Source organism: Monomorium pharaonis, chromosome 2 (genome assembly GCF_013373865.1).
Source record: "Monomorium pharaonis isolate MP-MQ-018 chromosome 2, ASM1337386v2, whole genome shotgun sequence".
In the NCBI taxonomy this organism is placed as follows: Eukaryota; Metazoa; Arthropoda; class Insecta; order Hymenoptera; family Formicidae; genus Monomorium; species Monomorium pharaonis.
The window spans coordinates 15,991,073-16,063,161 of record NC_050468.1 but is presented as its reverse complement, the minus strand read 5'-3'; the positions used below and the strand labels follow the sequence as shown (position 1 = coordinate 16,063,161).

Here is a 72,089-nt window from a genome sequence, read left to right as displayed (position 1 = left end):
TAATCAAAGATAAAGATTATTTTAATGTAAGTTGATTGTATCTTTGTAAGATACTTGCAAAAAACACATTTTGTGATTTATATTTGCAAGAAAATAATTATCTTCAGTTGTAGAGAAATTTTGTTATAAAATTAAGTTAACAAATATTATTTTACATATAATAAAATAATTTAATACACTCTTAATATAATAAATTTTTTAGATATAGAATACTCTCCGTTAATAAGAATTTTAAGAAATAATTGATATGTAATATATTTTAGTATTTTCGCTACTATTTAATGCAAATCGATATAAGAAATAACATGTTAATTAATGACAGTATTGGTATAAATATCTTTCTTAATTAATTGTCGTGGTAGCAGAACTCACTATATAGGTATGAGATTCTATAGAGCTTCTCGCGCGTTTTTTTTGGGGGGGGGGGAAAAATAGCCGAAGCACAAGGAAAAAGAACGTAATAAATTAAATAAATTAAATTCTTGCACTCAGTTTCACACATTCGTAAATATAATCGTAAGCATCTGTGATTAGGATTTGTACAATATGTTGAATTATAATACGCGCGTACAGAAACCGCCTTCTGCATAAAGGATATATTTTTTAACTCAAGATCCAATCAAGTATATAAATTTAAGATATAAATATACTTAATAACACAAACATAAAATTTTGTTACTCAATTTGTTACACACAAAACGCATAATGGTGTATTGAATAGCAAATTTAATGTTATTTAATTAAGGGAATGCTGAAGTAAAGGTTAAATTTAATCAAGGTCGATAATATATAATCATCAAGTGCACATCATTAACAAGATTCGTATGTATTTCTTTCAAAGAAATTCTTTTATTTGAAAATACTTTTTCAAAATTAAAGTATACGTATTAACATAAATCTATTGGATTTTATACCAAGAGAAAACAAGTGTTTTTCACGCTGTTTACCTTTTACGCGTACGGCGTACGCCTAAATTTTTATAAAACAATTTTATCTCAATTAGGTGTCAAAGTCTAACTTCAAGAACAAACATTTGTTCTTATCATATACGTGTCCGAAATGTCGAATTTCGTGAATACACATTGCAGATTTTATCTCAAATGTATATTATTACGTCGTGACAGCTCCACACGACATATTCAATTAAGAAATGGTAAAAGTATCGTGAATTATAACTTTTTTTTTTCTGATTTTGACATAAACCCCACAATTCAGATTGATACAGTAATGTATATACTTTCGTTCTGGATAAAGATTTCCAAAAGCAACAGGACGAATTCTTGTGACAAAAATCATTGCGTTTAATCGGTAAAACAGAGAAGACTTTATAAAAGAATATGTTTATATGCATATTTAAAGTTTTTGTACAAAGAAATACACATAGAAAAATTTTAATATGATTTAAATAAAAAACTTTATTGAAGATAAATGCAAATAATAAGATTAACTGTAATTATGTATTTTATTATTTTGTACTTCCACTACGTATCTAAAATAAGAAAGTAAAAAATTTTCTTTACGTTTATTCTTTTTTCATGTGCCTTATGTGAACAGTCTTTTACGATTCAAGTAAATAAGCTGATTCAATTTTACTTCATAGTTCAGATCGCTCCGAGATTTTTGGAAATTGAGAGGGAGACGATAGAAGAGACGAATAGAAAGACGGATCATCCCTCACAGTTGGATATCCATTTTCTCTTCAAGCAATCGGGATTTTTTCGGGGAATTTCTATATACATGACACATCGTCTCTACAACATTCTTCTTCGCATTCTATTCATACTAAAATTCATATATATTACGAAATAGTGAATGTTAAATATGCAAATTGTAATAATTGTACAGAACAAAATAATAAATATTATTATATATTGTATTAAAAATTATAAAAATCTTTAATCTTTTTAGTGTGGAGCTTTAAAACGCAAAATAGGCCCAAAATGTTCAAAACTTTTTCATTGACAATCATTTTTATCATAATTTATAAATAAAAATTTTCAAAGTCGTTGAATACAAATTTGAAGTCAGAATTTCAAAATGGCAATTTTAACATAGGATAATTGAGCAAAATACGAGATAATACATTGTATAAATTTTATTTGTAATTTTGTTTAATAGTCTAATAAGTTAGTATATTATTTACATTATATTAAAATTTTCAAAAATTTTATTCAAAATTCTAGAGATTAAAAAATTTTTTAATGCTTTAAAATATACTTATTTTATTGTATTTCTTAACGTTTCTTTTACTCATACAAAGAAAAGTAATTCGAGTTTTAAATATTAAATTTCAAAAAATGTTACAAAAAAGTTATATAAATTAAATAGCACTAAATAACGACTTGTCTACAATAATGTAACTTGCTAAAAGTGCAGAATATAAAACGTAATAAATCAATAATATTTGAACAAATGATTAGTGAATTAGTCAATTTTATCTCGGAGATGTCGAAGCAATTTCTAACCTGCACACAAACAAATATGTTTAAATGACATATTTAAAATTTTCATATAAAGAAGAACATACATGCAAAAAAATTTGAATTTAATTTAAATAAAAAGTTATATTGAAGATAAATGCAAATAATATTAGCTGTATAAACACACGTCAATTGTTCATTAATTGTTTATTAATGTATTGTCTTTTATTATTAATGATTCTTTAAATTAAAAACTCACGAGTCACACAAAAATGTACGTGAATCTACTTGAATGTATGTGCCATGTATTTATTCCTAACAATTATTAAAATTTTGTACTACAAAAAATTAGAAAAAAATAATTGTCAGAAAAAAAGAGATAAAATTTAAATTTAAAGTTAAAAATAAAATTTCAAAAATTCTCGCGAGTTTTTCCAACAAAATTCCACGTTCAAAAATTCATTATTTTCAAGAATAAAAAAATTCCAAGTTTATTTCGATTTTTTTTCGATAAGGCACATTCATTTATAAGTACATAAAAAATATCCTTGTGATCATCAAGGCGCCATTGAGTGACAAATGATATCCTTGTGATATTATTATGACTTCTCTGTTCTGTCTATAAGAATTGGTCCTATTTCTGCGATAACTTATCTTTTAAGTCTCAAATCTCATCGCTGAGGTCTCTGTCTTAGAGAGAAAAAAATCTAAAAATAATCTAAAAAAAAAAATCTAATGGAGTAGAGTCATAAGATCTTATAAACAATCATTAATGCGCTCAAAAAATAAACAATTTCAAACCTAAAACAACCAGTATTTTATTAGATATGTAGCCATCAAGTTATGGTCTGCTAAAATTTTTCGTTCAAGTGTAAATCATTCTTGATTCCGTTAGATTTTTCTCTTGATTTTTCCTTTTGGAGCTACATTAAGGAAAAGATCTATGAAAACAACGAAGATTCAAGACCTGGACAGCATTCGATTAGTCATCGCAAAAATGAAGCCATAATTATTTCCTAACGCGATAGAAAACTTTGTCAAAAGAATCTATACCTGCCGAAAAAGCTGAAACGTCGGTTAAACTGATATTTGTGTTTCACGTTTAATGATAGCGTCAGTAAATCTTTCGCTAAAAATATAAACAGCAAAATAAAAAAGTATTGTAATTAAAAAAAACTTTATTAAAAAGTTTTAATAATTTTAAACTTTGGTCTCTTCACAGTCAATTAATTTAATTCACATTTTGCTTAATTTCTTAGTTAAAAGTCCTAGTTAAAAGAGCTTAAAAGCTAAGGTCTTCAAATATCTATTGGCAAGAAAATTCTTATAAATGTAAAATTATTTTTGAAAAATTTTGCAAACAAACAATATACATAAATAAGCTTTTCTTTTATTTGATTAAATTATGTTACACTGCCACACAATGTTCTCATGGACAGCACAGTATACACGCGCGTGTGCGTAAGGAAAATGTTCGTTATCAGAGGAAAATACTTTTCATGCGCATAATTTCGCGCGCGGCACACTAAATTATGCGCGTGTGAAGCATCTCTTCATGCACCCATCGTGTCGCGGAGATGGTATCCCACTATAAGTCGTGCTAATCGTGGAATGCCGGTGGTGCACAATTGGCTTTTTGTGCGCGCTTAGATTCGGCGGGTGTATCATTTCATTAACCCATTAAACAATTACGCACGTTTAGACTCGTGTCCACACGCGGTTGTGAATGCGTTCCTTGTAATTGAGCGTAAGTTACTTCGAGCTCCTTTTCCGTTCGTTACACACGTGGTTCCGGAAGACCACGTCCATAAATCTTTCTAGCAATTGTAACCGTGATTGTATTATTTAATTAATTAATTATTAAGCAATTTTATTGATACTGCACTGAGAGAAGGAGAGACAGTTAATCGTCAATAATAATATAGAATCCAGATTCGTAATCTATCGACTATAGATAATTTTGATTCGATAAATATTACTAAATCTCAAATATTTATTTAATTTTATATTAAATTAAGATTAGAGAAGGGGGGAGACAAATCGCGTAGTATGTAATATGTCTATACAATATTTTCGTGATTGTTGAGAATATGTCGCATCAAAACAGATCTTGCTAGACGGAAGAAAACGAGAAGATAGAGAGTAGGTAGTGACAACGCGAGACAATATATGAAGTAAAATGTACTCAAAGCGCGAGGTGAATGCATTGTCGGTCGACCCTGATTGCTTCTACTGTTGCCGCTGCACCGGCAGAGATAGCTCAATTGCTGAACATTCAATGCTACTAAAGTTCCTTCACAATAAATCGCACGATTATTTTCTATAATGCCTCATCAAATATCTCATTGCGAATTTTAAGAAGAGAAAACCATCAGAAATATTTATTAGCAAATGTAGTTTAATCAAATTATGACTTCTAAGACTAATTTTTCTATCACTCTCTCTTTCCTTCTCTCTTTCACTTTTATATATTGTAAGTAAAATAAAACGGTACTTTAAACAGTTTATAAATTTCAAATATTACATAAACAAAAGTACATAAACGTCATAAATGAATTTGAATAATAAGAAAAGCAAAGTAGGAAGAAAGCATTCAGCATAAAATTACTTAGACAGAGCAGTGTTTAAATCACTCCTTTATAATATCATCGCGCAAGATCATTCGCGGACTGATGCGTCATCCGTCGCGATCGTCATCATCGACATCGGTTCAAGTGGTGTTGACCCGAGCTCGTTCCCTTACATCCTTGTGACTCGTTATCGATTCGTGGGAACATCATTCCGATCCCATACCGATTTTTATCACAATCATTATGACAATGTCAAAAAAATAAAAATTGAAATAGCTTAGATAAATTTACGCTAGATTGATAAACATCAAATTTTATGAAAGTCAGATGTAGACTTAAAAATTTTGCTATTGTGTCTCAAAAAATACAACTGCTATTACATATGTCAAGTTGTCAAATAATCGCTTTATCAGAGAATAGTTAATTATCACACCTAATTACATAACAAATTATTAACGTGCAACCTCCACATAAACTGAATATCATGCTGTCACACATTATCTCCATCACGTTACGTAAATTCGATAAATCACCAGTTATATTTGATGTATGTAAACACAACCTATATCTTTACTCTTTACATTTGACAATCTACGTGCTCCATTTCCTTTCATATAATTTGAATATCAAATATGTAAGTAATATTTAAAACAGGTCAGTAAAAAAACAAAGCACATATTACCAAAGAAAGAAAAATTACGTACACTTATAAGATATCTCGAAACTCTTCGATATCGGCGTAATTTTGCAATAATAACTTTCAAATTTTAGAGATTTCGTTTAAAGATTTGTTTTCACTTTGTATTTTAACTCTGATGGTTATAATTTTTTTACTAATTTATATACGGTCTTTGCTTTCGTATGCTCTGAGTAAGAACCAAGTATAAGCACACCTGTATATTGCTAAGATATGTTTGGGTTGTTTCTGTGCTACGCAAGGCTACAGAGTTCGATTCGAGCCACTGCTTTATGCTTGGCTGGTTACCGCTCCTCTATGTCTTTCCTCCGTGTAGTAAAGGCAGAGGAAAGGACAGACGTCGCCTCAAGAACGCGGGGGAAACGCGTTCTTGTTTCCAACGCGGTCTGCTTTTTTAGTCAAGCGATACTTCGCCAAAGAATTCAATGAAGAATTACCGCATAATTTTCAACTCCGGCCGTCCAGCTTCCCTATTTGGCAGCGCATTTTTATAAACTTTTATCATCTCGCCTTTACATCAGGAGGCTTGACGTCGTAAGTTTGAAGTTGTTGAAACGCTACACGCGTACTTGAAGAGCGGTAACGATGTTTGTAGAAGAAACTGAAGAGTTTGCCAATGACAGTTTTGTTCAAAGAAAGTTGAAAAACGCAACCAAAGCAAAACATATGTGTGGAAAAATTTTGCTAATACGTCGAGAAGCGTTATTGCTCCACACTCAATATCGAAGTCTATTATTTATATATTCAGTATCTATTATACTCACAATCAGCGCGATCGAGCGCCGATTTCTATTTCTATCATTTTTTAAGAATAATATAAGAAGAATAATATGTAGTAAGAATAACATATAATTGTTATTTTAATGTTCTTAAGACTTTGTGTTTCTCGATATTCGCATATGCATTGTTCAACAAACATACGATAAAATAATAATTAAATATTTTCTATTTGCTACTTTTCAATGCAAAGCTCTGTGAAAAATCCACTATGAATTGTACAAGTATACGTTTCAAGAAAACTAAAAAATAAAGCAAAATCAGGGTAAGCGTCACAAGTAGAACAATGCCATGCAGAAACATCAAATCTTAATTTGATATTTTATATTATTTAATTATAAAAAAGATAAGTCTAAATACTTAAGATTTTCGAATTAAATTTTGTAGTTTTGAAGCAAAATATTCTACAATAAATAAATGTTAAAACGAAATTCCGAAGAACATTTGCAATTGATATTTGTCTTATCTCCGTACTCCTTTCGTGTAACGATACTACTGCTTTAACAAAAGTTCTTGCGAACAGTGTCATACCATTGGCCTCATTTTTGTGTTGGCGCTTTGGCTGAACCGAACCGATTAAGGCCTAATTAACCATTTAACAAGATATATTTAACTCGTGGCGTCTTGCCGTACATGGGAGAAAGAAAGAAAGAGGGAAAGAGAAAGATCATACTGAGAAACGCCGCCGCATTTTAGACACAAAAATAAGTGCTCCTTCTTTCTTTCTCATTGATTATATCTTGTCTATTCCTTTCTGCACAAACGATTTACGGCTCTCACCTCTTTATCAATTGTATTGATAAAAGAAAAATAAAAACAGCGTTTTCAGCAAAAATAAGACACGTTGCTCGTCTCTTTATTCATTGTTCTTCTCACAAGTATTGCAACCTTTTATCTTTTATTCGTAGAAACAAAGATAGAAGGGGGTTTTTATCCGAGCTTTGTCAGCAGTTCCTTCTGATTTGCTTATCGTAAGGGCACTCCGCTTTTCTTATCACAGTGCCAAGATACGCAATTTCTTATCTACCAAACGATAATTCCGTTAGTACACGCGGAAAACGCACAGGTGAAACGCACTGTGTTTCGTTAATTTTGCATGATATACATACGTAATAAAAAATTACACGGTTGTTAAATTAGATTTACAAGGCGCTTCTTTTTTAAATAAACACCTGCATTCGCGTAATAGTCTTTTTTTTATTTTGAAATTTTTTTTTATAAGAGGCAAACGCAGTAATAACATTAACTACATTTTTAGAAAGTTGTATAAATAGAAATATTGTTTTTCTTCATTTGGATAAGATATCCACATGTTGTATTTCGTGTTAAAGACGCTTTTTTCGCCATTAAGATACACTCCGCTGAAAAAATCACGAGCGCGACGGGTATTCAGTATTAGTTGAATCAAGAATGAGTCGAGAAAGTGCGATTAGAAGCATTAAAGTTTACGTAATGTTCGTACAGCTGAGCAGAACGAGTGGATTTGCTAGGTAAATAAAAATCCACAAAGATCAAAATGATATATTAAGTCGTTCGCATTTAACAGAATGTGTTTCGAATATTATTTTAAAGTTTATTCGATCCATTTGTGACATACTAGATGTCAAATATAAAAATGTTTAAAGTAAAATTCCAATTCTAATTAATAAGAATTTGTGATGTTTATTATTATTATAATTACGTACCATTTTTATTCATTTTATTATATTTATTATTATTATTATTATATTTATTATATCAGATCGTTTTACAAAAAATTTGAGTAGAGGGGACTTTTCACAAATAAAATAAAAATTAATTAATGCATAAAAGATACTAAAGACTCTAGTCTAATTTACACAAAAATTAGATATATTTTTAAATAATTAAGTTAAATAAGAGACCAAGTAAGAGACTGAATAATCTTTAATAATTCCTTTACTGAAATGTTATTGAAAATCTTGGTTCGCGCGAGGTATCGGCATGAAAAACTCATCAATTTTATATACTACGCGGTAACCCTGACGAAAATAATGCGTTTATAAAATGTATACTTAAATATTGAGTAGATGTTTCAATTAAATTTTGAAGCATTAAAAAAAATAGTTTATGAGATAGAAATTTAAACATGGAACCGTTCATCAGATGTTTATAATTATGTTTGAAAGTATTCTAAATGTTTGTAAAATAATATTGTCAGCAGAAGATTAACTAAGTATTTGCAACGTACTTCTGAACAGCGTAAATATTAATAAAACTCTTCTCATAGACAATGTAACCATCTTAATATGAATTCTTTATCAACAGAAATAAACACAATTTTATAATAAAAATTTTCGTCAGAGAAATGTCATGGAAAATCTAAAATTTTATACGTGGATTATTTTAATTGCAACATAAGGAAATTCTCAGAATTAAATGATGCATAATTTGTTTGTGTATTGATATGATCTATAAACGAGTTGCGTTCTAACCCGAGACACCCTTTGGTTCAAGTGCGTTTTCCTTAGAATAACATTGATTCGCTTATTTGACAATACGATATGATATACTTGTGTAAGATATTTGAGTCGGAATGACTCGCGTCGAGATTAATATGTACTTAGAGCCGTCCTAATCGGTTAGGGATTTATAAGCGAATAGAAATAAGGGCAGTTGAAGTAACAGGTGGGAGTGCCAGAGATTCAAAACGTTACGCAAGTTTCTTTAATTTTTCCGTTACTTACACTTAGGAGTACAATTACACATTTGAGAGTGTGCGACCCAACCAATGCCGACAATATTTTGCAAGCGCAAATTGAAACAAGTGTACATACCTCTCTCTTCTTGGGTGACATTCTTCGCTCCGTCGACGTACACCACCATAAAGAGCACGTAAATCCAAAAAAAGATCTTGACCGGCTCCATCCTGCGTCCTCGCGATCCAAGGAGGTCGAGGAAACTCCGGGAAACACCCTTACAACACCCGACGATGCATATCCACTGCACCAACACCACCGTACACTCGTCACTCCTCTGTCAACAACGCGAATTACTTAAGCACGCATATTCCCGACGACGGGAATGAACGTTGATTTCACATTAAAGCGATTGCAACGAGACGACAGTTTCGCACTCGAGGACGCGACCGCGTGTTTTTTGTTCCTTCTCTTTCACGGTTGCGGGCGAATCGGGCGCGCGGTTCACGATCAAAACATCGCGCGATGCGATCACAGATGCGACCGTGTGGAATTGTGGATTCTCGATGAATCCCCCTGCTGGATATTCCTTGAGTGTTTCGCGGCACGTGAGGCAACGACGCGCGCGGCTTGTTTTGAATATGATTCAACTGTTTCCCGAGGACGATCGAGCAACGACAAGCACTTGCGCGTGAAGAAAGGAACAGATACACTCGCGTTATATCGATCGACGAAAACGATGCGTGAACACGTGACGCGCGGCAAACACGAGCGACGTGAAGTTTACGACGGTAACGGAGCACGGGAGCAACGCGGAGGCGGTACGCAGGTCGGCAACCCTCCTCGTGAGCGTTGGCGATACGCGCGCGGACCTGCTCCCACGCCAGTCGCGCTAAGAATACGCGCTAGATCAAAGAAGACTCGGCGGCGCGCCGCTGGTCGGCGCTAGGCCGCTACGGGCGATATCCCGAAGACTCACGGGGCCGGCCGAAGCCAGCCGAGTCGCGCTGCCGCGCGCCGCGTCGGTCGCAGCGAGACGGTCGACTGGTGAACGAGTGTGAGCGAGACCGAGTTCGTAAGTGACGCGACGCGACGTGTTGTTTTGATACTGTGCGCAATGAAATTCCATTAATATATCGCCGACGTGTACATCGATGGATAGATTCTCTCGTCACGAAGAAGGAGAAACGAAATCGAGTTTATAGATGGTAAGTACGTAGATCGTAGAATTTGAGGAAAGCTCGTTTGCATGTCGATTCGAATGCATGTGGCGCGGTGTTTGTTTTATGACTGTGAATTTAAATGCGCGCGCCTCGTAGGTTCGGATGAAAATTCAAAAAAGGACGAGCGAAAGTGATCGATTTTAGTTACTGCGACAAATAAAAACGATTTACTTATAATTTCTGAGTGGTTGCTAAATCTTTGAAACTAATTGATAAAAAATTTCTGCTCGAGAAAGCATTAAAATAATTATTATATATACTTAAGTATATAAAGCTATAAAACATCTATTATATATCGTAAATTATATCATAAATACAGCAATATTTCGCAACATTTTTGCAATCTTTAGGCGATAAAATATTTGTGCAATATTATTGCAATTTAATAATGTATAAAGTATTTTATTAAAATGTTATAATAACGTACAATAAATACTTATCAATATAACAAACCTATTAAATGTATAGTTTAAATTTATATTATTACAGCGCATAAATTAGAATTATTATATTCTTAATATACCTATTACATAATTATTGCTACTGTTAATTGACGATTTTAAAAACGTTAATTGACGATCTTAAAAAACGATTTAAGAAAATAGATATAAAGAACAATAATTAATTTGTGAACATTTTAATTTTTCTAAATAAATACGTAATCAAATATTATATAAATAATTGTATAAACAGAGAAATATATTTCTATTAGAAATAATATTCTAAACATTTTGTTTTGTCATAGTAAGAATTCACGGAATTTGAATAACTTGATAGAATGTTTTGCAGTAAAGGACAATATTTATTTTAAATAAATAAAAAATAATTTAAAGCAAAATATTTATTATTGAGCTAACATCTTTCTTTTTACATTGTATGTGTTAATCAGTAATTCTTTATTAAATAAATGTGACAAACGTTATTATTGCTATTATTAAAGCAAAAGCTAAAAGATATTATATTTATTAATTATTAAATATAAGCTTTGAACGTATATAAAAAGATACACATGTAAATTAACTGGTTTTATTAAATGATAATCAAATTAAATGACATATAATAAAATAAACGGCATTTTATACTGATATTTTATGTATAATTGAATATAAATTTTTAAAAATTGATAATATGTATACGCGACGGAATGAGTTAAAAAGAGCACGCGGAAAGTTTTTTCTGCCAAAGAAGAGCGGATGTGCGTGTACGGCCCTGTCGATTCCACGAAGACGTTATTCGTTTTATCGTTGCAAAAATTGTCGGGAAGACTGGTTTCTTGTCGCCAATGCACGCATGTACGATGTGCATGTGTGATGCATACGTGTGATCGTGTACCTGAGAAGAAATCCGTGAAAGAGAAACAGTGAACTGAGTTGTATTACATCAAAAATTCTTTCAAAATATTTTTCTTACAATTTTTTTTATTTTAAAATCTTTTTTTTATTTATACCAAGTATTTTAACAACTATATAGCATACAATACTTTAATTGCGTAGTTTAAAGATTAATTACAATCGAAAAATAGAATATAGAAGAAAATGGAGAGGCGTAATTACATAGTCTTTTTATTACAAATTTTATTATTTGTTACTGATTAAACACAATTATAAATTAAACAATTATAAATTGTTACTGATTAAACACAATAATTTTTGTTACAACAATTTATCTGATTATTTTTATAGATTTGAATATTCACTTTTCTAGAATAAAAGTATACATTCATTATTACTAAGAAAAAATAATATTATAATGGCTATGAAAACTAATAATGGATAATAAATTAATCAGTAACACAGCCACACAAAATTGATTTGTACGGACCAGACCATGATATTCTTATATATTTTGAGTCGCTGAACACAAATCCGATGTCAGAATTGCCTCATTTTTTGCGTGCAGCGGAATTATTGTGAATTTTAGGGTTTTAGCTTGGGTTTTAGGCCACTTTTTCAAAAGGCGAATGATTGGGACAATTATGATACCGGCTTTGTATTCAGCGGCTCAAAATACGTAAAGATATTATACCAATTTTTTTATTTTGTGTGGCTGTGTAATTATTGGACATGTATGTATAATAAAAAATGATATATTTTTAATTGTTACATGAATAAGTGCAACTGCGCGAGACTTAATAACTTTAAACTCAAAAACTAGTAATTTTGATATTTAATATTAAAATTTTTTACTCTAGCTGTTCTTTAGAAAGTGTTGTTAAAGCATCTTGTAATATAAATAGTGATATTCTATCTCTTAATATCTATTAAAAATATTTCCATTTTTTTACTTTTATATAAAAATAAATTTATTTTGTTAAAAATAAATTGCATTACTGTATTAAAATAAATTACTGTATTTTATATTACTTTAGAAGATTGAAAATATTTTATTTTATAAAAAGTTTTCTATTTAAAAAATAATCAATAGGAATATTTAGTAGAAAATATTTATAGTCTGTTATAGCAAAGCAAACGAACAAATTTATTGCACTGTATTATCATAGCACAATTGAAATCTAAATCATATTTTCAATAAATCTATCGGACTTTCTATATCCGCGTTAGAGTAATCAGTCCGCTAAATAAAGCTTTTCACATGTGTGTTCTATTGTCTTTCGGTTAAAATAACTGATAAATTGTCTTTGTTTGTTCAGAATTGCCCTTTAGTAATTACAACAATGTTGCTTTTGTGTCGAGAATATAACCATGCATCTCGATGAAAATAGCATTTGATATTCTTGGTAATGTTGATAGACAGATTAAAACATATTATTCAGAGATATTACTGCCTTTATTGCGGTCAGGGTGAAAACGTTTTAATTAAGCCGGTTCCTTTTATTTTAAAGCGCCAACACATGCGTCCTGAAAGTTAATCTTTATAAAAATGCAGATGCTTCAGCATGCCGTTAATTTCTTTTTGTTCCTTTTCGAGTCATTAATCTCCCTATAGCAATATATGATTATCAAATAGGATTCGAGAGAAAGAACCACAGTTAGTGTTTGGCATTCAATCAAATTTCGCACATAAAACATCATATGTATGAAATTTACAATAGAGATTTTTACATGTATCATAAAATGTTTAAATAATTTACAATAAATTACCGTAATATCTTAACAAAAGCTAAAAGTACATTTTTCATGATTATGGTCTTCATTAAAGTTAAAACTGATAAGAAGACAGTACTTCAAAATATAACAACCATGTTTAATTTCACTTTATTTATTTAATTAGTAATGAAATAGGTTGAAAAGTACAAGGAAGGATATTAAATAATTTTATTACTTATTTTATATCTGTTTATTATAAATAACAAGATGCATATATTCGGTGCGCACGTGTCATTTAACTTGTATAATATGTATATACATATATATATATATATATGTATATATATATATATATATATGTGTGTGTAATCAAGCTCCGGCTAGATTTATTTTGGTTATTCCCTGTACTATTTCTTATTTATATTAAGTGATACACTTATTAATACACTTCGCTACAATCTGTTTCGTGGTACTGTGTGAAAAATTCGAGAACAAACTTTGCGCATCGTGCGACAAAGGAAAATCGTGTTATCTTCTCACGAGGTAGAAGTAGATGCTGAAAAAAATCGATTTATTCTTGATCGCGCATACTAAATGATTCTTTTAAACCCTTCGAAACCAGCGACATTACCGCATCTTTTTTCGAGTGACATTGATGTTAAAATGTAGATACAAATTCGATAGAATTTTTTATTGCTGAAAAATGTTTAAAAATTTATTGTACTGATATGCGTCTTGCGAATAACATGGACGAATATTTGGATTAAAATTGATCAGTTGACGAACATTTTAATGATATTGCATATTAAACATGGGCCGATATGTCTAATTGAATTCAGTAATACGTCAATTCCCGAACACATTCGTTGTTTTGAACGTCCAGATAATTCGTGCCAATAATCGTCCATAAGGAAACTTTTCTATCTGGAAACGAAGGGATTAGCGGCGGAGCATCGATAACCCTTAAAAGCTATATTATATGTATATTCATATATAGCATTCGCATTAGCAGCGTTTAATGCGTGCATTCTCTCAATTGTTTTCGTATTTCCGATAATCCTAATCCTATACTATCATTGCCTCTTAATTTGCAATAATCTAGACAACGCATGTGTGTATGCTTATTACATATTTTTATAAACTCTCTTTTACACGCGAAAAGATTAAACTTTCTGTCCCACGAGATGTCCGCTATTTCGACTTTCTTTGTCATTCTCGTATATTTTATTATTGTTACCTGCTGTAAAATTAAAGAAATATATAAAAATCTTTTAAATTAATGTTTTTTTAAAATAAAAATTTGTTTGAAATAATATTAAAATTTATTTTGCTAGTATTAATAGTCTTATTATTTTTCTTGATTTGAAATGTGTAACCGAGGCGTAAAGCAAGTTGCACTCGATTTATTTTTACAGCATCATATGTATATATGTACACGTAAAAAACGGTTAAGATTAATTTTGAAAAAGATGTATTCATATTTATACCAATCGTTAATGTTTTAAGAGAAGACGCGCGAAAAATGAGGAATTTCGGGGGACGCATTTAAATTACATACGTAGAAAAGTAAAGACGGTTAAACTTTGAAAAGCTACAAACAACATGTTATAGCAGGCACATCTTATTATATCACGCTAGAGGCTCGAACAAGCCTGGTAAAACCATACAGAGATACTGAATCCGATATTTATTATAATCTTTATCTCTTGTAACGATTAATTACGTATTTCCCTTTCTTTTTATATCATTCTTGTATACATATATGTATATATATGTGTGCATATGTGTGTGTATATATATATATATATATATATATATATATGCATTCACTCACATGTCCTTTTCTTTCTTATACAGTCTCTTTTGTTCAATAACAAAAAAATACGAACGGTGCGTAAGCGTAAAAGAACAAATTCTCACCTTGTTTAAAAGTACAAAAATTGTAGATTATCAGAGACATCCCTCTCTTCTTCAAATATAACATTTAGGGATACTGAATCGCGGAGTTATTATCTTTTACGAAAAAATTGTTACAAAATTGCATCTTTTAGATATTTCAACAATTTTTTCATTATATATAAGATGTATAAACAAATTTATCGAAAATATCTGATCCGTTTAATAAGAATATTGTGGTCATTTTGTATTGATTTTAATGCCTTATTAATTTTATCATTTTATTTCAAAATATTAAATAAAAAAATTAGTTTAGTTTAAAAGTCAGTAATAAAAAGCTATTACAAATAAGTAATTTCAAGATTTATTAGTTTTACCAATCAAATAAACGTAAGCGATAAAATTAAAAAACATAACGCATATTTAAATAAAATATTATTTGATACTGTGATAAAATTTATCTAGAAAATTAGTTAGTTTATAATTTAAATGGAATAAAATTGTCTTTTGTAGATTTTTAATTCATCGAAAGTAGATAATGCTTTTATTATTAAATCTTTAATAATTTAAAGATATTTTTAATGAATAACGTATTCGTGGAAATATAGAATTTGACTTTATTTCATAAAAAAATATTCGTAATTTGTTAATGTTTTTAGCAGTCCTTTAATATAATATAATTTATTTTAATATAATTTACTTTTGATATAAAAATGGCGCATTCTTTTGTGATGTGTTGCCATTATACATTTTTGAAGGCTCATGTGATTTAATTTTTTAATATTTATTTGTAATTATATAGTAACGGACCATTTTGTGAAAATTGCGTTCATATGTATGAATCATATATCGAGGAGATTGAGGAAAATCTCTTTTTTACTTTAATAAACGTTACGTATTACGTATTTGTGAAGATATAATCACAATTTTGTTGATATTAACATATTCTTATATAGAATTGTAGATCAAACTATTAGATATTAAGAAATTAAATAACAATGTTAAAATATTCCTAGGAGAAATTTAGAAAGATATTTTTTTCATTCAAATACATAAATGTTAAACGATAACGATAAATATATTTTAAAACTATTAAAAAATTTACTTTTACAATAAAAAACAATGTCTTTAAAAAATGCTTTGCACCATTCATTAAATATTTTAAAAACAAAACTAAAATTTAGTGTATTGTATGTCCAACGCAGCAGTAGCATTGCTCTTTCATTTATCTTTAATAGTGTTCCTAACAACATTGCATATCGAGCAAGTATAATATCGGTAAAAGATATCTTTTACGTAGTAAATTCTATCTTTAAAGCTCTTAACTGATAGTCATTTAGAATTAAACATTTATTACGAACGCGTGTGGTCGATTTAGCGCAAACCGCGATTAAAATAAATATGGTGCTGATGAAAAAGCCTCGGAAAGAAATCGATTAGTGCCGCGAAGGATCGTTGCCCGACGAAACCTTAAAATTTCCTAAATTATAGTGTCCGATTATACTCGCTTTGATCACCAACGAAAATCGACGATGGCATTAGAATTCGGTGATTAACATTTAACAGACAACTGCCTCCGATATCGGATTCTCTGTGATGTGTATGGTCGCAGTAGGCCAGTCGATCTTCTTGCTGCAAACGTGATTCAGTCCTTCCAAGGAAGCCAGTCTGAAATCGGCCATTTTTAACGGCGACAGCGGGGCCACTGTAAACGAAAATACCGAAAGGTAATATCTTTGATTTTGTTCTGTTACCTTTACCTTGCCTTGAAGAGGCTGTAACGCGCATATAATTATGTTCGTTCGCTCGAATTTTGTTACGCAAATGTAGATAATCGTTGAACGAAGGATACAAATAAAAAAAAGCGCACATGCAAAGTAAAAGGAGAAAGGTGTATTGTTAGTGGACTGTTGTGTGTGCGCATAGCGAGACGTTGTGTACTGGCAAGGACTGTTCACTATTCTATGATGCCCAGGTGTTAAATTGCTTTGCTTTGTCTTTCAGTCTCTTTTTTTTTTGTAAAAATTATTTTACAAAAATATATTCTCTCAAACATGAGTGTGTGCTGTTGCAAATGAGTCAATTCCCTTTCTATTTATGTAAAATAAGTACTTAAATTTGGATCACCTGTATCAGAGTGTAGCGCAACAGGTCGATTTCTGTTAATATCGCAAACAGAAGTACCTTGCTATCGATTACAGAGAACTATAAAACAGAAGAACTCAATCGGTAAGACCAATTTATCTCAAATTATTTCACCGGGCTTTAATAATACTCGCTGTGCTCTTGTTCATTTTGAAATTCCTTAGTGTCGCACTTTTGTCATAAAAGTTCATAATAATAAAATAAATACAGAAAGAATGTTACAGATGCAAAATAAATGTAGGAATAAAATACGTAATGTTCACACTGATATATACGAAAAAGTTTGATACACGGCGACAGAGACTTTCATCATTCTTGTCATTACCAGCGTAGACAAGATTAATGTGATGTTAGAGGAATTATTAGAATTATTAATTTAAGTTAGTCTTTTTTCAAGAATCTCCGAGTGGTCCAGGGTAGTCCAGGACATAATTTTTTGTTAGTATCTTTCATACCTTCCGAAAAAAGTTTGAATTCCGACTTACTTAACATATAGACGTGGCCTAATTGACCAACTGCGCGCTTGACTCTCCTTGCGGCCTTCAATTCCTAATTACAATTACCTTCGGGTGTTGTCGGCTTCACGGGCTTCCGCGGGGATCTCACCACTAAAATGTATAAAAAACGAATACCTCTTAAAAATCATGAATGAAATATTACTACATAGCGCACTGAATTCGCGCACAACTGCTATCTTTAAAGCATTTATTGTGCGGAACACTGATAGACCAATTGTTTTTAATAATTACGAGTGGAATATAGCAAAATAACAGTGCAACAATTGATTTGCTTAAAATATTGCTGCAACACGGTGTTTGTTTGAATATACAAAGATTAATTTAAAATGTCTATTGTCTTTTGGCTCAGATTCATGTCGCTATCAAATAAATTTGATAATTTTAATTATCGACTTACGTATAATTTGACTAATAAATTAATGTTTTTTTTGCAATTCAATTTGTAAACATCTATGATTTTAAATATTTTTTTCTAGTCTTCTCTTACTCTCTCTATTCCTTTTTTAAACGACTTTTAATCACACATTATTTATAATAATATATATATTTAATTATATATATATATATATATATATATATATATATATATATAATTATATATATATATATATTTAAAAAAAAACTGTAACGTCTGAATATAAATTTGAGTCATTTCTAGACAACAGACAAAAGAAATGCTTATTAGTTCTCTAATTATTTCTATGCTATATCTTAATTTACAAGCATTTTGTTTTCAGCGAAGATCGTAGCACATTTAAAAGTATTTTTTAAAAATAAAATAAAATAGCAAAGAAGCCGAAACTAATTATGCTACTGTTTAGCTGAAATTGTTGTAATAATACATACCACTCGATCGATCCGAGACGCGTGGGAAATAAAGGCGCAAGTCGATGAACATGTATAATACTTTTTTCTTATTTTCTCATTTTTCTTTTTTTCTCAAACATAACTCAAAATATTAGTATATTGGTAAAATTCACAAACGAATTCAATGCAACTTTTTTTTCAAGTCACTTTTTATTTATCAGTCGAGCCAGTGGCTTTTTAACGAATAGAGGTACATGTTCGAATACGTATTTGAACTACGGTGTAATCGGGTATAGCTTTTACTATTAATTAACACAGAGATAAAGCAGTTTATTCGTCAAGTTTATTACAGTACACACTTAATTAGCATTGTGATAATTGGAGACATCCATTATTAACCCTGTTACACCCGAATTCAAGTACGTCTAAGTATTTTGCGCCACTTGTACAACATGGAAACATTTGTATAATAGCGATAATTGCAACAACAATTAACGACGATGAGGATGATAGAAATAACAAATTACTCAACACGATAGTTTGAATGTCATTCGCAGTTATTCGCTATATCAATCATTATAATTTTGTATTAATTAGTAAATGAAAAAGGAGATTAAACTAAAGAGCGAAAGATATGACACGGAACTAATTACGAAATTATATAATCAGACCTTAAATTACATATTATATTTAATTTGTATCAGTTTTGTGAGAAAGCATAGTGTTTTGTGATTGAAGTTTGTGATTAAAAAGCTGAATGAAATAATACCAAATGTAATTAAAATAAATATAATAAAAAGAATTAGTTACTTAATCATTAAAAAAATTATGTGTAAACATACGTTTCTCTTTATTGTTTTCAGAAATATATAAGCATACTAATAGAAAGATGTTTTATAACATAAAATACGTGTGCAATATTATCGAAAAAGAAAATTTAATGTCTTAAAATTCTAAAATGTTAACTTATAACAACAACTATATTGTATAATTACAATTTAATATACATTTATTTAGAAAAACCATGCACGAATTAATTTTTTCTAACATTTTCAAAGATGGAACAACTTGATTAATCTGCAAACATTTTCTCGTTTAAATTCGGATAAAATAAAACATTATAATATTTATATAATGAGCAATCAATATTTGATGTATATTTGATCTATTTGTACAATATCTATCATTAAAAGAAGTATAGTCGGCTAAAACACACATTCATCCGAAATATATTTAAATATGTAAAGTATTTGCAATAGGCCAAATTTTTATTGAATAGTAACACGGTGTACCAGTCGATAAAGTGAACTTACGCCATAAATGACCGCAATCAAAGTTTCTTGTTTCTCCATTTCGACATTTAATCGCGCGAAAAATGTGATCACTTGCAAAGTCTTGGAAGTTTCTTCTTTTTCTCATACGTAATATTATTTACAATTATCTGTGACGAACAGATTGGTCATAGGTTCTTTCCTTCTGTTGCTTTTATTGCATGTGTCATTAATTACAAAAAAATATATTTTCTATTATGTTTATTTCTACGAAAACATCTTGCATTATTCTGATATAATTATTTTAGACAATTGGCAGTAATTACTGACATCTTATACTTCCGTTTGCAAGTGATCATGAGATATTTTCTTATGAAATTCGACGACGCGTGCGCAAATTGCTTATTACCAGTAAAGATTAATGAAAATTGTTGATTGCGTATTATGATGGATTAATTTCTGAAATGTGGTTCACGAAACGCTTACTTACCGTATCCTTCACCCTGAAGAAACAATCGAAATGCCTCGCTTACTTTACCCGGTTGTTCTTCTAATACCATACCACAATCGGATATCTAAAAAATACAATAGTTTACTGAAATAGTTTTGATCACGTTTTAAGATACATTTTAAATTAAGCTTGATCTAACTTATGAAAATTTCATTAATTAATAAATTCTATGATTGTGATTCCATACACATATTATCCCCGAATTTAATGAAAAATATTTATTTATTCTATTCGACAATAAATCTAATTGTAATTATATAATTATATCATATATTAAATACTTATTATGCATTGACAATGCAAAAATAATATAATATTTTTAAAACTATATTTAGAAAGTTGTTTCATATTAAAAAAAAAAAATTACTTCTTTAAATTTTTATTAAACTTTTTTGAGTCATACTGCATAAAAATTAGTAATGAAAAAACTTACTTTCATCCAGGAGCTGTTTGTCGGATCCAAACGTCCATTTAACGTTACAGTATCGTCAACATGAGGGCTTAAAGCACCCGTGATGTTCATCACTGGCACACTAAGCGTCAATCCCTCCTTCTTGCGTGTTGGGTCTAATTCTCTTGTTATGTTCAAATCCGTGCGGCGAACATAACTGTCGATAAATAATGCAAGATTCGTTGGATTTACGCGACGCTCAAAATAGTTCTTGTACACTTGAACCAGATCGTGATTCCGTTCTTCGGTCCCCTGTATAAATTATATCGATTTTAATATATGTTATATATTGCAAATTCAAAATTATTTCATATTTTTGAATTTATTTGTTTATAAAATTTTAAATTAAGGTTCACAGAATAATTAGTAAACATTCAATAAAATATAATTCTTCAAACTTTTAATGCATAATGTGTAATTTTCCTTTTTACATGTTATTATAAATAATTATTTTTCGTATCATAAGCAACAAAATTTTCTGTAAATATCAGTTTATTTATTTCTAAAAGAACAGTTTCTTTATATAATATTGTTGTTATAGTTTTCTTATAATTATTTTAATTTGATATAAATTACTATCTTTTTTGTACTGATCTCATGAAAGTATCGTAAAAAATTACACGAAAATTTGGTTTGTTAATACGAAAAATGTATGAGAGTTGCCCGCGACATTGTTATTAAAATAATCTATGTTTTTATTTCTGCTATTATATCAAACAGCTTCAAACTATCGGTGAACCATCGTGTTTCACAATTTAATTTCCTCGCTCACGATGATGATAAAAACAACTGACAAGCTTCATCATTAATAAAATGGAAGGAAAGGCAACAGACTACATGAAATTAGTAAATAGCGATGACGTCTATTCAGTTTTGTTTAAATTATATTTCCCTGTTTTTCGAAATAACGTTGAAAATCTGATAATGTGATTTAAATATCACTATTTATGTGCATATATGTGAGCCTGTATATTGTTTGATTAATCTTCAATCAGCTTTTAATCTCATGTATCACGTCATATATCATTTTTTATTTATTTTCTTTATAACGACATATGCGTGACGAAGATATAATATGTATATTGTGAAATAGTTTGCTTATAACATTACATATTTAAAACAAAGCAAATTTTATTTCTGTTCATTAATATTGCTGCGTCCAATAATATCATCAAAAAATTTTATTTTAAATTAATTTAATATTATTAGTTATTACTTAACATTATCGAATAATTGAAGTATGGATAAAAAGAATTTTTATTATGTAAATAATTTCTTCATTACTTTTTAAAAATCGATGTTAACTGTCACTTTTATATTTGTTTTTTTAAAGGTTAAAGGTTGTCTTTGAACGTAATAATCTTTATGTTGTATAACAAAGAAAACTGTCAGTGTAATCCTTAGTTTCCATAGAGATGTACGCCTTTGAAAGCTTCGTCGTCGATAATTTATCTTTCGCTCGCGCATGAACGCTAACTCGGTTGACATTATTTTGCGCCTCATAAAAGTCTGGCAGTTTATTAGCTTCATAAAATATATCCAGTAGAAATAATCTTACTCGGAATACAATTACCTCTCATAAAAAAAAGTTGAAATGGAAACAGATAATGTTTGCATTAGGATAATTAAAAAATTTAATTATTTAATATTTGAGATAAAGTGAAAAATATATTTAAAATAATTTTATAGATAAAAATTACTTTATGACTTAATTTATTACGTTCTCTATTTGACTCATTGTTTGCTGTAAATTACTTAATTTTGTGGATAATGACTTAAAATAAGTTCAAACGCGTCTGGATTATAATAACGTATTATTAGTTTGCGAAAATAATGGAATTGTAATAATTTAACATTAATTATATTATTTGCGCACTAAGATCCGCCTTTGATTCACATTTTTTTCTTGTTCTTTTCTCTATTCTTTTTTTAAATTTACATTTTAAATTTATATTTTTGTAAAGAATTTTACTATATTAATTGTCTGGAAAATAAAATAATTTTAATATCTATATATTTAAAAGTAGTGCATGTATAAATGTAACAGATAAAGTTAAAATATAAACTTTTTAATATAAAATCATATATTTTTACTCATAATTTTGTAGTAATTGTATGAAAATATCGCAGAAATTGTAATTAAAGATGTAAATATAAGTATTTAACAATAATGCATAGAATTTCTTTAATAACAAATTTTAATTAACTTGTTAGAAATTATTTGTTTTATTTTTCTCGTTATTTGTTAGACAAGTATGCAAAATTTTTTGAAATATATTTTAGTATTTTTATCCTAAACTTTGTAATACATATTACACTGTTGTATTATATAATTAAAAATTACAATAATGATAGAAATTGAGCATTTTAAACCACATTCTTAATTACGTTTAAATATAAAAGTACTTATTACAGTTAAAGTCTTTTGTGTGTTTTGTTTTTAGTAGAGTTTTTCAATAACGCAACGACACTATGCCGGTGAATTGTGATGTGTTAAAATAGGGTGTTTTCCAACAAGTGATACAGAGGGCACAGTGTAACACAGTGAATCATTTTATCCTTGTTGTTTGTCAATGTTAAACAAGAATGAAATAATCTACTGTGTCACTTGGAAAACGTCCATATTAGGAGATAAATTAAATATAATTATAAATTTAAAACACTATGTGTACTTACCCTACCAAAATGATGCCACATTAGATAATCGAGAACACCCTGCGTCATGCCTTGCGATCTCAGATGGCGTACATTCAACTTTTGATATCCCCATTCAATCCAACCTGCTTGCGTAGACACACAGTTTATCAGGCACAGCGCATTTACTTTCTCCGGATGGGCAAGTGCAAATCTTGCCAGTATATTGGCACCAGCTCCGACTCCAAAACCAATTACAGATTTTATACCAAAATGGCCAAGAACAAAGAGCAGCTGTTCAGCCAGCTCTTCCATGGACGGATACGTAAAACTGAAACATGTTATGAATTATTTAGTTGTCGTTATTTTATGAAACAAGTAAACATTTTGTAATTATAAACACAGTAAGAGAATCCGAAAATATTGATATGTAATATTTGATTAAAGCTTATATAATCTTTGGCAGATTTTCCACACAAAAATAAAATTGCAGTTTAAATTTAACTTGATACTCAGCTAATAAAAGAGAGAGGGGGGGGGAAGAGAAAGAGAGAAAAAATCAGAAGTTTTATTTTGAGATAAGCTTTAATCTTTGTATCCAAGAACAAATTTACCTACGTTGTTTCACAACCGGGGTACAAATGTACCCCTTGTCGGAATTTCGTCCATAAATGCTTCGTAGCATAGAAAGTTTGTTCTATCGGGATGATATTCGACTGCTGTGATGTATTAAAGAATGGTACAGACTTTTTTCAGGTATATAGCCCGCTTTGACTCACACAAAACTCAGCTAATCTAACAAACTAAGCTAATCTAACTTAATCTAAGAATCTAACTAGTTAATCCCTATATCTACTTGAAGATGGATGCACAATAATTTAAAAAAATCTAACTAGTTAACCTAATAGAATTTAGTCAGCTAACCGCGCGGCCCGAACGTTCTATTTCTACGGTCATTTGAAATTTGAAATAAGGAGGAAGTTTACAAACGTACACTGTACGTTACTGTGTTTATTTATAAAAATCTTTGTTTTTATTTATTTTACAAGCCTTTTCATTAATTGACTTAATAACTGCACGTAAATAATATATTTCTACTAGTGGGTGTAGTTTTGTTACCCCTGTTGTAACCAAGGCGTGTGAACTTTAATGCAATATATTTTTTAATTCCAGCTTTTAAAAAATTAAAGTAAAAGCATTTTTTGATAGTAAAATGATTAAATCGCGACGATCCGGGCGCGATTGAAAAAATTGTGATGAAAACATAAAAAATTTTCAAAAAGACTAGTCAAGTAGGTACATTTGTATCCGTTTGTGGACACAAGGTTTAAGGGGACACAAAACCTTATATGAGTGAAAAATGTTTTTTATTTTTCAACGCTACGTAAAGCTTTTATTTAAAAACAGATAATATATATGTTTTTGTTATTATGATTTGTGATAATATTAATTGTGTTTTAATTTTATCTTGATAATTAATTTGAAATAGAAGACAGTGAAAAAGAAGTATTATATAACAATCGATACGTTCGAATCCGTATAAATGCTTAGGTAGTGATTACAATGAAGTATAAGCATTTATTTATCAAATAAAAATAATTTAATTTGAATCGCAAAATTTTGCGAATTTATAAGAGTATAAATAAGTCAAAATATATTGACTAATTGAGAAATTAATTAGCCAATATATTTTGTCAATATATTAGATTAATTCGCGTTGATTGAATTGATATGTTATAAAACGATATATGTATATATATATATATATATATATATATATATATATATATATATATGTATTTTTCATGATTAAAGCTTAATTGGAAGCAGTTATTTATTAAATATTAATTAATTTGTTCTTTAATGACTTTAGTATGGTAAAGATTAATACTATTATAAATCTTAATACTAGAAAAAGAATTAGTGATTTACTTTAAAAAATTAATTAATATTTATATTTTTCTTCCATTTTTTATTTAAAAAAATGACTCACTCTTCGGGTAGTGTCGGTGCGCCTTCTTCTTGTCCGGGTGCGTTTACATGGTATACACAGAAATTTTCAAGTAGAACACGCATATCGATGTAATTAAAGAATGCTTGGAAGCTCGAGATGTCTGTAAGAATAATTTTTATATTTAAAATTATATTAAAAAGAAAAATGTGTATGTGTAATATTGTAGTAATAATAATAAAAAAATTCTTAATATTAATAAATAAGACTGAGATAAGATATCATAATTCTACAGCACTTTTTAATGTTTCTAACTAATGTTTCAGTTATAAATTACTTACAGTTAAGGCCTAGATCGTGATAAGTAAGAATAGCTGGTTTTGCTCGATTTCCTTGCACCGCTACTAGCAAACTTCCCTTGTCGGTCTCCACCCTTTCTTCTCGTACAGAGCTGTCGTCTCTGGAGAGATATCGCAGCGCCGGGAATTGCAACTGAATGTTTTTTAGCTCGATGTCATCCATGCTGTCGGAAGGCATCGTGCTGTGCATAAAAATATAACATTCAATTAGCAAAAAATGAAGTTTTCTTTATAAAATTATTAAACTGTAATAATAATTTTAATAAATATATGAAATAATTAATATTACGATTTACATTTCGCAGAAAATTAAATGCATTTTTTATACGTCGGATTTATAAAATGTTTGACAGTAAAATAAGTATAAATCAACATAATTCATGGATAAATAATAATTTTCGAATGACTTATTTTGTTAACTTTAAACATATAAAAAGTTGTTATAGTTAATTAGTTTAAATATTTTAATATTAAAATTTTTCCGTTTTAAATGATAATTTTATTTAACTGCAACTCTTATATTAATTTCATATTTTTTAAGTTATTTCGTTCAATTTTAGTAAAATTTATTATATAAACTGATAAGTTGGAATATGTAACATACATATTATTATTCATTCAGTTTATTATATCCAGAGTATTTTTCCCTTTTTATAATAAATCACAATATTATTTATTTATGGGTTTTATGTGTTATGGAAAGAAGACAATAAAAGAATGATGAAATAGTTTTGTTGATTATTAATATCAAATTTGATGAAACGTACTGAATTTGAAACCCATATTAAAGTCATCGTATACAAATTGATATAAACATGTTAATTAGACAATGTATAAAGTTCTATAAATAAATTACTAAAAATATTAAATTACCTGTGAGAGTCACTGCGGTTTTTGATGCGTGAAGTATTAATATATTCAAAATTAAAAAATTTTAAATTACAAAAATTAAGTAAAATCAAATCTGACTTCTCCTCCATAACATTAAGAAAAGATTTGAAAGAAGATAACCGAAACATCTATAATATTTATGTATATTTTTAATTTTTAAATACATTAGATATAGTTTATACACCAAGAACCGGAGTCGCTCAATCAATTTAATATTTTTCCTATAAAGATACGTGTTTAACATGAATAAACGGATTAAATGAAATTTTCAATATATTTTACTGTACTGTTTGGTAAAATATGTATTTTATCATTTGAGATACTTATATTTCAGTTTTGCATTTAAATTTACATTTAAATCAGTGTACAATGGCTTTAATGTGCATATTAGTGCAATCCAATCAAATTTGCTAAAATAAATTATTAAATCTTGAAATGAAGAAAATAGTTGAAATAGAAAATTGTAAGTCTTCACATCTTTTACATGAACATTTTTATGGAAATTATTTTAAAATTTTTTAGCATGACTAAAGACTGTTAATTGTGTCATTTGTTTTTATGCTAATAATTAAGTTGTATTAAAAAATTGATATGATTCGCATATTAATCCTACTCTATTAGCACTTATGATGGTCTTACACAAAGAAAAATATTTCAATATTTTTCTATTTGTTACAATTTTATTAATTTCCTTTGATTTATTTAATAACCTATTTTGTAATAATATATGAAAAAATACTATATAGTTTTATTTGATAAATGTGTATCTTGTAAATAAAGCACAGGTATTTCGTAGAATATTATTATACAAAAGTCTTTTGCGCGGAATAAGTATGTACACATACGTAAAATAATGTCTGTTATCTAGATGTCATCTAGATGTCGAATGACTTTTTTTATAGTATCGATTTAATACTGGCCACGCCCAAGTCGAAGTGAACAGACTTTTCAAAAATGTTTTTAGTCGTTCAATCATGAAAGTTTAGTAGTTTATCATAGAATGCATAAGTTACGTGTTTTGAATTTACATGGACCATTACATTAATTAAATTTGCTGGATTAGAGATTAATTATTTCTGCTTCGATGGTTCGGAAAATTAAAGGAAATGTTTTTGTTGACTGGTAAGCCACAGTTAGAAAATAATTCTTGGTTCAAAATTTAAATGTGAGTTGAAGTCATTTCAGTTTATTTTAAATTTGCAGGAACAACAGATTTGAAATTTGTAACAATAGTGTTCATCAAATTATACATTAAATAATTTTGTGCACTTAAATTAATATCTTAACGAATACTGCACAGTGGGTTACAATTATTACAATGGTTAGTAGATAATTATTAACTAATCAACATATTGATATGATATCGAATATTAGTTTAAACAGAAGATTTGTCTCAATTCATTACCATATATTTTTACGCTGAACTTTTCAAATAACATTTAATTAAGCAATAATAAAAAAGGAATATGTAATAAGTTAATATGTAAAAATTAATATGTTTTAAAAGTATTACCTAATAATAAATTATATAGAAAATTATACTATTATGTTATATTCGTTTTGTAATTTGATAGAAGAAATACTTTTTAAAATTTTATAATATAAATTTTAATTTTTTAAAGAGCTATGACACAATATATTAACAATCTGTGAAATACAAATTGCACGTAACGTTATGCACCATGATCAAGAAAGACAGATATTCTGTAATAAATCTTCTAGTAATTTAGTAATAGTTGTATATTAGCTTAAAGTTCGTACTTTGCTCGTAAATGCATTTAGGATCAATTCGGGATAAGCAATATCCCCATGTTATTCTAAACGTATGATAGCAACAACTTTAATCGTTCGAGGAGTTACATTGACGTCCAATTAGTCGTGGATACGCTTAATGCTCGAAAGACCTACTTTGGTATCCCAGAGGATGTGTGGCGCCAACTCAATTGCAGAATGGACGTAAAATGTCAGGAACCTCGTTTGACCTTTTTACATAATCGCACGTATGTGCTATGCAAGATAGCTATTTTTTTCTCTTTTTTAGAAGAACGTCATCAAAGTATTATCAAATCTCACAAGGGAGCTATTCTTTCGCTTTCTTGGTCTTCCGATGTTTCCGGACTATTAACCGAAATTCCACCGTTCTATATAACCAGTGGGAACGTGGTGTAATATATTACATCATTTACCTAACTCGTAGGAGGCACATTTTTAACACCTCGCTTTTCCACATGCGTGACCTGCCACAACATCCGTGTTATTAAATTCCTTATCTAATTGTAGCATATAAAATAAATAGCACGCGCGCGTTTTCGCACGCATGGCACTTGAATTAAAGCTGTGGTCACTTATTTCCGGAGTCACTATATACTGCGTTGCAAGAGTTATTATTAGCATCATGAGTTTGCCAAGATTTATTCTCAATCTATTAATATCATAAGAATGATAGAAAAACAATTTGTCTTGAAATATTGATGTGTGTATGTTTATATATATATATTATATATAATTATAAGAATTTTTATATTTGTATATAATCTCTTATATGATTACTAATATTTACAATTTTAAAATCAAAATATTATATAATTTAATAAATGTATTTATATTATTTTGTTTAACATTATATGATATATTATTGAGACACATAATATAATGAGTGATAAAAAATTGTATTTTTTTATTTTGTGACGTGCAAACTATAATAAAAGAATACTCGTTTATTTCCGCGAATAGTAGAAAATAAAAGATTTCAGTTCGACTTTACGACATTATGACGCATTTCATAGAAAGCGTTGCAATGACTAGTATTGGCAATCAATAAAAACGAACGTGTCATCACAATTGCACCATGAAGTTGATTGCAAAGTACTTCGAAACTCTCGATTTACAGAGATCTTTGAATTAACTTTCAATTATTGATGAAGGATATAGTAGTAGTTTCCATAAAGTCAATTTCTTTTCAAAACAATTGTTCATATTTCTCGTATTAGAAAGAAAGTTACATCGCTCAACGCGATAATATTTCAAAATAAAAAAGTATAAAATAGAGATTTATAGAAAGTCCTAAAAAGTTATTATTAAGGTATATAATAATAAAAATTAAATATTTATATTCTCTTTCTCTCTCTAATTCTTGTTTGTTAAACAATCTAAAAAAATTAGACAAATGCAATCCAATAATCAATCTTTGATACTTTTGTCAATACCAATAGTACCTCATTCATTAACTAAATTTTTTAATTCATAACACATTAATTACAAAAATTGTAATTACGATAAGAATGTCATTATAAATATGATAAGGATTGAAAAATCGATAAATAATTTATTACCATAAATATAGACAATTTTTTTGTGTAAGTGCGTTAACTTTATTTAATGTGGTGATGTATCTCAATTTAATACGGTAGAATATAGTTCATAACATGTAAAATACATGAAAAGAAAGAAATGATAGATGTTTGGAATAGTGATGGAAATTATGTTAAACAATACTTTGCGATATAATCACAAATTACGATATATCAATGATATCCAATTCTGAGTATAGCTTTCTGTCAATTTCTTTGTTATTTTGAATGCTTTGATAAAAGAGATATTGTTACACGGAAAAAATAAGTCAGTTGTAACAACTAGAAATTTTCAGTTGGCTTAGTTCAGTTAAAGTAACATGAAGCTTATCTGCATTAACTGAAATGTTCACATTAACAAATGCTTTTGGTTGGAAAAATCGAAAATTTCTGTTATTAATGTGCTTACCACAAAAGAAGATTCAATTATCACAGAAAAAATAACTCGGCTATAGCAATCAGAATTTTCAATTAGTTCAGTTCGGTTACAGTAACATAAAGCTTATTTGCATTAACTGAAATACTGTTTTCATCAACAAATACTTTTGATTGCAGGAACTGAAAATTTCTGTTATTAATCTGCCATTTGAGGTAACCGAAAATTGACTTAGTGATGGAAATGTCCCACAAGAATATTTTTGTTGCTGCAACCGAATTTTTGTTTGGCTCCCAGAAAACAGAAAATTTCAATTGTCACAACCATAATTCTGTTGCACCAAAGAAATATTTTTTTTGTGCAGGCAAGAATTTTTGATACTAATCTTTTGAAAAATAATTTGTAAAATATAAAAAAGAAGAAATAAAAGTGGGTGCGCAATATAAAATTTTATTATATTTTTCTTGGCATAAAAATAAAGATATCTTAAATATATAGATACGTACTGCTTTTTCTTGTCGTATTTTAAGACTTTATAACCGGTGCGCTTTGCTAGGTATCTTTGTTCTGCCATTTGTGAAATTGCACGTGTTCTCTTTTGTATTGTTTAAGCTAGTCTGAGTCAATACTTGAAAATGAGAAAACTGTCTCACAAATGAAAATAAAAGTGTTGTGCTCGATCACCAATGTTGCGTTAAATGTAATCCATAAAGAATGTAAACATCGCAAAAGAAAGGGACGGAAACAAAATTATAACGAAAAGTATACCTATATTATGTTCTAATATTTACATATGTAAAAGAAAAATTTAAATTAAAAAAATTTTAACTACTCAATTTTTAATGTTGCAAAAAGTTAATAGTATATAACATTATTAATAAAATTTGCGTGATATTTTAAAGCTGCAAACAATCTTCAGTATTGAAAATAAAATATTATGATATTTATCTAATTAATTTGGAATAAATATTGATTTTCTTTGATTCAACATTTAATTGATAAAAAAAATTGCAGAATTTAAGTCTTGAAGTTAAAAACTTTATATAAATATGAAAAGAGATATTTGTTTTTTATTTATTTGATAAATCATTATGGTTCTTATTTACTAGAAAAAGTACTGTTATTTTTTTTTAAACACTGACATTTTGCCCCTTACTTTTAAAATCAAGAATTCTGTTGTTATCTTTAATATTACTTTTTCTCTAAACTTGTAATAAGAAGTCATGTTTTTTAATGTTTATAAGCTACTTCATTTCATATAAAGTTTATAAGCTCTTTATTGTGCCTGCAAGAGTGTTTTACAACTTTGACACTCTTTATTGACAAGAAAATATATTATCATATTTTCACATAACACATATTACAAGTATATTTCCACAAGTTCGTATAAAATTATGTTTTATTATATTTTTGTTATTATACAGAATATTTGCAAGTTTAACATTCTATTCATAAAGTGTTCAAGAAACTTTTAATACACAGCATGGCGTTTCATTTACTTTTAAGTCTATTAAGAGTTCAAGCGTAATTCATGCGTTGAAGGCAACTTTAATAGAATCGATAAATAAATCTCTATGCATATTAAGATACTCGCCCTCATAAAATGGTACAAAATGGAATATTTTGACATTTTAAGTTCATGAAGGTGTTTATCCTTGTAAGGTATTTAAATTGCAAACTTTGAAACTCATGTCCCTGCTGTTATGAGGTATTAATTAATGTCATTACATTTATTTTACATTATTATTTATTTTAATTAATAGGGACATTTTTCTCAAAAAAAAGAAAAATAAAAGAAAATTTTAATTTCTTATTTCTAGCAAAGCTTACTGAATTTTGTTGATACTTTATTATAATAATTTATAAACTAAAATAATACATAATAATAATGCTTATATCGCGATCTCTTACGTAAAGATATCAGTAGAGATTCGCTATCAGTAATATCACAGTGCTACTTGAATTTTCAAGCAGGGCTAATTTGCGTGCGCGAGAGGTTTCTCGTATCTCCGGTACGTCACTCAGTTGCTTCCGGGCAGAACTAAATCTCATTACTTATGTTCTTGTTTCTACTCTATTGTATACTGACACGAAAGCATAAAGATTTATTAATAATCTATTAATAGTTTAATATGTTTAATAGTAATACGTGATTAAAAATTTTCCACTAGAAACTTATTCTAGCAAATTAACAATTATATAAATAATTTAAAAAAATATGAAGATTTTATTATCGATGTATCTCATACATAAGTGCCGTAGGCAGTTTTGATTTTCAGAGAGTATTAAGCATTCAATTATATGTATAAGATATCTGATCACAATATGTATAGAATTAATTAGATTGAATAAAATCATATACGTATAAAAGTTTAAGAGGAACACAATTCCATCATTTAATTTTGTGTGTATGTGTATATGTGTGTGTGTGTGTGTGTGTGTGTGTGTGTGTGTGTGTGTGTGTGTGTGTGTGTGTGTTTTTTGAGGACTCTTCCAAATTATAAATTATAAATAAAAAGTCCAAAATAACGGAAATATTTTTTTATGACTATTTTTCGTTCTAAGTAGTTATATAATTTTGAGACATTTATAAAAAAAGATTAATTATTAAAAAATAAAAAACAAGAAAGAAGAGTTATGAAAATTTTAGTAACATTATTAATAATATTATTAATTTAATTGAATTGATCGTATTTCATAAACGTTTGTCATAGAAAATCGAACAAACAAAAGATATCTCGAACTGAGAAGTTATATCTATAAATTCTATAGAATTCGCAGGACAAAAGACTGGCTGATCCTGGATCAACTTGAAATCCTGCTTTTGGGTTTCTAGGGATATCTCGTGCTGAATATTCGACTGGCTCGTTGAAAGCATTTACTCAAATGGAAAAAGAGCAACGAAATACTTATTTACATTAAATTTTTGATTTTACATCTTGAAATTTTGAAACATAGAAAGATTCGTAGAATTTTAATTAATCTCGAAATAATAAAACAACCATAAAATGCAATTTTGATAAAAAAAAAAAAATAGTCTTTACAATAGATAGCTACTAGCAAAATAAAATTGAATACAAATTTAAAATAAAATAAAAAACTTATTATGTCAATAAATAACTGAATGTTTTGTTTCATCATGTTATAATTTTAGATTATTAATTTTGTATCATTTTTCCATTTTATTTTTCTTCCATCTGTTCAACGTAATACACTACGTAATACTGCGTTTATTTTTCTTCTTCTATCGGAAGAGTATGTCATACCACTTGAAATATTCTAATTGTTTCTGTACACTTGCTGCCAAGGTTATATTTATAAGAAGTCTATAATTGTAGTCTATTCATATTCTAATATTACAGGAATTATTTATGAATTTCAAAACTCTATATTTTTTATAAATTTGTCTACCTAGTATTTTTTATAGTATTTAAAACAAATTTCATAAAAATTTTATGGTTTTTTATTTAGTTTTATATACATATATATACGCGCGTGCGTGTGTGCGTGTATAAAAGATACGTTTAATATAAGTTTCTTTTAAACTCTCCGAAAATGAATTGTGTTTATAATATCAGTAGCAAATAGCGTTATTGTTATATTATTAAAAGTGACCTATCAACCGCAATTACAATAACGTCATGGATTATATCGTATATATATAGCTATTGATATCTCCTTACCCTTTTTATTGAACGATTGACCGAAGTGCGCAGATAGATTTTTCTTTGATCGCTATTGCCGGTTGTAAAACGAAACCTCACAATAAAGATCAACTTACTCCATTCTAATACTGATCCCTCGTGAGCTAAGGCAAACAAATAAATCTCTATCTACTGCAAAATACAAGCATGATGCAAAATACGCAGTAAACAGAGCCCAGGCACCGATTATTTTAGCTAGACAAAAGTCTAGCAATGAAATCAACCATTATTAATGACAATCCATTTAATTTAAGAAACTCTACCTTCATAATTGGTAATAGTAGTTGCTGCATATTTCTTCGTATTTCTACAAATAATTTTTGAACTAATTTCTACGTGTTATTGCTTCTGCTGAATCACATTAATGGTTCATTCCATGCATAATTTGCAGTATAAAATTTAATCCATTTACCTTTGATTTTTCAGCTTCGTATACAAAACGCTGCCATTTAATTTCTGTTCATATATTAATGCATACGCGTATATATCTGAAGATAATTTGTATTAAAAGATTAGAATAGAAAATGATAGCTTTCAAAACACTCAAAATGTATCAATTGTTATGTTAAAAGTAAAGCTTTTTTAAAATCAGAATCGAACGATTGAAACTGGCACAATACCAAGTTATGTCGAATGAATAGCGAAAGTAGAGCAAACATATGTCAGTGCAGTCGCATATGTCAGTGTTTGCTCTACTTTCGCTATTCATTACATAAAATTGTTACGTTTCAACTTCCTATTATAATAATTTACCGTTGTCTTAAGTAATTAACGGCATAAACGTAGAATCGATATAAGTGGAAATTAATTTAATATAACAGTGAAATAATTTAATAAAACAGTAAAATAAGAGTAAAATTGATAAAGTTGAAGAACGTAAGGTAATGATTAACAAATCCTGTGATTTGGGTTAATAAAGAATTAGTGACACAGTTTGTATCAATTGATATACCGCTTTCTTTATAAAAAGTGATCTATTTTATTGAAAAGAAATTTACACGATTCATCTTATGGTATGTAATTATGTTATATAAGCATATAAGCTTTAGTAAGTAAATTGCAAAACTATGATTTGTGAAAAAAAAATATTTGTGCAAAATTATTTTTATTTAATTACAGATAAAACGTTTAATATTCTTTATAAATACACACATATTTTTTTTTAATCTCAGTTTTCATGCTCACTTTATATGTGAATATTGTTATTATGAGTAATTATTATGAGTAATTTGAGATAATTATATATAAACATATTTTTAATAATATTGTTATAAAGTTTATAATTTATACGTAATAATAATATATTTATAAGTTGACGATATAAGCAATTTAAAAGAATATGAAGCTTATGATATTAATTAATAAATTTAAAAAATTGGTTTAGAGACTGAGAGACTGAAACGCTGTAATTTGAAAATTTCTGAGATCAGAGTTGTATTGGGTCTCTTTAGAGATAAATTTTTTAATTAAATAGATAAAAATTTAAATTAATTTTTCTTATTATTAGTAAATTTAAAATAAAATAAAATCAATGTCGTAAAATATAATTTTGTTGCATTACATATTTTGTATTTTTCATGTTAGATGACATATTTACATATAATATTTTAGATATTTATTTGTGACAAAAACAAGTAGGTATTTTTTAATAAAATCCATGTATACACGTACATATTGTATTCAAAAAGATTAAAAAAGCAATGTCCTTGCAACTAGAATTATATTTTCTCGTAGAGTCTTCTTTGTACTCGAGGCGGTATTAAAATAGATCAGATACTTAAAGAATGATTGTTTTTGCAGCGACGTGCACAACATCAATAGCACGTTTGTTTGACGATGTTAATAGTTCTTAATTAATCCTAATTTTAACGTTAAGTACTTTGTTGTATAGACTTGTTAAGAGAGGCATATAGAGCATCTTTGCCCGAAGACTAATATGAAAGAGGAGAAGTGACGGAGTGGAATTACGTCGTTAACCAGAAAGCTCCTAAGCTGGCTATTACATGGAATGTTACGTGATACTAAACTTCCTCCAATTTGTCCGTTTAAGACATTGGCATATTTTCAAAGCAAAAGACTTTTTCTATAACTTTAAACTTTATATAACAATATTATTGTTATTTATTATAATTGTTTTATTATAATTGTAATATAAAATATAAAAAATTTTTATGTGATGTTAAACTGTACAAAATTTACTTATAATTAAATATGTGTACAAAATTTTTAAAAATATGTGAGATTGAGTATAAAAAGAGATAATTAATTAATTTACAGTAATAAGTGATAGTTATGCAAGAAAGTTTTGTCTCTACAATAGTTAGGGGTTAATAAATTTAAAAAATTGAAAGCTTCTTAGATTTTTTCTTTTTTTGATTCAACGACAAAAAATTTTGATAATAAATATTAAAATTTTAACTCTGAATCTAATTGCAAAGAAGAAAACAATGAAAAATTTAGCTTATGCAACAAAAATGATTTTACTTCAGTTTTAAATAAATAACTTTTAAATAAGTAAGTGGATCTAAATAATTTTGCATGGATATTTATTATAGCTTTATTAATACATGGAAAAAGTTTCAGTTAATTTGTTTGTCAAATTTGTTTGTCAATTTAAATTGTCAAAAAGTTCGTTACTATTCTCTCATCAAATTTGTAAATAAGTTATACAGTTACAAAATGCAAGTTTACATATAAATCAAGAGTAAAAAAAATTATATAACTTTTAAACTAATAAAAGAATCATGTTTAAAATACATAGATATTCAAAATAATAGTAAAACAATGTGTAAAATTTTTGAATTTTTTAATACTTAAAAATATGACGTAAAGAAAATCCTTAAGTTGTTAAATATTTTTATGTTTTTTTAACGTGTTTTTATTATTGTTATACTTATAAGTAATTTAGTTAGTTCAGAAATCAATATTCAGGTATAAAATCGAATGCTACTTATATGTTTTAAACGATGAAAACTATGAAACAGCGCTTAATCATATTTGCCGACGTGTAGAAAGGTAATTAGAGATAATGGAATGTGTTAACCAAGACTCCCGTTTAATGTCTCATTGAGTTCTGTGATTGGCCAACTCGCGTGGCGTTGTGTCGTCTACATTTATTAAAGTATTATAATTATGCAGCAGAAGTGTCATGGAGTTCATATATCGTTAATTTTGCATTTTGTTAAAATTTTGTTATCAGATAAATTGTTAGAAATTATAAATTCGCTCTCTGATGTTACAATATCAAAAACTGAACTACTCTTACCGAATTAAACTAAAATGATGATTATTATACAATAGTTTAAAATGATGAAATTGTATTAGAAATAATAAATATCTAAGCCATGGAATCAGTATCGATGATACTAACTCCAGTAGTTTTATCGTTTTAGCAGAATGTAAATAAGCTAAAGTGAGATCATGACAAAGAGAAAAATTGTTTTTAACTGAAATTTAAAATACCTTTTAAAATAACTTTTTGTACAATTCTATAAAAATTTATTATGGAACAAATACATGATTCATAATTTAAGAAAACTTTGTCAAAATTTGGTAAGTCTTAGAGAGAAACTTGATCTTAACTTTGCATTTACATTCAAATCAGGAAGTGGCACTAACTGCGATACGAGTTTGTAAGAATCGTGAAGTAGCTCGATTAAATAGTTTAAATATCGAAAGTTTAGAAACTTTCGTTAAACTGCCTTAAATAAATAAACTCTATGGCAGATTTCTTTCTAATATAGGTCACAATTCTAAATAGCAATTGGATGTTACATTAAATCGCGTTGTTAAACCAATATCATATAATAGAAGAACAATATTATTACTACGTCACACATGATATACACTGTGGCTTTGTTTCTTGCCAGTTTAGGATAATGTTTCAGTGTAACGCTTCTATGTAACAAACACTACATTTCCACAGAAAAATCTCAAAATTGGTCCATCTCTTTAGTTGTTGTGCTTTTATAATTGCTCAGGTATATTTTAATTAATCATAAATTTCATGTATTCTTTGTATGTTTGCCGATGACCTTTACAAATTATTACGCAGTTGTGCTGCTAAATAGGCGCATACATAACACTTTTAATAAAATAATTGCGAGTTATGATGTGATCGCTCAGTGTTGCGCACATTGGGGTCAATGCCAATGTTCCGTGGCAGTTAAAAATTCCAACGAATATTTACGATGAATGTTTCATCGCGGTATAAGAAACTTCAAATTATCGAGTTATATTAATATTTTGGAACACATATTATATATTACGTACTAAATAATTTTTTTGCGATCATAACCAAAAGTTAGATCTTGTTAATTTTAAGTATCACAAGAACTAAATGCACACATAAGTATTTAAGTTAATTTTTATATTAGTTTTTATATTAAAGATGTCATGTCTTTTTTTCAAAATTACGTTATAATTCAAAATCATTCATCACACTTCAAAAATGAAATGTTATAATTATGATTTTGTATTTTTTATCGCTTTCCCTGTTTCGTATTAAATAAGTAAAGTAGGTGCAATTAGAATGAAACAACTCATAGTAGTAAATAAAGTAATATAAGAGTGTAGCTTACATTTTTTATGCATCGGCATGTAAATATAAACTACCTACTGTTCCTACTGTATCCTATCAATTTTACTACGCATCTACGGATCTACGCATCAGCATAAATTGCAGCTACGGTTGCAATACGCGCGTCGAAAAATATAAAAAGTAATACTAACACGCGATAGAATTCTCAGTTTTTCTCTCTCTCACTAAACTTACCCCAATAGAGCAGATTCCTCGGCAGTAGCTGCTGTCGGCATCCTGTTTCTCTCCCTAAAACAAAATGGCGGCGAATAATCACACACGCCTAGCCCTAGCAGCATGTCACGCCTCCAATCCCGTTTTACACACACTGATATTTATACAACACACAATAAAAGCTATTAGCTAATAAGCGAATAACAATGTCATGTTTGTGTAAAGCTATTTTTACAACCATTCTACTTTGATCATTAAGAATCAGCTTCTCTTTGTTCTGCAATGACTTCCGGCTATTTAACACACCAATTTTAAATATACATATAAATTACCGTTTAAAATTATCATTTTTTCTGGGCAATTAAACTGGAACGGCTTCATGCTTGAATGCATATTTGAATAAATAAATTTTTGAAAAAAATCAGGTCGAATTTCAGATTAGGATATTCCAATCAAATCAAAATTAATGATTAATATCATATCATATAATAATAATGATTAATATCCTATAATATAATATTTTAATATATATTAAACTTTTCAATAATTAAAATATATTTAATTTATTTGTGTATATCCATAAATATTTGTATCATTTTTTAGTTTTTATGATATGATTTATTTAACAATAAGATTTTTAATTACGTATGAAACAATGTTTACATTTTATTTTCTACTTTTATGTTTTAATTTGTTTTATAAAATTTTTTGATAGAATAATTGCTTACAAATACAGCTAGATATAAAAAAATAAATATACAAATTTTATATTATAATATCAAATTTTATTTATTTTTCTTTTTTTATACTACAAAGTTAGTTAATAATATAAACATGTATAAGTTAAACAATTACAAATGCTAATGTACAATGATAATACTAACTAAAGCGCTGTTCTATTATTTTAAAGTTTATTATAAACATAATAATATTAATCTATAATAAGTAGAATTTTTAAACTGACTCGAATAATTGCGACCTTTTCAATTGTTCGGAGAGAGTTGTCCTCGGTCATTTGACGACGAAAGAAGCCGGTTCCGGAACGCACGCGTTTCCGTCGCGCGTCGCGAAGCGATACGGTTCGCCATAACTCGAGCATTGCAAGGACAAAGGAAGATGACTGATCGCGTGCATGCAATAAAGAGAGAGTGATAATAACAGTAACAATGATAAACCAAGCGATGCTGATTACAGCAACTGTAGTCACGCGTGGATAAAGGATGCGAGAAGCCAGTGTCGGTGTATGCATGCTAAGCTCGAAGCGTGAGGGAAATGAACAATTTTATCAGGTGCCATAAACGTGACTTACCTTTGGTTTTCTATGTCTTTTATACGAGTTGATTAATAAGCATTAATGTCCAATCTTGAAGTTTGTACTAATTTACTAATGTAAAAATGCAAAAATGAAAATTTATCCATTACTAAGCTACTAATTTATAAATATATGCTTCATGTCTAATTTTGTTTATATTAAATAAATAAATAAATAAATATATTTCTAAGTAAAACATTTCATAAAGTAGTTTACAAAATAAAACATCTCCAGAGACTTTTTAATTTCTTTAAATTGATATGTTCATTGTTTCAGCTAAACTTTTATTTCCGCAAAAATACAATTTTCTCTCTCTCTCTCTCTCTCTCTCTCTCTCTCTCTCTCTCTTTCTCTCTCTCTCTTTCTCTCTCTCTATGTATGTATTTTACGTATTTTTTATTATAAAATTTGAAAATGTACATTTGAGAATGTGAACTGTTCGTGTAATCATTGACTTCTTCAAGCAATACAAATTTTATAATAATATTGGTAAAATTAACGAAAAATTGTTAGCATGCGTGTAAAAGTTACAATATTCCTTTGGATTATATTTTTTATATCACATTCTGAGCCATATTAAAATTGTTTTAGCTTTCAAAGATGTTTAGTTTTGAAAGATATGTATACTGAATATTTTTTAAGCATTATCAAAGCAGAAGATCCTTGTTAATAACATTGCTAGTAATAAAAGATAAACTGCAAGCGCTAGTGTAATTATATGGCATTATTGAAGAATAGCACTTTCTATTTTTGGTAAAAATTTTTTGCTATTATTTTGTAACGCGGTTTAATGCTTTAATCGTTGCTAAAGGCGAAACTATTTTGTTACAAATATACAATGTTTTCATTAAAATTTATTTTACGCAAACAAATGCTTTATTAATAACAGCATAAACGTCAAAATAGAAAATAAAACTTTTGAAAAACACGCAGAAAAAAAACCAAGTTATTTTTCATAAAGATATACATTTTCTAAAATATTATTTTTATAAAATAAATATATGTGTGAATTTATATGGTTAAAAAAATTATACAATTTTGAAAATAGAAGTAGAAAATTACTTTGAGGAAAAATTGCAGATCAACGTTCTGAAATAATGGAAATGGTATGACCTTATTTTTCATGCGAGTAACGATCCGAGTAAGCTATATTTTGCGCATTTGTAGAAGTATTGGAGTAATACGCCTTGAAGTCGTCATTCGAAAGTATTTTCGGATTCATGAAATTTTAAGTATCTTTTAGATCTTTACTTATTCATCATATTTATAATTTTTACTTTTTTTACATATACGGAAAAAATTTTATAGTAAAAATTATTATAGTAAATAGTAAGCGCAGACCAAGAAAGAAATTATGTCCATAATTTTAATTACTATCGTACAATAATATTAACTATATACAATTTTCTCTGTGTAGTAATATTCATATCAGTATAATATTATGTAAATGTAAAACGTTATTTTTATTGAAGCGTACATATATATTACTCCATAATTTAATCATTGTTTGCATATTTTTATATTTTTGGTTTTATATATCACAATAAAGATGTTTTTAGCTCGCCTGTAGCCATGCAATGAAAGTTATAAAAACCACGTAGTTAATTTTATGATCGATCTCATCAAACTTATTCACCATAATAGCCGATAATAAAAGCACTATAATCATGCCTCGATGTCTTCGACCTCGAAATGGTTATCGCCCACAAACTTTTTAATTCGGATTTATATTATTTGTTTCATTATTAATTTTATCCGCTTTGAGTATGTCAGTATTTTCAGTATTCATTACATACATTATTTAAGCTTTTTAAAATTCTGTTCTTTTATATTGTTTAAAATAGTTTTTGAGATCGCATTTGATGTATTTCTTTAATTCACAAAATTTTAGCACCTTTTCTACTGCTAAAAATAACGTAGTAAAAGTAGACCAGTCACAATATGTGCAATGTAAAAGATGCGATGTTTTGAAATAAATTTCATAAATAATTTTATAATTTTAACACAATTCACATAGTTTGGATAATTTTTTACAGAAAAAAAACTAAATTAGAAATCACTACTTATTATTGTAATTTTTATAATTATTTAAGGAAAGTTGGTTAATAATCAGTATGAATCAAATTTTGAATTTTTATTTTTTATTATTTATGAATGGAAACTAATTCTTTTTGTAATATCCAATCTAATTCACTATAATCTATGAATATTAATAAGTCTTAATTGTAATAAAAATTTCTTTTTATCTAATTTTCAAATTAAAATTTTCTTTTATTGTACCAAAGTTGATAATGTAATAAAATAATTTAAGCACATATTAAATTTGCAAATCAGCTTTTATTTAAACAAATGTATATAAAATATTTAAAAAATATTTTTTATTTAAAGAATTAAAAGTGCTTGATTAAAAAAAAAGAAATTTTACATACTGTTGTATCAAAAAACATTTTATAAATGGAATTATATGCATTTATATTTCTAACAAATTGTATAGAGATAAAAATAACGTAAATAAACATGGTTAACAAATATATAACTGCAATAAAAAGAGTCGTCAATTATCAACGTTTGTGGAAAAGCGACTAGATTCGTTTAGAGGTCGAGGAATAATTAAATGATGTATCTGAGACTGTACCTCTATCTGGCCACCCCGTACCCGGAGAATGTCTTTTAAAGCATTACCTTGAGACGATCGAGACGCTTTCGCGACGATCTTCGATTAGCGGATCCTTTTTTCGCATCTCAGCCTTCGGTGAGGTGAAGCTAAAAGCTTTCTTCACGGATTCGAGAACGCTTTGGCCGGTGGTCTGTGTCTGATCGACGATGGTTGTGCTTTTGTAAACATCTTCGCCCAGGTCGCCTAAAGACCTGTACGAAGCGCCAGTACCTGCCGGCATGGCGTGACCTTTTGTCGCTCCCTGCTTCGCTCACGATGCTGTCTCTCACAATCAGTCTAGATGACCTAATTAATTGTGCTGGTCGGAGATGATGATTTCCACCGTTCAGGTAAATACCCTCTCGGCGAAGACTCGCCTCGAAGGTGCCAAGAGCTGAGGCGTTGATGTTGCCGTTGGTGATGATAGGCGTGCCCGAAGCCGATATTGCCAATATCGCACGTCAACAAGGCAAACGAACGGCAAAAGAACAAAAGAAAGAAAAAACAAAGATAAGGAGGATTCTGTGACTGCGATCGCAGCGCAATTCGAGGCATCGATTCAATCGTATATTATCTCATTCGACAATACCAACAACTATCATCAACTAATATCAATTTTTCATTTTTTATTAATTGATTATTCAAAACTTTGTTAATTAATTACAAGAGCCAATCAATATTAAAGCAATTAATTTTATAAATTCGCATTTATGCAGTTTCAATAAGTAAGGATATAAATTTGTTATTTTCTTATTTTTATTAGAACTATGATAGCATTTATTGCTCATAAGGAATATCGAAGCTTGTAGAATCAAACAAGTAGACAAGTAATATTGGATACTGTTTTATGACCGATACGCACAATTTTATTTCATTTCTTATTTCATTTTATATTTCAGATAAAACACAGATCGTAAAATCTTTTAAACATAATTCTGGTAGTCATATATAATTGATTAAATTTGCGAATTTTGTCGTAAAGCATTTATTTTCTTCTTTTGTTGAAACAAAATTTTATATATGCATACATATATGTATATAGGTGGCAGCATAATATTTTAACGACATGTCCTGATTTCGATTGTTATATTAGTATTTATAAACAACTGTAATGAATTATTAACCAAAGTTTTTAACCAGAGAATTCATATCCGTTAGTATTTCAAAAAAATCTTTAATGTATTGTTGTTCGTTATTTTGACCAATTTCCGTTAAAAACCAATTAAGTTTTCTTAATTGCCTTTTCTTCTTTCACTTTTTCTTTTTCTCACGTTTATTAAATAAATTAATTTTATTTTCTGCAGTTATTCGTTATTTTAGCAAAAAATTTTTCAAATATATCTTATAATAGCTGCATGTAAAAATCGTGAAAAAATAATTATTATATAAATAAAATAAAGTACAAGAAGAAGAGAGAAAAAGGGAAGAGAGAGAAAAGAGAGCTGCATAATTTGATGAAATATTTTCTGGTAAATATTGTAAATTTGCGAAATATACAAACTTTTTTCATCGTATATTTGGTCTTTAGTACAAACAGTTTTATTCAGCTTCATTTTAAATTCAAAATTCAAATTGTGCATTATTTAGAAGAAAGATATTTCTTTGAATTCTGTCGTTAGCTTGGACTTTTATATATAAAATCATATTCTATTTACGAACGTGCATACGATAGTTCAAACAATTCCGTCATTCTCATTGAATAAACGAGCAAGCTGCTATTGTTTCAATATTTCAGTATTCTATATTTTTGCAACGTTTGTCAAATCAACAATTTAATCTGCATTTTATTATCACATATGTTAAAAAATATATGTACGATAATATAAATATACATTTTAATTAATAAAAATAACGGAAATGCAGATTTTAATCTAAATCGTAAAATTTTTATATAATCTTTTTATCTAATTAAAAAAAAAATATTTTTAACAATAGCCACAGAATACAAAACTAGTCAGCTTATCTAAGAAAAATTTTTTGTTTTGGAAAGCTAAATGTTTTTATTTAATAATTAATATTTCTGCTCAATATATAACAGTTAATAAAGTGTGTTTATGAGACTATCTATTTTAAGTTATCTTGAAAGAAATAGTTGAAATAATCAGGACACACATACAAATTTAATAGTGAATGACTCTTGTGTTATATATTAAATAAATCACAATTTAGATAGAAAATGTAATTACCGGTGCCTCGTTTTCGCTAAGGTGGGACAGTATGATACGTATCATGAAATGATCGTCGACGTGCACAAAATCCATCGAGTTTATCGTATGTCGACAGAATCATGCATGGCGTCATGCCAGTGGTGAAATATTTATTTATGCATGTTTGTGAAACATTGTTGATAAACAGGAAACGTGCGAACAAGAAAACAGTAAACAGTGTCTTCCAGTCAACTATTTTTAACAGCAAATCAAGCATATGCAATATAATAAACAAATAAACGATTAAATAATTCGGGAGATTTTTTCCAAAAGAAAAATATATAATCATTTTATTTTGCGCGCGAAACTAACACGAAACGTTTTTTACGATGAAATAGAAAGAAATTTGCACAATAATTAAATCGACATGTATTATGGATTGATTTACGAGTAATATCACTGCGACGGTCCATAAAGAGTTACGCATTTTCTTTATTTCTCTCTTATAATTTTTCATATTGATATGACATTATCGAGAATAATTGATAAGCACATTCAATTGTTGTATGCGTTAGATCTTAAAATACGGTACGGCCGTTCATTGATATGATACACTTGTTTGAGGAATTACAAGTAATTAGTTAAACTGTTTATAGCTTTATCACCGTAAAAGTTTTGCTTCAAATATTCAAAATTTTCAAATATACTTTAAGTTATAGATCAGTCATTGATTTAAAAAATGGGACCATAATTTGTTTTTTTTTCTTAAGTTAATTTTTGCTCAAGAAGCAAAAATGAATACAAAATATGAATGCTGTAGCACCGGTTTAATTACTTGCACGCGGTTGCTTCCTGTCAATTAAAATTTCCGTCAGTAAAGAATATTTATTCCAAGATGCGACGAGATTATATGTTACGATCATTATTACTGAGCGTCAAAAATAATAACTGCGCATTAAAACGAAGCACATAAAAACATTCGAGTGTGAAAATAATAGATCGTTTTACGACAAAATATCGCAGGAAGTTATTATGTAGCACAAATTAGTTATCGACTAACATAAAATAAGAATCTGTATAAATTTAAAAAAATTTAGATATTTAATTATTGCATTAGTAATTATTTGAATTGAAACAGGTCGCCGATTTCGAATCTATACAAGGTATAAACTAAAATAATTCGTGAGAACTATATTAAAGAAAGGTAAAAGGTGAATGCTAAAATAATCTCCGCGAGAAGTATGAAAGAAAGGTAAGGGAGAGAATCTTCTATTTCAATTTATCCCACTCCGAGTAAAACGCATGTCATTCTGGAGACAGGCTCTTCAAATATCGATGACGCCGAGTGCGGCTGCATTCGGATCAGCTGCGGATGCGGCTTGCTTACGTCTTAGCGCCTCACGCTAGTAGACGGGAAATCGATCCGGGCAGGACCTTTTCGGGCAAAATATGTATGCATACCGCTATCGAGCGATCACGCGGTGATCACCAATTCGTGGATAGACTTCTGCGCGCGTGTTGTAAGCGGGTCCCCGGAGAGTCGCGTATTGATTTTTCGCGTGGATACTCGCGTGTAACGTCGGGGTTAACCCCGTTTCTCGACATCTAATTTTTCGTCCGAGGCTAGCCAACTTGACGTCCACTGAATCGTATGACTGATCTACGACATTGGGGTTTTTAATAGCTGAATTACGATAGAGATCAAATCATGATACCATATTATACTAGATTATCTTCAGTAAATATATTAAATTTTATATGGTTTTCAAGTGTATCATTGATCCACGATTAATGATAGAGCGATTAAGAGTTGCAATTGTTGAGGCTATTATGTATGTTCGATCGTTTGACGCAAGACGTTGTTTATAACACCAGCTATGAGTAGGAGCATATTATTTCAAGAGATATTCTATGGAAATCTATTTATTCAAGTTGGAGTATTTTCTACATAATTATTATAAAATGTTATAATATATTTGAATATCATACTTACACGGTCTATTCGAAAAGATTCGGAGATACATAAATAACTGATACATAAATAAATACAATTTTTTGCGATATACATCCATCGTCTTTCTATATAAGCTTGGGCAGCATTCGTAGAATTGTTAGATACTCTAAAAAAAATCTTCCGAAATTGTATTTAAGATTATTGTCACCGTGCGCTAAGTTGTCTTTACATATTCAATAAGTGTTTTATTGTAGATTTTATTTTCAGCTTTAGAAACAAGAAAAATGTTAGTCGGACCCAAATTCGGCAAGTATGATGGATGCATGATCACAGTAATTAATTTTTAAGTAAAAAAATTTTATAACAATTAGCGGAAAATGCGCTGAAACATTTTTTAAATCATTACAACGTAAAAAATATGATGGGCAAAGTTTGCTACTAATTAGTTTATTGACACAGAGATAATGCTATTAGTAGATATTGTTGAAAGAAAATCAGTATCTGAACTTTTGAATAGACTGTGTTTAACCATGTATATAAAATTGAGTTTTGAATTGCATTTTTAGTAATTCTGGCATTAACTTTGTTTACTAGGTCAATTTAACAGAATTTAAATTATACAGTAATTAAATTCAATAAAAAAACATATATCTCTGGGTATAAATTTTTTGTCACTCACATTTTAGTTTTTCATATTAGACTTATTAAATCTTTTATTCTTAATGCACATATTAATTAATCAAATTAGAATTAAATCGTCAATCTCATTTATTACTCCAATAAATAATGTACGTGATAAAGTGAAGTTTTATCATATATAAGAATTCTAATAAAAAGAAGAATTTCTACGTGTGTTTTTTATGCTTCAGTTTAATATACAATATTTTATGTATTATTTTATATTAGAATTAATATTGCGTCACATGGTCATAGCTGGTTTTAACGGTAATAACTTTGAAAATAAAGATTATATTCTCATCCAACGGGAAATCTTATCGCCACTGACAGTTTACTCTGGGATATTGGGTATTCCAGATTATTTTTTCCGTTGTGTAACTCACATAGCATCGATTCTGCATGAGCATCGTGGAAACAGCTGCAAGCTGTTATGTCTGCGATCAGATAGCGGGTAAGGTAATTGTTTGATGCAGATAGGAATTGATGGTTTTTGTTTGTTTTAAAAACAGAAACAATATCTTTTTTTAAGGAGTAAAAATTACATAAATCTTTTAAAAAAAATTAGAAAAGTATTCCTCGAATTCTCCTGATTGGAAATTTCTTATTAGACGGAATGTTATACAACGCAAACTATTTAAAAATAATTAGAATCTGTCAATTAACTTTTTGCAGTTATTGGACTTGAGATTCAGTACCGAGAATGATTGTTTTGTGAAAGCTATCGTTATATAAGCGTACTCTATAGATACTCAATTCCTAGGAAGTGGCGATCTCGGAGCAGGTGGCGATTTTGTCCTCGTGCATAGCTTACATATATGTCTTTTTCAAGTTTAGCTAAGACAGATTCTACATATTTAAATTTTCAAAAATAAAAAGAGGAGGGAGAGAAAGAGAGAGAGAGAGGAATATAGTTGGTAAAAAAGAGAGAAATAGGATAAACTTGTACAAGTCGCAGTACATAACAGAGTGCGAGTAGATACGCTCAATCGAGAGTTAACGACTACTACTGACTGTTTTATTTTTACAACGTCTTTCCTGGGAACGATCGATTGTCCAGTCTAACCCCGTTTTTCGCCCCAATGAAACCGACCTGCCTAGGAGGCGACGCTACAGCGAGATCGTTTGCGCGATGTCGTTGGCGCGCGATCGATCTAGCGACCTTCGCAGCGCCGCATGACACAACGTCACCGACCGCGATTTGCCGCTGCAACCTCCTTCTACGACGACGACGACGACGACGACGACGACGACGACGACGACGACGATGAGGTCCGCGTGTGAACTCGAGATACTGATGCGCGCGTGTGCAAGCAACTAATACTGACACGATTTCACGAGCGCGCTGACATCGAACACACTCCATTCGAACTGTACAGACGTAGTGCTGATCGATAGGTCGAAGCAGTCGAGAGGTTCCCGAAAGGATAGCAGACAAAGGGCAGGAGGGTGTAGACAGGTGAGGAGGACAGCTGGTCTCGGACTCACCTCTTCCTGCGTGAATTCCGCTGTGGGGTCCGCGTGCTGAAGAAGAGTTGCAGCTTTCGCGATGTATTTAAACGCTTAAGTTGAAAACCCCAATGGGTTCGTTTACGCTTCGTTCGCGATTAGATCACGTTTGTTTTAATGGAAAAACGCGCTCCAATTGGCAGCAATCACGTCCTGTACGATTTGATAGCCGATTCGCCTGATTTCGATACGCGTTGAATTTCGATGTGACGTTACGAGACGTGCGAAGACGGAGCACCGTGATGAGACTGACGTTAAAGAGCGCACGATGTTCCCAACGACGTCGTACGATTATTACTAAATGCCTGAGTGCACGGCTTCTCCAACTACAGACTGGTCAATGGGAATGCGCGTTGCTCCATGCGCGGTATACTCTGGATCGAACCGGTTACAGACAAACTGCCGACATCTGGTCTTGCATAGGCACACCCGGCCCGTCACCCGTATTCGGAATTCTTGCTGCGCACGTGGAGACTGAAAGGTGATCTTGAAGGCTCAGCCGGTCGATTATCAGATGAATTTCGAGAGACTTTCCCTCAGAATTGTGCCGTACATATTTTAAGATTACGTCTGTATGGATTATTTATGTATTGTTTGCATCATATGTTTACACGAACCTTTTTCACGTATAAACGATACAAGCAATGTAAATTATTATAAATTAAATAACACAATACGGAAAAGTAATAAAGTTGCAAGATTATTAATATATCTGACTTTATAGCATTGATGAAAATTGAATAAGAATATATAATATTTAAAAAATGGAATAATTTTTATTATTTCTGATAAAATCTGAATCTTCGATAATCTATTGATTATAATTGTTTACATAAATAATGTGTAAAATATAGTTTGCATAATTTACATTGTGTGTATACACGTACTATAGATAATTTATATTTTATATGTAAACGCCTAACCTTGTTTCTCTTGAAAAAGAAAGAGAAAGTTCCTCGCTTCCATCGATACAGCAGAAAACTATGATATGTATTGTTGGTGTAATGGCAGTGCACACTTGCCAAAAGATGTAATTGACACTTTCTGTAGTACTGCATATTTGGATATTTAAAATTTTCCAAATGATAAAATAAACGTCCCAATAACTGGACCTGCACCTATATTCGAACACACAATAACTTATTATTAATATTAAATGTGGTTTTTAACATAATATTTAATTGAATAAATATTTATATGATTGAATGATATTTAATTACATAAATTTAATTGTAATCTTTAAATATATTTAAGATTAGAATTTGAAAGTTTTAAATATTATAATAAAAAGGACAACATTTGAGATTAGTAATAATAAATTTTTGTTAGGTCTGGATATAGGTGCATTTTCGATCATTTAGACATTTTTCTTAATTGAAAGATTGCAGAGTTGAAAAGTTACTTTTTAAAAATAACTTGTTATCGTTATTTATTATCAAATCGAAAAAGTAACTAGTTATTTCTCAGTTACTGTTATTGTTACTCAAAAGTAACAATTTGCTATTTTTTCTATTACTTTTTAAATGCTAAAACAAGATTAAATTAAACAAAAAAATTTACTTTTTTAAGGTTTTTCTTAAAATAGTAATAAAAACAGTGTTATTTTGTATTTTAAAATTACAAAGATATAAAAGAAGAAAGATTAAAAAATGTTCCAAGCACAATTAAAAACTTTTTATATTTATTTATAAAAACAGCAAAATTTATACTTTTTTGCATCTTCAATTTTATTGTCAAAAATTTTAACATGATTTTAAACTCAAAATTATTGTTAAACTGTATACAACAATATGATTGATTTATGACAGGTTAAAACTACTTAATATGGTTTCAAATGTAATAACAGACTGTGAGGCTGAAGATTGAACATTCACATACGTAACTTAGAAAATTATTAGAAATGTCTTTAAATGTCTTATTTCCTATATCTCTGTTTTTAATTTAATTAATTTAATTAATTAAATTCTTAGTTTCTTTAAGTAAATATTAACACGAGATGCTTGATACACGATTTTTTTTGGTTGAAACCTGTTTAAGTAAATTATATAAATTTATATTTTCAATATGTTAACATATTGCCTTCATAAGAAAATTATTTTTAAACGAAGCTAATAAGCAAAAATAATACACACAGAATATACTTTCGTGCTCTCAAAAATACGTTTATATTAATGTAAAATCACTGCATCAATAAACAATGTGAATAAATATAACTTAATATAATTGTTATATTTTATAGTAAAAATAATATTTTAATTAAATTTGTATAAAAATTATATCTAAAAAATATTAAATAATTTGAAATTTATTATTTTAAAGTCTTATTATTTTGATATTTTTCTTAGTCATCTTTATTAATGATTGCTGAGTGACTTTAAGTACGGAAATCTTATATGTAATCTAATAAATTATTTTGATATTTTGCATATTACATATACAATAAAATATTTGACATATATTATTTACAGAAATTTATTTAATTTTCAAGTATCTATATTGCTCACATTTTCTTTTAAATCTTTTGACGAGTCCTTTTTTAGCAATCGATTTGCAAAACCGAAGAGCTGTCTAAGTCAGTGTCGTCCATAATCAAGTTATACTGAGTAGTAGAATAATGGAACAACGAACCGGAAGTACTCTCGAGAAGGTTTAAAAGGCGCTACGTTTTATGGAATTCACTCGGAGGCGAGCGAGAAAGATTAAATGCGAGGAGGAGAAAGCTGTGATGATATCTCTATGGATGAGATAGGTACTCTGGAATTGTGGAATACGCGTTAGAAAGAGAGCGGAGATTTAAAATTGTGAATCTCTATTTTTCTCGTCTCTCTTGATGACACTATGGAATAAATGAGACTGTCTTCTACGTCTACTTCAGTAGCTGGATAATTTATTTTATGGATTATTGTGGTGAGTCTGCTTTATTTATGCTCAGCTAAAAGAATTTTAAAAGTCAATTAACATAATTGCGCGATACCTTAAAGAATAATAATGTAATAAATAATCATCAAATTTGTATAACTTTTTGTACAGTAAATATTATTACGTATGATTTGTCACAAGTCACAAGTAACATGTGATGCATCATATTATTCTAGAGAAAATACTATTACTGATACGCATAGGAAGAAGTAAAATATGCTGGGAAAAATTTGACATATCTTTTCACATCCGCTTATGAATCCCACCAATGCAATGCATCATATTCGAACGTCCATCTTAAACTACTACTCGTCCAACTTCCTTTAGTCGCAATCTTTAAACGTTACTGTTAAACTTTCCGGGATCTCCTTTCCATGGGGTGATATATATTTCTACGAGTATATTCATCATAAAAATGTATATTTATGTATACTTCTCCGCTAGCCCGTCGCTCGGTTATACATACATATATTGTTACCGCATGTCACCCCCGCGGGTTCTTGTCGGACTTACCGTCGCGTATATATGCGTCCGCAAAAGGTGCTTTATAATGCGCGCGAAACGTAGCGGACATATTTTCCCCGTCTATGCCCTCCTGGTATGTTGTATTCTTTCACGACAGAAGGAGCCAGTCCTTTGTAAAAAAAATTGTCGGGGGCGGTATTTAGCCTGTCAACTGCTATGACGAATCACCACGAGAAAGGCCGGCTTTAGAGCTATGTAGGATATTTCGTTATAATATTTAGACGAAAAAACGCGCTTTATATATCTTACACGTAAATTACATTTTTTACAACTTCCGCTCTTGCTTTCTAATACTATATTTTAAAATCTCAATTTTTATTAAGTAGTGCAGCTTATCAAACTACTTCGTAATTTTATAGTGCAATTTTATAGTGTTGGTCTCGCTATCCGTTTATCCGTCCGTCTGTAAAATTTTTCAGAAACGGCTTAACTTTTTCTTTCTTTACTTTGTTTTTACCAATAAATAAGAATCTAAGAAACAGATAGATAGAAAGACACGTAGAGAGAGAGAGAGGAGAGAAAGAGAGAGAGAGAGAGAACAAAATATGAGAACAAAATAATGGAGATCAATAAAATTTGTTAACGGAATTTTACCAATTGCAATAGTCTTGTTACATTATTTACTTACATCCGTTACAAAGGATTTATTAAAATATTGAAGGAAAGATGAGAGAGAAAGTCTAAGAAAGAGAAATCATACATATATCAGACAAATACAACTCAAAAATATAACGCATTTCCAATAAAAAAAATATTTATAATCGCGATCATAAGGCAATATCCTTCGTCAACATTATGGACCACCCATGGGATTTTCACCCCTGAGAAACAGGTGCAACCGGTCTGGGATACAACGTGCAACGTGTTACGATGCTTTTCCCATGGGCGCGCTTCGATAAATTCGCCCACAGGATCTTCCTTACGGGACACGAGAGGCGTGTTGGTACGCCATATACTAAAGTTTGTTTAAAGAGAAACAAAATTTCGGTAAAAATATAGCGTTACAAGAAATATTCTCAGGGATATAATAATGATCTCATAGAAAACACGGAATTTATAGTTAATATTAGAATATCGATTAATACATTTTTAATTATACGCATATTTGTATTTATATTTAATGATATATTTCAGGAGCTTGTAACAATGTCTAATTGTACGTAAGCATTATTTTTCAATAAGAAATAATACTAAAATATTTTTATGGAAGAATATCTTGCACATACATAAGTAAATGAAATATCGAAAGCTCTAAATAATGCATTGGATATTACATCATATTTTTATTATCTTTTATATAATTTTTACTGTTTTGACATTGTCGATTAATATTAATCACATATTTTGTAAACTGAAATGGCACGTATGTTTTTCTTAATAATCTATATATTTAAATTATTACTGTATTTTTCGAATAAAACAACATTATGGAGAGACATGTTGCAAACTATAAAGATTTAAATAGTTGCGGTAAGATATTGCAGTATCTAACTTGAATTATCGGTCACGATGTCGTTTTACTGCGAACTTTCGTAGAAATTTAATATTAATACGCAATTTCGCTCTCTGTCTTTTTCTCTCTAGAATGAGGGTGTATGAATGTACACTTACACACATACATGTTTCTAAAGATCTAATATTTATGTAGGTATAACAGGGAGAGATACAAATGATGATAACGTGCTTCTTTCTCGTCTTCTTAAAGTGTACAAGATTTAGTACGTTTGAAACTTTTCCAGGGTTTTTTGTGATTTATATTGTATTCAAATTGTAGCTTTTTAAATTAATAATTAGTTATAATTATTATGCTTTCAAATATTATTTATAAAGACATATTGATTTTATTCTTTACAAATAAATATATTTAGATAGAGAAATCGCTAAAATACAATAATTCAAATTTTAAAGAAATTTTTATTTTTGAACAATAGAGAGGAATTTGGTAAAAATGTTTACAAGAACAATGTTTAAATAAATCAAAAAGTATATTAAAAATATTACTTGAATCAAAAATCTTATAGATATTATCGGATTATATTAAACTTTATTAAAGGGGGGTTCTGTTTATAAAATTTTGAATCCTACTATAATAATCTGGCATATTTGCTAGTTCTACCAAAACATATTCATATCTGTCTTGTTGATATAATCGAATTATTTTTCTTAGTAAGGAGTAAAAAATTTAATTAATTTTTAATTTAATAAAAGAATTACGTCTCAAAACACATTGATATTCAAATGTAATAATATAACTAAAAAATGTTTAAATTTTTGAAATGTAATACATATATTTTAACCCTATAAAAACATTGAAATATTTGAATAACTCTTCAGAAAACATTTTAAACTGGATTAAAAATTATAATAATCAGATAGTGTTCCTGATTTCTGATTTGTTTATTTTTAAATAGACACACTGATTGAATCTATTAGATTTCTAATTAATGCAACAAGACTTTTTTTCAGTGTACTTTTTTAATGTACATTTTGTGAATCTAACAGATACTTCAAAACGATATAGCTCTGTTAAAAAAATTGTAGAAAAATGTTCCAAAGATGGATTTGTTAAGAAATAAATGAGTTTAAAAACTCATACATTTTTAAACAAGGTAGTTGACTCCTTTGAGCTACGCAACGACTTAAAAAAGAATTTTTTTTTCTCCATTTTTCAAACACTACCTTTGAAGTCCGCTATTTTGTAAAACGTTTGTTGTAACTTAATTTTGGTTTTATAAGTTTTTTAAGAGGAAGGTTTAAACTTTAATTTGAGCTTTGGATCATCTTGATACGATAATTTTTTGCGGAGTTATTGCTATTGAAAGATTTTTAAAAATTTGAGAAAAATTAGGTGGCCCGTTTTTTTGCCGATGAGTGTATTTGTCACGAATTGTCACGACCGTGTCTACTGATATAATGCGTTTATTATGTTATTTAATTAATTACATTATATGTTACATACATAGTTATATAAAAAGACAGTGTTGTCGATATAACATAATAAGACTTTGAAGTTTTCTCGAGATAATTATAATTTTGAATTTTTTAATATCATTATACGTGGTTGCACGCAATCGTATCGCGCAGTAATCTTTCTCTCTAAAAAAGTCGCTAAAGTAATTTGTTTAGAATACCCCTATATACGGGTGCTTATATGTCATGGCCGTGGAATAATGTATGAGTGCATTGAATTATCTTCAGCCATACTGCTACGGCATCTCGTTAAAAATTCATAAATGATAATATATTCGGCGTTTCATGTATTACACGGAAGGAAAAAGAAATTAACAGGAAATTGTCTATATATCAATAAAATCTTTATTATTTATTAGATGACAATTTATTTATTTGATGGATAAACGTAGCATAAAGACTTTATTTTTGCAATTCTGTCGTATTAATATTTTTGTGCAAATAACATATAAATAATTAATTTTTGAATTAATTTACATTTTTAAACTATCAAATTTCTTTGTAATAGTATAAATAAGTAATGTCCCACTTAAATTTGGAGCTTATTTTATATTGTATTCGAAAATCTATTTTCTTTTGACATAGCAACTATTTTCTTATTTATTAACTTATTATTAGCTGTCACAGGTGAGATATTATATACTTCATGCTCTTTTAATAATTTTTGATAAATTATTAAAAGTTAGATTTTGTTTTTAGAGTTTTAAATGTAATAAAACTTAATTAAATTATAATTAAATGTTTATATTGCATCACTGAGTTTTATTTGATAATCTGATAAATATTATATAAGAAGCACGAAAATATAAAATAAGCAATATGTTAAATTAGAACGAATTACATTGATTTTGTATTTTTTTAAATTTCTAAATAATTTTAATTAAACTTTTTAAACAATATATATATATATACAATATATATACATATATAGTATATATACGTATACTTATATAAGATTTTTATTATGCATGTTAATAAGCATTACTTCAAACTTTGATATTAATTAGATTGGAATTATATAGTTACAGCTTTCTCTGAAATAAATTTTGGTTATCTTTTAAATAATATTAATAAATGTATGTCAAGTAAAAATGGCAGCTATGGATAACGCTATGTTATTACAGAAAATAATCCAGATACTGTATTATGATATATGAACATATAAAGTTAAATATAAAAGTTGAAAGAATGATAGCTAGAAAACATATATTGCATTAGTCTTTAAATTGAATGCAGCCATGTATTGGAAATGTTAACGAAGGTATGCACGTGGGCGGTTGCATTGAAAAATAAGAGACGTTTTATGTGCATTTTGTAAATCTTTTAAAGTAGACACGCCCTACGGTTGTTTCTTCTAATTTCTTTGACAAGTAAAACGCGCCTTTGCAATAAAATATTTATTTAATCAGCTCCAGTTTGATCGTAAAAAAAGCTTTGAATAAGCGACTATGAAAGTGTGTATTATGTAGTATGTATGTAGTAAGATAGATAGAGATATGCTTACATGGCATTTTTTTTCACGCTGTCTACGTAACTATAATGTATAATTATTTTATATTTTTAATCCAAATATTTGACAGAATATTTCCAACAATTAACAATTTTGTAATTTATAACAAATTGTGAGAAATTACATAAGAGACCCGCCCTAATTACATTAACAATGTTTTTTTATATTTTTGTTACGTTTTTTTTTGTACTTTTGTATTTTACATAACAAATTTACAAATTTCTGGAGAAAGTTATATAAAAATGTTTACTAGAAAAACCGTAATTGTTAATGTTTTTATTATATTATTATAACAATAGACTTTCTATAATTGAAAATTACTGTATTAAATATTAAATATAAAAATTGATGCCAGTAGGCCTATTCTGTAACTCTTAACGACAGTTCAGTATTATTTATATTTATCGTTATATTGTCGTTGCGCAGCTTTTTTGTCATATATAATATGACGCAACGACAATATAACGATATCGACACTGTCGTTAAGAGTTACAGACTAGTCCTACAGTGTCGAATCGTTTTGCACCATCGTGCTGCACGGAGAGGATGGCTGGCAGCAACAATGCTGCAAAAAGATTCGGCGTATCGACCGCGGCGCGGCGTTACTTTTGGTGCGTGAAGTTAACCGCGCGACGCGGCGTCACTTTTGACGCGTGAAGTTGACCGTGCGAGAGTGACGAAGCCGTTTCACTCCATCCTTTTGCGTATCGCTGTTAGAACGCAACGGACGCAAGATGAACCGGCTCCGGAATAAGTGGCATCGTGAATTTCTTATTGGTAAATATAATACGTATCAACCTTACGTTGTAATTCGTTCGAACGCGTAATCTGTCAACACTTGTTCGAGCGAAGATCGCGACTCGTAGCGACCTGTCAATCGTGATACGCGAAGTCGATCGCGCTAGAAGAAATCCTTTCGCCATCTTAATCACATTCCTTTCTCATTTGTAGATCACGGCAAGTCTGATATAGACCGGTGCTGGGGCAAATGTCGCACCATATCTATTCGGTAAGTCAAATTTGCATTGTAACTTGAGCTAAATTCCTAGTTTTAACCTTGCATTTTCCATATATTTGGCAATACGCATTACTCGCAATATCGAGAAAATGAATAGCCTAGTTGCATCATTGATTATTCGTGTGCGCAATCGACATGTAGAGACGCGTATCCAGCGACGCCAGTATCGAATTTTTTTGTAACATCGTGCTGCTAACCATTCTCTTCGCACGATGCTGTAAAAAGATTCGGCGTCACTCGCTTGGAATTGATCGTGCGAAAGAGACGAAGCCGTTTCGTGATATTTGACATCGCGATATTTACTTGATAAGTAGCATTTACATTACAGTACTTAGTCAGCCGATAATGTATGGCAAAAGAATTCTGCTTTTAATTTCACATATTTTCTGTATATTGAACAACAGACTTGTCTTTTATTTTTGATAAACATTTTATTTTGTAACATTAGAGTATACAAATTCACCGTGAAAAAGCTTTTTTTTTGTTGCTAAAACAAAAGCAAGGATTGCTTAGAGGGAACAGTTACCATTGCAAATTATTTCTCATTTATTATTTTAAGAAACATATTGTCTGAGATATAAATCACATTTGTTCATTTAGAGTTCAATGGCTACAACAGCAAATCAATATTGCATCATTATGATTATATTTGAAATAAACTTTATGGCTTCGTTATCTTAAAATAAATAAACTTTAGAATACTCTGAAAAGTATTTAATATTGAGCTTATATTTTATCATCCAAATTTGCATTTTATTTCCAAATTTTGTGTATTATTGTGCTTGAGATTATACTCGCACAAGTACATATACAGAATAAGAAAGAGAAAGGGAGAAAGACATAATATAAAATTTAATAGTTGCTTATATTACATAAATAATATAAATATAAATAATATAAATAAGATTAAATAGAATTTCTATTTCATATATGAACTGTGCTTTCTTTTGTCAGTTAAAATGCAATTAGCTAGATATCGATGCTTAAAAGTATCTGTAAGATTCCTTTTTTCCCAAAAACTGTACATAATTTATTGCAAAAAATAATGCCTCAGTCAGGTCTGGCCATCCTAGCTGAGAAATTATTTTTTGCAATAAATTATTTACAGTTTTTCGGGAAAAAAGAATTTTATAAACGTTTCTTAGCATCTGACTAATAATTGTGCTTCAAGACTGACAAATGTTGATTGTTTGTATAAGCTAGATATTAAATCACAGAAAAATTCTAATTCAGCACTATCAAGATCTATTGCAAACCGAATAATGTAATAAAGTACGTATTTTGTTATGCAAAGAAATGTCATAATTGTACACACAGTATTCTTTCTCAAAATATCTTAGATTTTTTCCATCTTTAAAATAACTGTACGATAAATGCATTAAAAACTCTTTAATTTTTTATATTTCATTTGATTACATACGCACACAAAAAATAAAAAATTTTCTGAACAGAATACTCCACTAGGCTATCTTTATGTATTTTAGCATGTTGAACACAAATCCGGTGTCAGAATTGCTCCATCACCTACCTTTTTTTTTAAATAAAAAAAATGGCTTTAAAAATTTTGAAAATTGAGTGAATATAATTTTTTATATATCTGTTTAAAAAAATCATTCTTTTGCTTATATCTAAATTACTTTATATTAATAAATAAATTTGAAATTTAAAACAAAGAAATAATTAAATATTGTATAAAAATATTTTTTATAAAGTTTTTTTTACAGAAAATATGTAATTAAAAAATATCTAATTTTATATAATAGTTAAATTAAATGTTTCATGAATGTAAGAATTATTTTTTCAAATTGATATATGGAACACTACTTTAATTTAAATTTTATGTTTGTGTATTACAGTATATCATCGCTACATATAACGAGTCACATTTCTGAGAGGAGAAGGAGGTCTAGGCAGGGCATCGGGCATCAGCGGAGCAACCTCGGGGTAAATGTCTTTTATTAGCACAAATGATTTTATTTATTATTAATTCAATTTTATCTCAACAAATTATAAAAATATTTAGAGAAAGAAAGAAATTCTTTGTAATATTTTATATATTATTTATTTATTTTTGTAATAATTAAAAAAAAAAGGATATTACTAAATATATATAAGCCGACGTGTGTGCATATGCGTGTGTGTATCAAAGGATTTTAAAAGTTCAATGCGCGCGTAGAATTTTCCATTTTAAGTATTTACTATTTTGAGCACCGTTTTAATTTGAATCTTATGATTGTGTGTTACAGTATCGTCGCAGCTTCGTGGCTGAATAACTCCGCTCGTTGCGCATCGGATCGGTGAGTGACGATTTTTTTTTACAGGACAACAAATCTATGAAATTTATATCAAATATGTGTTCACGTATTGTGTTGTGTGTATTGTAAATAGTGCAGATAAATGAAATTTTTCATAGATTTGTTGTTCTAAAATGGACGGACCAAAGAAAAATTTATATGTGTACAATTTAATTACTTATATAACCCGATGACAAATTGATTGCAAAATCTTGTATCCAAATCTTATTAAAACTTGACAGGAAATTTTATTTTGAAATAAAGTTTTGCATTCGGTTTTTACATTTGCTGTCAACCTGAATCGCTTTGAGTATTGCTATATTCTTTGAAATTTGATTGCGACAGATATTAAAAGATATTAAATTAATTCTAATCAAATTCTAATTTTGATCATGTTGGCTCAATACAGTCTATTCGTAATTGTATATTCGACAAATTTACTTTTCTGGTTTTCTTTTTAAAAAAATAGGAAATGGAAAAAACTCGAGAACTCAAAGATATTATTAAGTTAAACTAAATGTTAAGTAAACAACTGTATGTAAAGTAAACAAATATATTACATAAACATGTGACTTATTTCATAAATAACAATTTTGCTAATTATTTATGAAAAACATTTTTGGTCAGAACAATATTTTTTTTAAAACATCTAAAAGTTACTTTGCGTGTTTCAAATATATATAAAAATAAAGTGCTCAATAAATGTTTACTAAAATAATTATAAAATCTTCAACTATAATTTTGAGAGATAATTTATATATTTTTTTAAGCACTTTAAGGCAAGGTAGCATAAAATACGACTCACGTATTTAGAAAAATATGCCGAAAAACTGTGTTAAGGATGTATCGGACTGAAATACAAAGTTGCTAATAATTTGTGAAATTGTTCTTTTAGTTTTCTTAATGTACTGCAAAAAATTGAAAACGCATCCACTAAACAGTTGCTAAGTTATAACTATTTTAATTTTTACTGATTTTAAATGGCATCCTTTTCTATCTTATGGAAAAGGACGATCTTAACAGATGGAACAGCTAAAAAAATATAGAAGAAATAGTACCAGTGTTTTGAATTTTTTTGTACATCTAGTATATGAATAGATGAAAATATCTGCCAAGTTTCAATTGTCTTCACTATACCGTTTTAAAGAAATAAAATATAACTTGAGATAATTGTGCATTTTTACTGTCAAAAGTTTAAAATCATAAGTAAAAAAAATCGCAAATACGTAAAAAATACCTTTGTAAGAGTAAAAATAAGACTCCAAGACTATCGTTCAAGTTTCTTACATCTAGATTTACTATGCGTTAGGCATAGATATTTAAGTATTTCAAATTTCATGCACTTTTGTCTAAGATTGTATGTCCGATATACCCTTAATATATATGTAAATGTAAAGCGTACAATATTAAATTTTGATAGTATATTTTTGAATAGTCTATTGCATTTTAATTAACCATTAATTTTACTTTATCAATTATACCGTATTACATGATATCAGAGTGAAATTTTCGATGGTATTTTCCAATTTATTTATCATTAAACAGAATTTTGTGAATACAGAACTTCGATTGACTTCGGTCCGAGAGACACCGTAATGTGCTTAATTAGTAACTACTGTCGTAATTAACTTCATGTTTTAACATTTATATATCGTATAACGTAAATATGACTTTTATACGTTGACAATTTGTTAAAAACCCTTCACGTTTCGAAGTTTGTTCATTACGCAAATTTGTATAACATCGCAAATGTCAAGCGGATTATCGTTTTATGTGACAATATATTTTTTATTTTCTGTTTACTTTTCCATAGCAAAATAATAAAATATCCCTTACCGATTATTGTCAGAAGGTATGTGCAAAATACTATTATTGTTATATCAGTGATTGCTACGTAACTATGTTTTTGTGAGTAAAGAATAAGAAATAAATAAAAATTAAGAAGTAACCGAAGTAAGAAAGAAGGCTCAAATATGTAATGATGGCGTTGCAATTATGTGAGATGAATAATTTGTTATCGATTATTTTATTTCTCGCATGTGAATCTAATAATTATTTTGTGTGCAATTATTATTTCTTGAAATATTAATTATTTTGATTATAATTATAATTAATGTATATATGTATTTTACAATTTAATATAATTTCCATTGTAATTAAGTTATAAAGATCAATGACAGATGACAAATCAATATGCTTATAAATGTCATTACGAGCAAAGATGTCTGTTAAATAATTTTTTATTGATTATAACAGTATTATAATCCTAATTACATTAAGTTTTTGACTTTAATTAATTTTTAAAATTACAGTATTAAAATATTATATTGAGAAATATAAATATTTAAAAATAAGATTAAATGCTGGAGATTTATTTGACTTTAAACAAAATTTAAATTCTTGAAATAATATTTTTTTAATTTTTTTTTTTTTACGATATTTATAAAAAGGTTGTTGTAATTGTATACATTTTCAGAATACGCATACTATTATAAATATCAATTTACTTATTACTATGCAAATGAACGTATTTCTGCATATTGTCTGTAGTAACAAAATTTGAAAATTGGAAGTAATGGCATATAGTATATTCAACGATGCGTTTTCATACCACATAAATATTGTCAACAAAAAAAAAATTTTCTGATGCTATAAAAATGCACCAATATGTTTTATGGCTTATTTTGCCAAAAGCAGAATGCAATTAATCCATTATTATTAAAGCATAATTCAAATAAATGTTACGATTTTATGCAGTTACAATGACATTAATTTATAAATAAATGTTTGCATATGTTATGTTTAGCATGATACGTTTATTTGGGTAAATCATACATTTGTGAAATATATTTGTAATATAATTTTTTTATTTTGTTTCTTTTCCATACAGCACAACATCTTTCAGAAAAGTTTCTGAAAGATATCTGACAAAAGATATCTTTCCGATATCTTTCAGAAAGCTTTCTGAAAGATATGTGCTGTTTGGGTTCTACATGTTTTTGTCTAAAAATAAAATAATGAACCAATATCTTTTGTTAATGACAGATATCGCGTTTGTATTGTAAACAGTGGTAAAGAATCAATAAGTCTTTTAATTTTATAAATACATTTTTTGTAATATTTTAAATTTTAAATTACACATACATATATATTTCACCTACCAGACAATTTTTAGATAATTCTTAAAATATCTTATGTGCAATGCATTGCTGTGGCTTATATTTATTTTTGTGGGAGATCTCCAACATACTTGGATTGAAATTGCATATTTTATTCTTACTCTATTGCAATAGAATAAAGTTGAATAAGATTGAGATGATCTGCGATAGTGACTATGTCACTTTTTCTATTAATTTGACATAGACTATTCTACACAATTCTACTATTCACGAAATTCGTATCAATATCATTTGAATTAACTGTTCATGTTTTCAAAGATAATGAATTTGTTCATAAGGCGTCATTATTTATGCTCTTCCGCACGGCGGAGTAAGGCAAACCAGAATTGGAATGGAATTACGATGGCTTTTAAAAGGACGTGCATTCGCATAAATAATTCATTGGATACGATTCTCTTCGCTAGACTTCACGCTAACCGCGATGGTGGCGTCATGCGCGCAGCAAATCCTTCTCAAGCGAAGTTCGGAATTTGTACGCACAATTATGCAAATATATCGGTATTCTCGGCCTGGGGCTTGCCTACGTGTTAGGCAATAAACCTGCTTAAACCTTCGTGAAAGCTTTGCATTCCGCGAAAAGGACCGTTATAACGACCAACTCGATTTCGCAAGCTTGACAAATCGAGTGCTTGCCGTCTTAATAGTGAATAAATAATTATTCGTAACTGAACTTTCTTTGAAACCTGAGGACGTGATAGAAGAAGGTCAAAGACGTCAAAGAAAGAGATACTTATATAATAAACTTTTAACATTATTTAGGAGGAATACCTTATTTTGTTAACCGAATATGTATTTATTGATTTTGAATTTATATTAATACAATGTAAAAACATTGTAATTGTTAATTGATTTTATGTTCTTTGCAAAATGTATTAAAAATTAAAGAAAAATATTGGAATGTAAGGAATAATTTAACTTCATTGTAATTTTACATTTACAAAATTTTAGCGTTGTACCAACTTTCAAAAAATAAAAATACTAGATATCCTAGATCTAGAAGCTTAATAAATTACATTAATTAATATATGCTCATACATAATAAATTTTAGTCAAGTAAATACTTTGTATAAAATTACGCAATATTAAAGAATAGAGTTGTCATAAAAATGTATGAAGACAAGATTTATACTTATAAGATTTTAAATTTGTACTAACAGACATTAAATTATTAACGTCAATTCCTAATCTGTTTGCTTTTTAAATATAAATATTTAATTACAATAGATACACAATGGCTATAAAAAAATCTCATGATCAAAATATAGCTGCTAGTTTATGGAAACTAAATCATATTTCTACCATATTTCTTTAACAAAATATCGTTAAGTTAACAGTCAGTTGCATAAAAAAGGGACGACAGCACTTCTCTGATACAGAGATGCAGAGTTGTTTGTAGCGCGACGCAAAGCCACGAGCTTAACAGTTTCACTCGAGCTTCCTGTTCACGGTAAATATTTAATGGCAAAACCGATGGGATTTACTGATCAATGTAAACCCTCTTCCGCTCGTCCAGCTTCTGAAGCAGGAGTCACGTGGCATCTTTTGCTACCTTTGCTGTGGCGTGGCGAGCGAGTTCAGGAAAGCGAGTTCACCTACCAATTTATTTTTGTCCAAATGGAAAGAACCTTGCCACGGCTCGCCCTTGCGATTTTTCGAGCTTGGAAACGAGTAGTGAAGGTTTATTCGCGAAAGCAGACTCTACCATCTTGGCTTCTTTTGATATTTCGACCTACTTGGCTTCCATTCGAATTTATTGCCATTTCGACAGAATACCTTCATCGTTACTCTAATTCGGTAAACGTTAATCTTATACTTCATAATACATTTTTGAAAACTTGAAGTACTGTGATGAGCAAATTGCAAAAATAGACTGCTGACATACAATTGGCAAGAAAAATATAAACTAATTGAATTCAAATAGGAATATTATTTCTATGCAAAAGTAGGAAGTTACAATGACTTTGACTTAGTTATCGACCAAGTTAATTCTATAAGGAAAGATTTTAATTGAATTATTTTTAACTGTCTGTTTATATGAATAATATTAATATTTCTAATAAAATATGAATACTTTTCTAATATACCAATTTTTTAAAGCTCTTAAAATGTTAATCATAAATTCTAATATTCGTTATAATTAATAAGAATGTTGTAATATCACTTGCATGATTACCATATAAATAAGAGTTACGTGTTTAAACAGATTGCGGATAAAGCTTTTGGACATGCATTATTGGCAGAGTATCTATGAAATCACTCGGATGGAAGGAGATCGATATGACAATCAAAAATGCCGGAAAGATAGAGGATATATATTTTATAGGATGGGGAGGAGAGGGGGGACTAGTTATATCTTTCGTCTGGACCACACGTGCTGAAAGAATATATTGAGCGCCGCCGTCGCAGTCGCGGCTCGTAACTGCAGTCGCCTCTTGACTCTGCATCTGTGCTGCATCTCTGCGCAGACACTGATCCGAACAAATGGCACGCGCGTGCATGCGTTGAGGAATACCGAGCGAGGAATTCTCTGCGAAGATGCACGTGAACAACGTCCAGAACGAGACTCGGGTACCGACACGTTTTATTCCTTTTTCGGGCATACCGTTTCATTAGAGACGAGTCGTGCACCATGTTTTCATTTTGCACGAGTCGGTCAGGTTTCTGTTTTATTTCAATTGTTGTAGTCGTTTTACCAAATCTTTTTAGTCGGCCTCTTTCCATTTAATAGAAATACTACAAATGAAACTTAAGAATGAAACTTAAGAACTGACTTTACTGACTTTACCGATAGCAATCTAAGAATCATTAGGTTCTTAAACATTTATTTGCAACACAATGAAATTAATATTTTTGATGTTACAACTGTACCATAAATGTGCTGTCTAACAACTAAATACGTTGAGCACAATTGCACTTTCTTGCTTAAGTAATGAACAAGGTATAATTTAGACTTTGAAATTTTAAACTTGAATAGCATGTATACCATATTTAAAATTACAAGTAACGAGATATCTTGTATTTTTAAATAGAAAAAAATGTTTAAATTGTTCATGTCACAAGGTTGTATATTAAGCTTTCTTTTAAATTATATATTTTTTTGTTTTGTTAATTATAAACTCATAATATATTTAAAAAAAAATTTTAATGCAAAATAAAGTTATAAATTTAAAAATATAAAAATATTTAAGATCCGTAAATATTTTTCTCCAAGTGTGTTGTCTTTCTTGTTTTTGTCTTTCTTGTCTTGTGATCAGATATTTAATTTTGTATAAACATTTCTATTTTATTTGACCTAATATTTTTTATATTATATCTAAATAAATAAAATACTATCGAAATATATCTAAATAAAATATTTGTTAGTATACATAGTATAATATTTTATATTTTAGTCTAATGATACAATACATTGTATGTAAAGTATAATCTGCAAATTCTTTAAAGTATTAAAAAATATTAAAAATTTAAAATTTGTGAAGTAAAATTTTTTATATAATACAGTAAGTTAAATTTTAATATTTAAAAAATTACACAGGCACACAAAAAATTAAAAAGTTGTCTGAACAGAATACTCTGTTAGGCTATTTTTATGTATTTTAACGTGCTAAACACGAATTTGGTGTCAGAATTGCTTCATCACCCATCTTTTTTTTTATCGAAAAAAATGGTCTAAAAAAACTTTAAAAATCTTAATAATTACTCTGTAATTACTCGCGGTGATGGGGTAATTCTGATACCGAATTTGTGTTTAGCGGCTCAAAATACATAAAGATATCATGGTCTGGTTCGTGATATAGATCAATTTTTTTTTGGTGTGACAAATTCGGCATCAGAATGGCCCCATTACCCGCCATTTTCTACACACAGAGTAATTATTGTAATTTTTAAGATTTTTAAGCTATCTTTTTGATTAACAAAAAAGAAATAGTGGGGCAATTCTGACACCGGATTCGTGTTCAACACATCAAAATAAATAAAGATAGCTTAGTGAAATATTCTGTTCAGACAACTTTTTATTTTTTGTGTACCTGTGTTATTGAAAAATATTAACATTTCTCTCTAAATTACTTTATAATTTAGCTTAGAGATATTCGTATTATAAATCATACTTTATCGCACTCACTGCGTAGCCAGTTAATTAGTTAATTTTGTAGAGTGATAATAGCTTACAATTAATATTAAATTATTCAATATTTTAAGTTTATTAAATCTGTTATAATAGTTAACTATTATAAAATAGATTAAACGTTTAATCCAAATATACTTCTATTAATTTATTAATTAATTTAACGGAAATTATAATGCATTTGTAATAGACAAGAAAATCTCTAATTTTAAGAGATATTCAAATAAATATTATGATAAAGTTTAAGACTATTAATTTAGAAATATTTTAAAAATTTGAATTGCTTGAATGCATGGAATGCATTTCTTCATCAATTTTATTATTTATACATGGTTAGAAAAATGTTATGCGATCTCATTTAAAAGTATAAAATTTTATTTAAATTTAAATTTTAATTGTAATCTTTAAATGTTTAAGATAATCAAATTTTAATATTATGATGAAAAAATAAATTTATCTATAATATATGTACATTATTATAAGGAGGAGTTAAGTTTTGATTGTTTTTTAACTGAAATAAATAAAAGCGTCAAAATCTATAAATTATATATTATATTAAAGTGGTGTTGAGTAATGTATCGTTTATCTTAGGAAAACATTGGAAGCACGGAAGAAATTGATTCAAGACAATTAATTTAATACTATTACATGTATTGAAATATTCTTTTTAAAGACACCCCGAATTAAGCAACAAGGAATATATTATTTAAGTATGCATAACTTGATAAGAATATTTGTTATTTAAATTCTAAATTTGAAAATAGACGATTATTTTTGTATTTGACTATTTACCTGGCTTGGTATAATTTGAAATGAAATACATAATAAAACATTCATGGAAAGTATCATCATTGTTTAATTTTTTAATACTTTGATGTATATAATGTGTATTACTGCCAAATTTTCTAAAAATGTGCATATTTTTATAAAAATGTATTATTATGTAGTATTAAATTTTTTTGACCAGTAATTAATACTAATTTGTTTGTATTAAAAGTATTGCTGTTAATATTACTCAAAATAAATAATAATTGTTGGCCAGTTTAATACTGCCCAGTGTTACATATTTATAAGCATATTTATTACAATTTGCCAAAGTTATAGTAACTTTTTTAGATATAAATCTAAGATATATTTATTCTCGATTTCTGATCTACAATAATCGATACATTACTCAACTCTAAAGTTGTCCTGCTTTATCGATCAATATAATTATTTCCAATTCACTAATCTTTCAATTGCCTTACAAAGTTAAAAATTCTTTTCTACAATTTAAGAACTGACAAAAATACAGTCTGCGCCAGACGATTTTTAATATAACGTAATTTATACATTTTGGAACTTATCCGTTTTAGAAAAACAGCCAAATTTAACATTTTTCTTTATCATTAAGATTTATTCACATTCAAAATAGTTTAAAGATGTATAATTTCAAGTTTAGAAATAGTTTTAGAAATTTTACTTTATCTAATTAATTTTGAGTATATATTAATTATGTACCTGTGACACGTCGTGCCGACAATCGCCATCGAGGATTGTAGAACGAAAATTCCTCCATCTTCGCGTTTCACTTCGGTGTTGTGATAAATTGCAATTTCCCTTTTCTTTTTGGTTGAGCTCGGAAAAGCAGAAGTGGTAGACATAGAAATACCATCCCCAGGCAAGTGATAATCCTCTTGCGGGCACCAAATCTTTGGCCTGGCGTACTCCGATATCCTCTTAATCATACTTCTTTTCACTTTATCCGTTTCGCTGTTTTTCTTTCACGTTCTCTTTTGTCGTGTTTTTACAAATGTTCGAGTTGAAAAACAAAATCTTGATTGCACCGCAGATCTGCGTTTGAAATCACATCGGTCTTCGATAGTTCTATCGAATGTTCGTCACATCCGCGAGCAAATATAGACTGCGGCTACGATTGAATGCTCACCTTTTATGTAGAATCGTCAACAAAACACATTGCTTGGTTAAACGACACAATTACGTTAGCAATGAGAGGGCCCGCCGGCAGCAGTGTAATAATTTCGTTACGCCAAGTTGAGCAGACAAATAAGCGGTATCCTCCCTCTGTCATTATTGACTCTCAACCCATCTTGCAAACAAGTTCAAAAAGAGTGGCAGGGTACGCGTCAAAGAAACAGAAGGAATGAAGAAAGAGGAAGTTCCTGGAAAATGCGCGTTATCCGAGCTTTTGTGACGCATTAAGTTCGCAATTCATCGTGCAAAAAGAAATTCTCGACTCGAGAAAAAGCCGCCTTTCGTTGCGTCCCGGCAAAGTAAACTGCGATCGCGGATTGCCGATGAAAGGAAAATTGCGAGGACGCTCTTTGAGTTCTTAACGTATACTGGTAGCGCGTGGTACGCGCAAGCAAAAGGTGCCCGAAGGTTCTTCTTATCCGTTGCGCGTGAGGTAATAAATAACTAGCTGCGAACGATTAGCTTTTTAATAGCTACGGCTGGAATTTAATTTACTATTAAAACTTGAGACTCTTTATTCAAAACCTTGAGAATTGTTTCACAATAAGTGGAAAATTTTCCAACTTTTATAGAGAGATTACTTTATCTATACCATACGAATGCATAAATGATTAGTTATAGTAACTTTTTTATCACAAATGCACTGAAAAAAAATTACTAGATTGAAATAAATATTTTTTCAAATTGTATCAAGCAGAAGTTTTGTAAAAAATAAGTAACATTTATTTTAAATAAGATAATATTTTCTATAATTTATAAAATGTATTATACATTTTCTATCAATCTAGAAAATATATAATACATTTTATAAATTATAGAAAATATTATCTTATTTAAAATAAATGTTACTTATTTTTTACAAAACTTCTGCTTGATACAATTTGAAAAAATATTTATTTCAATCTAATAAATTTTTTTTAGTGTGGTTAAATTTCTGGCTTATCACTTTTTTCACATTTTATATGCAGCCAGTAGATGTAATAATATAAAATGTAATAATTCTTATACTTTTCAAATTTTTTATTGAAGAATATAAGAAATTTTTTTATACATATAATGAAGGGATTTTTAGTATGTAGATTTTTAGTAAATATAATAAAGAGAGAAATAGATATTTAAAGAGATATAGATATAAAAAAGAAAATAACATTACGATCCTTATTTACATTTTGTAATAACTTTGTTAATAACCAATATTTTGATTTAAAAACTTAATGACGTTTGTTAACGTATTGTTTAATTAATTTTAGCCTGAAAGTTATGAAATATTTATTACTTATGATATTATTTCTAAAAATGTGATGAGACAATACATAAAGGTTAAAAAATACAGAAGCGTTTATGTGCCTTCCCTCTAACAAAATAGATAAAAAATTTGATTTTGTTTGATGAAACACAATATTTTGTTAGAAAATTATATATTTATTTAATATGAAAAAAACATTGCAAAATATATGCAAATGTATGGACGCACTTAATTTTTTTAACATATGAAGAATCTGTAATACATGTAAAACTATAAATAAATAAAGATAATATTTAACACAGTTTTCCTTGTATAGGTGCATGTTCCATTTTTATTTTTCTAGTTTATATGTAGTCTATTGTTATATTTAAGCTTTATCGTAAATGTATGATTTTAAGATGTTCTAAAATGTAGTAATAAATTATATATTGTCGCATATATTTTAAGAACAATTTTAAGTTGAAATTATAATGTTAAAATTTTTAAACAAGATTGAAAGAACACAAAATATTTTGCTGTATTATAAATTTAATAAAATTAAAGTTTTATTTGCATTTTTAGCATTTTTAAATTTTCTATTTAAGCTTTTTTAAATTTTGTAAAAAGATATAAAATATTGTTTTTATTAATATCTTAACAAAAAGGCATTAGAGAAGTACATTTTTTGTTGATCTTTAATTAATCTTACTACCGTACTAAAAAAGTAATGGAAAAGTTAGTCAATTGTTATTTTTTAAGTAATCAATAATAACAGATATTTTTTATAGTTAGCAACTAATAACGATAATTACTTTTCCATTTGGCAATGAGTAACGACGATAACAAGTTATTTTTAGAAACTAATTTTCCTAACCCTGTGACTATATATATTATGTGTCACATTACTGTATGATGATGAGGTGAAATATAAGCAAATGATTTCTAAAATATAAATGTAAACAAATTATTTTTTAAATTATCACTAGATCATCTAGTGATGATGAATTGATGAATGATGGAGATATTACGAGTGGCCATAATGTGTCTACAAGAGTTATACTTTACCTTTGTAGTATTTGCATAAAGTT

At 28.5% G+C, this 72,089-nt stretch overlaps 1 protein-coding gene across 6 annotated transcripts; it reads right to left on the bottom strand.

The window, feature by feature from the left end:
- Window positions 1–16,502: 16,502 nt before the first annotated feature.
- LOC105836755 (protein NDRG3) lies at window positions 16,503–49,546 on the bottom strand. 6 transcript variants are annotated; one of them, XM_012681015.3, is made up of 10 exons: window positions 49,241–49,545; window positions 43,003–43,370; window positions 39,030–39,083; window positions 25,917–26,116; window positions 25,618–25,738; window positions 23,667–23,955; window positions 20,973–21,242; window positions 20,519–20,603; window positions 17,996–18,040; window positions 16,503–16,992 (listed from the first exon to the last, which is right to left on the bottom strand). In XM_012681015.3, exons 2-10 carry the CDS (start codon window positions 43,215–43,217, stop codon window positions 16,847–16,849), a joined length of 1,425 nt encoding a protein of 474 aa, XP_012536469.1. In that variant the 5' UTR covers window positions 43,218–43,370; window positions 49,241–49,545; the 3' UTR covers window positions 16,503–16,846. The 6 variants fall into 6 exon arrangements, 5 of the variants coding, with proteins under 5 accessions (XP_012536469.1, XP_012536472.1, XP_012536473.1 ...); XR_001139097.3 differs by having other exon boundaries at window positions 16,854–16,992; window positions 17,918–18,040; window positions 49,241–49,542; XM_012681018.3 differs by lacking the exon at window positions 39,030–39,083 and having other exon boundaries at window positions 49,241–49,546.
- Between the last annotated feature and the right edge of the window lie 22,543 nt (window positions 49,547–72,089).

Bases quoted from the DNA above. Each gene is read 5' to 3' on its own strand.
- LOC105836755 (XM_012681015.3), bottom strand. From the start codon at position 43,217: ATGCCGGCAGGTACTGGCGCTTCGTACAGGTCTTTAGGCGACCTGGGC. The intron at 39,084-43,002 runs GTAATGCTTTAA...ATTTTGTTTTAG, and splicing joins AGCGTCTCGATCGTCTCAAG to GGAGAGAAACAGGATGCCGA. The intron at 20,604-20,972 runs GTAAGTTTTTTC...TGTATTTTTTAG, and splicing joins CAAACAGCTCCTGGATGAAA to ATATCCGATTGTGGTATGGT.